We start from the raw sequence: 72,089 nt of genomic DNA on the forward strand, positions 1-72,089 counted from the left end.
CCGTGATTGTTGATGTTCACCGCAAACCAACACATACTGATCAGTACTTAAGGTTTGACTCTCATCATCCACAAACTAGGAGTCATCAGGACGCTGTACCACCGAGCTGACAATGTCCCCACCGACAATGCGGCAGGGGAAGTGGAGAAATCCCCCATTAAGCAGGTCTTGGTTAAGTGTGGTTATCCTAACTGTTTGTCAAAGATAGGAAGATGCTCAAACAGTGCACCAGCTGATCGAAGAGAGAAGGGCAACAGCTACCTAAGCATAAACCAGTGGTGATTCCATATGTGGTGGGAGTGTCAGAAAAGCTGAGACGCGTATTTTCAAAACACCACATCTCAGTTGCTTTCAAACCCCAAAACACTGTGCCAGAAGTTGGTCCACCCCAAGGATCGGGTCCCCCGGCACAAACAGAACAATATAGTGTACGCTGTTAAGTGCCAGGGGGATTGCAGTGACTTGTGCATTGGGGAAACTAAACAGCTGGCCAAGATAATCGAAAGGAGTTGAATCAAGTGCAACTGGACTTGGTATATATCCATGAAGACGTTTCGCCTCTCATCCAAGAGGCTTCCTCAGTTCGTGCCTTTCTGACTAGACCAAGCTAGTCTGACTGGCTGGTGATGAGACTCAGTATTTATCCTCTAGGAGTCGTTGTCAGAGCTATTGATATGTGGGGTTCTCCTTTGCTCCGATAGTCTAGTCAGAAAGGCACAAACTGAGGAAGCCTCTTGGATGAGAGGTGAAACGTCTTCACAGATATATACCAGTCCAATTGCACTTGATTCAACTTCTTTGGATAACCATGACCTGGATGAATGAGAACATTCACAGACAAGCTGGCCAAGAGGATGGGATAACACAGGAGAGCTAACACGTCAGGCCAGGACTCCGCAGTCTACACCATCTACAGGCCAGTGGCCACTCTTTCAAGGATGATACTGTGCACATCCTTGATAGGGAGGAACGGTGGTTTGAACGGGGAGTCAAAGAGGCCATCTACACTGCCATCTTGCAATGCTGTGATTGCAACTATTCTCCCATCCTCTGTGACTAGTCGAAACTCCAGTTAATGGGAACACCCATATTTGATCATGAAACTGGTTGTTGGTTTCAGTCATTATACATCTGTCACCATCTTACAATGCTGTGGTTGCAGCAATCCCTAATCCTCTGTGACTAGTACACATGGCCTTTGAAACTCTAAAGGTCACGCCCATATTTGCGTATGAAACTGGTTGTTGGTTTCGGTCGTTAGGGACTGTATTGTACTGTATTGTTTATAAGGGGTAGGGATACCTGCAGTCAGTTTAGACTGTTGAGTGATGACACCTATCTCTCAATAAACGTTGTAACCAGATGAACTGATTCAACCTTATTTGATTTGTCAGTTTAATACTGATTGACAAAATCACCAGTGGGGGGGGGGGGGGACTAAATTGAGCTATGGATGCTCACCGCTCACCTTTTCTTTGGCTCTTGTAGGTCACAAGGCAGAGTGGCTGCTGTCACTGCTGATACAAAAAAGGGAAATGTAACTCTGGAAAAAGGAAATTTGGACTCTGTTGAAAAGGCCTAAATAAAATGTAATTGTTATTCATGTGTTTAAAAATAGTTTGCAATTTGCATGTAATAATTTCTTTTCTAATATGCCACTGTATGAATCTATCGCCTTACCGCCAGTTCGTCACACTCGCGCGCAATACAGTGGTAGAGAATTGAAGATTAAATTTGGAAATTATTATTGGACCAACATAATATCAATATGGTACTCCGCTTGTTGATTGGTTTGGGAGGACGTTCTCCATTGGAGCATCAGTTTACATTTTTTTTGGCCAATAACAGACGACACAAGACAAGATTTTTGCATGATCGTTGATAAGCCCCTCCCTCAAATCTGTGATTGGGTATACACTCTGCTGATTGGTTCTCTGATGTTAGGCAGTAAAGCCACAGCCTCTGGCTAGACCTGCCCAAATGGGGGTTCGTCATCCCTTACTGCCTGTCATTCAACCCCATGTTGAAAGCCAGGACTCTCGAGCCACTGAGTCAAACCGTTTATGATGGTCGATGATCATCGTCTTCATCTTTTTCTTCTTCTTCAATAAACACCAAGAAGAAGACGAAGAAGAGGAAGAGGAAGACTGGGGGGCACGGACCTCTACAGTAATTTTCAATTGCGGTTGGGGGTGCTGTCGGTATTCTGACATGGGGAGACGCTTTTTGTGACTTCGAAGAGTTAAAATAGTAGTATTATCAGGATTTTAGTCTGTTAGATTTATTTGTATTTGTTTTTCTCTGAAATTTTAGGGAGGCTGGTCCTCCCATTCCTCAATGGACGAACCTGCCTTTTAAAGGGCTCTTGTTTCCCCTCTACCAAATTTAACATGACATTGCACTTGGATGATTTCACTTTTCCATCTTTTTTTTGCTGTTTAGATGTGTGTGGGTCACAGCTTAGTCACAGATTGATAAAATGAGGATTTTCCACATCATCCTTATCATCATCATCATCATCATCATCATCATCATCATCATCATCATCATCGTCATCATCATCATCATCATCATCATCATCTCTAACCTCACAGATACTCAACTGGTCCAGAAGTCGTTCCATGTAAGGGGCGTTCAGCTGTCCATGGCCGACATCCCCACAGAGGAATGTGAAATTACACATTTTAATATCCCATTTTGATTCGTTCTCTGTTGCTCTGTAATGTACCATAACAGTGCTTGAATTTCCTCATCTTTCCCCATTTAACTTTATTCTCTCATATTATGCGTTAAGAATGCTGTAAATATCAATTATGTGTGTTTGTGCTGTGGATTAAACCTGGCACCATGACCTAAATTCACTTTCTCTCTGTTTAATTATCACAAAAATGTTTTATAGCAGTAAAGTGACTTGGCTGACATGAATCCTTTAGTTTAGAGAATGGATGTAAACACTTCCCTCACTGGAACTGAAAATATGATTGTGAAGTAAAAGGTAATAACCTGCTGATCTAGATGCTTCTAGGGATTGGTATCTATCTATCTATCTATCTATCTATCTATCTATCTATCTATCTATCTATCTATCTATCTATCTATCTATCTATCTATCTATCTGTCTGTCTGTCTGTCTGTCTGTCTGTCTGTCTGTCTGTCTGTCTGTCTGTCTGTCTGTCTGTCTGTCTGTCTGTCTGTCTGTCTGTCTGTCTGTCTGTCTGTCTGTCTGTCTGTCTGTCTGTCTGTCTGTCTGTCTGTCTGTCTGTCTGTCTATCTATCTATCTATCTATCTATCTATCTATCTATCTATCTATCTATCTATCTATCTATCTATCTATCTATCTATCTGTCTGTCTGTCTGTCTGTCTGTCTGTCTGTCTGTCTGTCTGTCTGTCTGTCTGTCTGTCTGTCTGTCTGTCTGTCTGTCTGTCTGTCTGTCTGTCTGTCTGTCTGTCTGTCTGTCTGTCTGTCTGTCTGTCTGTCTGTCTGTCTGTCTGTCTGTCTGTCTGTCTGTCTGTCTGTCTGTCTGTCTGTCTGTCTGTCTGTCTGTCTATCTATCTATCTATCTATCTATCTATCTATCTATCTATCTATCTATCTATCTATCTGTCTGTCTGTCTGTCTGTCTGTCTGTCTGTCTGTCTGTCTGTCTGTCTGTCTGTCTGTCTGTCTGTCTGTCTGTCTGTCTGTCTGTCTGTCTGTCTGTCTGTCTGTCTGTCTGTCTGTCTATCTATGTATCTATCTGTCTAGGATTTGTGTACTTTTAAGGTAACTTTTATTGAACCCATCTGTTCATATCCCAGCCATGCACATCGTGGTCTTTTTGAAGTCTTTCAAAGCAGTTGCAGGAAATTAATTTCCAAAATGGAAATGCCAACAGATGTGATATAATCCCACTGACTATTAATGGAAGTGGAGAAGTGGGTTTTAGCAGACCAAACCGTAAATGTATTGTCTACTCTCCATAGGCCATAAAAAGGGTTGAATTCATAGCTCATAGATCCACGGTTCTTCTTTTGTATTCACTATTTTGTATAAGATGGGAATTTTTCCCATTTTAGCACCAACCACAATGCTGATTTTCAAATGATTCTTAAACTAGACAATGTGCTTTTGACAAGATGTTAAACACTATAAAAATGACTGTGTCTCGTTATGTGTGGATACACCTAAGCTGCAACTATATTCTTATTTTGAACGACTATCTCGCTCCTCCTGAGAAGAGACAGGTGCTCCTGTTCCACTGAGAGGTCAACATCCTATTATTTTGGCAAAGAAAAAAACTTTGACAACCCATCCCCCTAAGTCTTGGCCAGTGACCTTGTGCAAAAATACTTTTGGATCATTAAAACAAAAGATTGCTATAATTAGATCACAGGGTGGGAACCTTGTCTGTGGCAGTAAGGCCAGACTGGGTCCACCTAAAGGTCACTGGGAAGCTAGCTTTTGTATGACTTTCCCTATGGTATCCAACAATTAATCGCGTAGCAAACTGTTCAGCGGAGTATTCTGCAGAATAACAACTATAGACTGGGAATGTCTGAGGCGTCTATTCTCACAGCACCAAAGCTGCATGGCGTGTTTACTTCCTAATGCCAGGAAAACAAAGGGCACATAAATTGTATCACTGCTAGACGAACTGAAACAGCTTTGCTATCACGTCTGGCATCAATGCCCAGTTCTTAGATGACTGTAAACTCTAGCCAAAGGAAATGTCTGGAAAACGTTGCCAAAGGATGCCAAAATCAAGTGCGTCTTGCTTTTCTTTTTTAACCTTTGTGTCAGTTCGATGCCAGAAGATAACCTTTTAGTCATCCCCATAGACACATTTTGCTACACATAACGAGCAATTTTATTTTGATGGAAAAAGCGTTACCCTAAGCCAGGGATAGGCAACATGGTCCAGAAAGGTCCAGTGTGGGTGCAGGTCTTTGTTCCAACCAAGGAGTTACACACCTGAGCCTACGAATCAAAGTCCTTAGCGAAGACTATTGGTTGACTAATAAAATCAGGTGTGTAACTGCTTGGTTGGAACAAAGACCTGCACCCACACCGTGGGTTGCCTATCCCTGCCCTATATTATATTTTATTAATATAAAGGCGTATCCTCAAAAAATTGTAAAAAAAAATATATTTTATATTATATATATTACATTATATTTTTCATATTATATTTTATTAATATAAAGGCGTATCCTCAAAAATTGTAAAAAAATAAATAAATAAAATCGAGTGACTGTCCAGCATCCCTGCGACCCTAAGAACAGGATAAGCGGTTTGGATAATGGATGGATGGATGAATGGATGGATGGATGGATGTTGTTCCACTTAGTTACGCATCATCTTTGCCCGAGGTTGTTGACAATACCCGAATCAACCAGTAGATGACAGCACACGAACACACGAGCAAGCGGGCGTTATTGACGCATCGTTGTAATTCATCAAATGACCAGCAGAGCTCACGGTAGTCCAAACGTTGATGCCGGTACCTTGAGGACGGAGAATTATTGTGAGCCAGTCCTGCTCCAATGAGACTTTCGTTCCAATCAGTATCATCATTTTTGCTATAAAATGTGTACTTATGTGTATTGTTTGTATGTCACGACCTTGCATTAGGTTGAGCTAGATGGACGAGTGGACTAAAACAAATGGGCATGCATTGAAATATAAGAAATGGCTGTTCAAGTTATCCAATAGTAAAAGTTAAGTCGTTACACAGCCAACACGTCATTAACTGATGGTAATCCGCACGTAGTAACGTGAGCGCACGCGACGAGACGTGCTAAAGGCCCTAGGCCTGTCCGTCAAAAGGTGAGGGGCCTCGTCATCCGCCCGACGGCGGACAGGCAGGTGGGTAAAGGCGAGCTGTTCGGAACACGCATGCGCAAAAGCGTTTACTTGTTTTCCTTTTTTTTTTTTCAACGCGCGTCCAAAATGTCCACAAACAAGTTCAGATGATTAGAACGAAACACCCGCTTTGATATCCGGTCGTGAAACTTTTTTTTATACTTTTTTAAGTTTTTAACTTCCCGCTAAAAAAAATAATAATTGGTATTGGGTTATTTTGGACGACGAGGTGAATTAGCGATACGCTAGTTCCGCCTTCCTTTGCTAGCGCCTGTGTGATTGGAGAAGACTCGGAGTGTCACTTTTGGGAGTCGTGAGACGGGCTAAGCGTTAAAACTGTGGCTTTGAGGACCGCTTCACCCGATAAACCGACCCGGTCCGTGGAAAGGTTGGTACCGCGTGTCTTTTGTCGCCTCCCGTTAACGAAACGCGACTAGCCGAAAGTTGGCCGCTAGCTGAGTTGGCTAACGCCGCACTCACACAAATAGCCCACCTGTTGCCGTCTCCGCGTTAGCATTAGCGGCGTTAGCTTGTGACGTTAGCGTTTTGCTGCTCACTGCGCTCCGCTCCGCGCAGCGTCACGGATTAGAAATGAACACGAGTTAATTGTCCCCCCCCCCCGACAGAATCTAAACAGCTTTATGTCTTTGTTTGAGTTGGCAGAGGATATTTCGGTCCTTGAAATCTTTTTTTTCTTTTTTCTAATTTTTCTTTTATTTTTTTTATTGTACCCGAACCTGCCGGGCGTGTCGCAACGTTCCATTGACACCACGTAGGACAGGTAGGGTGGAGGTGTCGTAAAATTAGCCGGAAAACTTGACCTTCGCAGGTTTCTCACTGAAGTGGGTTGACGCTCACACACGCACGCACACGCACGCACACACATATGCAAGTAGCTTGGCATATACAAACGCACACAAATATGCAAACACCTACACACAAGTGCACATTTATTAAGGCTGGGCACACACACACACACACACACACATACACATACAGACAGACAGACACACACAGACGCACACACACATGCAAGTAGCTTGGCATATACAAACGCACACAAATATGCAAACACCTACACACAAGTGCACATTTATTAAGGCTGGGCACACACACACACACACACACATACATACAGACACACACACGCACACACACATGCAAGTAGCTTGGCATATACAAACGCACACAAATATGCAAACACCTGCACACAAGTGCACATTTATGAAGGCTGGGCACACACACACACACAAACACAGCACCGTACATACATCACACACTTATTTATTCTTATTACTGCTTTTTTTCTTCTGTTTTGTTGTTATTTTGTTATTATGGTCGCTGCAGCGTTGAGGAGCCGAAACTCAAGAATTTCACTCGCTTTTTATAATGAGACGTAACAAATAAGGAATCTTGAGATAGGTTGCACTTTGTAGTGACTGATGATAAGAGACAGATGTCTTTAAGGTGGTCTTTCACTGTTTTGTGGGACACTTCCAACGTGCATGCATCGTTTTAGCTGCCGCCCTTTAAGAGGCATCGCCATCAAATTGAGTGTTGGTCATTTAAACGCTCCATTTAAATGCGTTTGACAAGTTAACTGTATTGTGGCCACTGTAAATGGGATTCATTTTATTGATATTTGTATTCCAACCGTGGAAGCGAGTAGCCTGCCTCGGCAAGCATTCCATCCGCAGGCCCTTCTGCTTGTTTCAACAAGTACCCAGTTGAGGTGACTGCAGTCTGAAAGTGGTATTAATACACCCTGCAGAGTGTCAGAAACCTCAGATGCATATGTGTCGACCAGAGGAAGAAAGTCTAGTGGAGGTGCTGTCTAGTTTTAGATATTTTTTTTATACACAGACACCTTTTATTTCCCCAGGTCAATTGTTTTATTGAACTTGAAAAGGAAACAGTGGCATGTGTTGACATGGTTGGGCCTTTTCTTCATCACGCAGAGCCAGTGTTGCTGCAGGGGAGGAATTTTGGTGTTGTTGTTGAGAGGTTTGATTATGCGGTAAGGGATTTGATAACTCTTTTTCATAGATACACATGAACACGTGATTTAGCTGCTAAACTTATGGTATGAGTGTATTTTGAATGACCACGATTGAAGTGGCTGATAAGATAGTGATAGCTAATGAGGCCCGAAAAGAAGGGGGAAAAAAAGGATGCAGAAGAGACATTAATTTTACAGTGATATTTGTTCCGTCATTTACATGGATTTGTGATATGGGCAACTGGATGTTGCAGCGCGGTTTGAGATTTCCGACGGGCTTCTGTCAATGTGTCATTACTGGCTGGGTGTTGACAGCAACTCATTTAGAGTCATGCCTCTCATTCCCAAACAAAACCCAACTTGCTTTCTTTGTTTAGAGACTGCCAAGCCTGCAGAATGAACTTTGCACAATGGCTGTTTGTGCCCCACTTTCATGCTATTCCGTCTGCCTGTCCCATGTGCTGGGAGCTCTTAATAAGCTTTTGAATAAGCAGGATTGGGTGACAATATTTATGAACCTCCAGTGCAATGTCTAAAAATAAGGAATGAAGAATTTCTGGCCTATACTAATGTTTCATACAGCAATTCTAGTAAACGCAATCTGAATACATTAAAAAAAGCAAAAAAAAAAAAAAAAAAACTAAACTGTCCAAGCAGAAGTGTGTATTGGGTACATTCATAAGAGTTTAGATAGCAGATATTTTTACAAAAAGAAACAAAAACTGTCAAATGCATCAGATAGCCCTGCAGATTTACACAAATCAATTATCTGGCTTGCATTTCAATTCAAAGTTATCTTGATGTGATCTGAGGAGGGCTTCTCTTATATTATTGTGTGGCCTGGCATCTTGCTTGTCAGAGAGCTCTACTACTCAGCAACAAGCTTTGTAAAATGTTTCTTGGCTTGAAAGTGATCTGAATGTTCTGAGTTGACCGACACTGGATACAAGCAGGATTGCTGCTACTGTTTTAAAATTAAACGGTTGTTGTGTGACATCAGATGGCCTCACTCTCGAGTGTTAATGAAGGCTACTCAATATTAGAAAGTTCTGCAGGGATAGGCTCCAGCATCCCCGTGACCCTTAGAGCAGGATAAGTGGTTTGGATAATGGATGGATGGATGGATGGATGGATGCACCAAGAGTTTGAAAAAGTAATGATGTGAAACTGACGCCATCCGTCATACTCCCATAGTGTAGTTGTCAGCTGACACAAGATGCAGGGTTCACTACCAAGAATTATACAGGGCATTTCAGACCATGCATACAATGCCATAACATCAGCAGCAGTAATAAATAAATAAATAAACAAACAATAAAACCCTCCAGTGTTATTTAGGTTACACAAATACACCAACAGAAAAAAACTACAAAAAGGCTTGCCCTTGGAAACTAATGACAGTACAAAAATACCATACTTGGATCACCTTACCAAACCTGAAAATCTGGCTGCCATGTAGCCTACACTTCTTTATGCTGTGTCCTGGTTTTCTGATGTTTACCGAGACCATTTGATGTAATTACGCAAACTAAAAACATGAAAGCCATGGCATGAAACCTGCGTGGTTTGAAACTAGCTCCAAAGACCGGTTTTGTCACCTTAACAATTTAAAATTTCAGCGAAATAATGACAGGACAAGGTGTGCGTCGGTCTGCTTGTACATGTTACTTAGTCATGAAGTGCCACTAGGACCACAGGATTGCATTGTGGAGGCACGGACTCCTGGCTGTGTTGCACTGCGCTAGTTGACTGACCTGTGTGCACACAAAAAAGTGCACATTAACTCCCTTTTCTGTTTGCCCTCCTGCCTGCTCACAGTAGAGAGTTGTTGTCGTCAAAGCTGATAGTGGAGCCTGCCTTGACAAACTACAGCACAGTGAAATTCGAGTACAGATACAGTTGCACCGGTGCCACTGTTTGCCCATTGGAAATAATTTTTTTGTGGAACTGCTCAACAATTTCACTCCATTTTTGGATAGGTTGGGAAAATAAAGGGAGGTATGTGATCATATTTAAGTATTTTAATTGTGAACTTAGACTAGGAATGACTAAACGTGTTGAGGTAGAATAGTCCAAACTGTAAGATGTGTCCTTTGCATCAGAAAAGTTTGATCCATTCCTACCAAAAAAAAAAAAAAAACCCAACAAAAAATCACTGATGTCTGTTGCTGATAAGTTGTGAGGAATTTGCCATGTAAGACCTAGATATTGTTACGTACCTTGATAGTGCACAGACACACAGTAAAGTGCTGCCTTCAGCTTTGGAACATGCCGTGGATACATTATGGCACGAGACTTACCAGACCAGTTGTATGGTGCTGACCAAGCAGATCTACAGCTAGCTGAACTGAAGCTTTAGGCTTTATAGTCCAGGATTTTCTTAAATGGTTGCTGCCAAGATTTCAAAGCCGGATAATTTGGCATTTTTCTGTTAGGACCCCTGACTGTTTCTCGTCTTTTCTGTCAGTTACAAACTTCTGTGTTCCAGTCCAAGAGAACTACAGCAAGCTAAAAGCTCTGTTAGCAACACAAGACAATGGCTTAATTAGCTGTTTTATTACTTGTTAATAGCTCTACAAGAAAGGATTTTAAGATGGCCAGCATTTTGTACAGGTTGTAGGAGGCCGTTTACCCTTCTAAATCCTGTTTTATGGAAGCCTGTGTCCGCCACACAAGAAAATGAAGAGTTAATTGCAGCATTATTTTTCAGAATTCTGACTTTCTCATAATTGCAGCTTTATTTCCCAGAATTCTGACTTTTATTCTCGGAATTCCAGCTTTATTTCTCACAATTCTGACTCTCTTTTTTTTTTTAGCCAGTTCGGCAGTGTCACCCCTTCTGCAGTATGTTAGCCAGAAAGCTTTACACATTAAAAATGAAAATGGGTCCCATCATAAGAGGACTATCTTAGGCGTGGTTTCACAAACCGTGAGATCTTGCAGTTACTGCAAGAACACATGGTGTTAAACTAAGCTTCAGATCCCTGGAGAGAACTCTGTCCAACAGTCAGCTCTGGTGGAGATGAAACAAGACAGATGAAGCGGAGGTGGCCTCGTTCTTACACCAACAGTTTCAAACTTAAGGCGGACAACATGGTTATGGGTGGATGCACCAGAAATGTTGGATGGCCAGGATAATTACTGACCGAGAAACTGTCTGTCAGTTGATGCGCCTGAGGGATGGGAATGGAGTGGATTTATGTGCGCGGAATCACGCGAGACGACCCCTATATAACAGTTGTGGCCCAAATTGCATGTGGCATATTGACAGGCATGACACACTAAAACTGTATAGCATATGCTTGAAGTATACAAAACCAACAATGACCCACAAGTAGTTGTAGGCTATTTTAAAACTGCTTTCACCAATAATAATAGAGGTCCACAAAAAGTACGGTTTGACCATGGAACCGAAAGCATTCGCATTGTAGCGATGCCAAGGTTTCTGCGAACCTCTTTGAATGAGGATGGCAGAGTATGTCACTCAAGGTCCAAGTACTCGAAATCAAAGAATTGAACGTTGGTAGGCCACCTTGAGAAACCGGTGCACTCATTCAAAGTATTAAGCAGAAACCTTTGCTTCGCTACAATGGCACCGTTTTCAGTTCCATGGTCAAGCCGTACTCTTTGTGGACAGCCGTTATTATTTGTGAAAGCAGTTACAAAATAGCCTGCGACTACTTGTGGGTCATTATTGGTTTTGTATCTCCAAGCCAAATTATTATTTTTTTCGGGAGAAACAATCAATACAGCTGCTGATACATATCCCGTACAGTTTTAGTTTGTCATACCCGCCAATATGCCACACGTAATTTGGGCCACGACTGTTATATAGGCGTCATCTCAGGTGATTCCGCACATGTAAATCTACTCCATTCCCATCCATCAGGCGCATCAACTGAAGGACAGTTTCTCGGTCAGTAATTATCCCGGCCATCCAGCATTTCTGGTGCATCCACCGATAACCATGTTGTTGGCCTGAAGTTTGAAGCTGTTTGTGTAAAAACGAGACAACCTCTGCTTCATCTTTTTTTTGAATTTATTTATTCATTTATTGGATCCCCCCCCCCCAATTTTTCCCCCCAATTGTACCCCACTCTTTCGAGCCATCCTGGTCACTGCTCCACCCCCTCTGCCGATCGGGGGAGGGCTCCAGTTTACTACATGCCTCCTCCGGTACATGTGGAGTCGCCAGACGCTTCTTTTCACCTGACAGTGAGGAGTTTCGCCAGGGGGACATAGCGCATGGGAGGATCACGCTATTCCCCCCGGTTCCCCCTCCCCCCCGAACAGGCGCCCTGAGCAGCCAGAGGAGGCGCTAGTGCAGCGACCAGGACACATACCCACATCCGGCTTCCCACCCGTAGACACTGCCAGTTGTGTCTGTAGGGACGTCCGACCGAGCCAGAGGTAACACGGGGATTCGAACTGGTGATCCCCGTGTTGGCGGGCAACGTAATTGACCGCTACGCCACCCGGACGCCCTGCTTCATCCGTCTTGTTTCATCTCCACCACAGCTGATTGTTCGAGTTCTCTCCAGGGATTGGAGGCTTAGTTTAATACCATGTGATTCTTCCGGTAACAACAAGTTCTCACGATTTGTGAAACCATACCTAAAATAATCCTCTATGATCATATCCATTTTCATTTTCAGTGTGCAAAACTTTCTGGCTAACATACTGCAGAGGAGATGATGCTGCCTGATTGGCTAAAAAAAATGTCAGAATTGTGAGAAATAAAACCACAATTGTAAGAAATAAAGTCAAAGTTGTGAGAAATAAAGTCAGAGTTCCGAGCAATGGAGCTGCAGTTGTGAGAAATAAAGTCAGAATTCTGAGAAATAAAGTCGCAATTAACTTTTTTTTTATTATTTGGCAGAAACTGACTTCCGTGCTGTTTTGTATTTGTTTCCCTGTGGATTTTATAGGAGCACCGTAATCTCCTTGCTGCAGGGGTGTCCAGCTGGAAGTTGGAATTACACAACCAACTGCAGGACAATGTTACCGAGGGGGGTGGTGCTTGATCCATGCTCAATGATCTTAACTAGATGAAGTTAGAAAAAATCAAGACAGTAAATGGTGTATCAGTTAAAAATGACAAGGAAACGGAGCTGGGCAATATATCGATACAGCCTCTGGGATTTCAGTTATCATAATGTGATGTAACTTAAATGTTGTGATTCCCTGGTTACATTGCAGTGTAAAGATGTTGAGATTTGAAGATTCCTTTATTAATCCCCTTGGGGAAATTCAGTTACCTCAAATTAACCCATCCCATAAAGCCATGCAATTTTCAGAACTTATTAGACTGTTTTAGCTGAGTGAAATGAGCAATGAGTGCCTCTACTTACTTGGTTATCATATCAGTATTACAAACGATCATATCTCTTTTTTTCATGTTTATAAATATCTTCTAAAAGTGTCAGCATTTCCCTCAAATTATTGTCACACTATCAACATCGAGGTATTCGGTTAGAAATGTTGTGATATCCGATTCTGTCAGTGTCACCCAGCCCTACGAGGAAGGAATTACTAATGTAGTTTATTGCTCTTCTTTCATTGTGGCTAGAATTCAAAATTCAGCTGAGAGAACTTCACTTGCTCCATCAAATTCTATGAACATAATGCCGCTGTCCTCAGCGTAACTGATAAGTAGGTCAGGTTATAGTTCATCTGTTACTCTTTAGTGTCCACATGCCACAAGCTATTCAGCTCACAGGGTTTAGCTACCATGTTTTTCTGAGGGAACTTTTTGTCCGTTCCTTGATTCCAAAGGGCAGCCTGATACCGGCGTCATCCCCCACCCCCTTTTGCAGCAAGGCCCGACTGCACCCACTGAAATTGACCAATTGCTAGCAAAGCTATTTTTGAATTGTTCCTGAAATGGCATAACCGTTTTTTTTGCCAGCAATGAATTGTTTTCACGCTCATTGTCAGCGACCGCTTCTCACACCGCTTAAGGTGCTATGAACACATCCACTTTCCCAGTTTTGAGCCCCCTCAGCCATGACCTACCTGCTATCCTAACTTTGTACAATGTACAACAAGAGCCCTTGATAGTTTTATGATTTCTTAAGACCTAGGCATGGTCAAAACATGGAACTGTTCCTTCAAATGACCGATCTTGGAAATGAGGGGTTGCAATTCAGTTTCTCTTTAGCTTATCTCCGATTTACTGAATAAATTACAGCGACCTCACTCTGTAATGCCATTGTGACATTTAAATTGCAGATTGCTGTATTACCTGGGTCTTTTGTATTCCATCCATCCAAACCGCTTATCCAAACCGCTTATCCTGCTCTCAGGGTCGCAGGGATGCTGGAGCCCATCCCAGCAGTCATTGGGCGACAGGTGGGGAGACACCCTGGACAGGCCACCAAGAATATATATATATTCTCTCTAATATATAAAAAATATATCTATATTATGCGGCACAGTGGCACAGTGGTCATCGCAGTCGCCTCACAGGAAGAAGGTCCTGAGTTCGAGCCCCGGGGTAGTCCAAATTTGGGGGTCGTCCTCTGTGGGGAGTTTGCATGTTCTCCCTGTGTCTGCGTGGGTTTCCTCCAGGTGCTCTGGTTTCCTCCCACAGTCCAAAGACATGTAGGTCAGGTGACTCGGCTGTACTAAATTGTCCGTAAGTGGGTATGTGTGTGTGTGTGTGTGTATGCCCTGTGATGGCCTGGCGGCCTATCCAGGGTGTCTCCCCGCCTTCTGCCCATTGACTGGGTGGATATCTATGTATCCATCCATTATCCAAACCGCTTATCCTGCTGTCAGGGTCGCGGGGATGCTTGAGCCTATCCCAGCAGTCTTATATATTTAATTATAATTATAAGAAAATATAGTAATTAGGCTATATATCTAGAAATATATGAAATATTTTTTTTTATTATATATTTTATATTCACCCCTAAACATCTCCGTGGAGGAATGGAGATGTTTAGGCATGGAGATGACAGTGGGGTTTTCAACTAGATTGTTTAACACAATCCTGGAAAGTGAGAGGATGCCTGAGGAGTGGAGAAGAAGCATACTGGTACCGATTTTCAAGAACAAGGGCGATGTGCAGAACTGTAGCAACTACAGAGGTATAAAGTTGATCAGCCACAGCATGAAGATATGGGAAAGAGTGATAGAAGCTAGGTTAAGAGGAGAGGTGATGATTAGCGAGCAGCAGTGTGGTTTCATGCCATGAAAGAGCACCACAGATGTGATGTTTGCTTTGAGAATATTGATGGAGAAGTATAGAGGAGGCCAGAAGGAGTTGCATTGTGTCTTTGTGGATTTAGAGAAAGCATATGACAGGGTGCCGAGAGAGGAGGTGTGGTATTGTATGAGGAAGTCAGGAGTTGCAGAGAAGTATGTAGGAGTGGTGCAGGATATGTATGAGGGAAGTGTGACAATGGTGAGGTGTGCGGCTGGAATGACAGATGGGTTCAAGGTGGAGGTGGGATTACATCAAGGATCGGCTCTGAGCCCTTTCTTGTTTGCAATGGTGATGGACAGGTTGACGGACGAGATCAGGCAGGAGTCTCTGTGGACGATGATGTTCGCAGTGACATTGTGATCTGTAGTGAGAGTCGGGTGCAGGTTGAGGAGAGCCTGGAGAGGTGGAGGTATGCACTGGAGAGAAGAGGAATGAAAGTCAGTAGGAGCAAGACAGAATACCTATGCGTGAATGAGAGAGAGGACAGTGGAATGGTCAGGATGCAAGGAGTGGAGGTGATAAAGGCATTTGAGTTTAAATACTTGGGGTCAACTGTCCAAAGTAGTGGGGAGTGCAGGAGAGAGGTGAAGAAGAGAGTGCAGGCAGGGTGGAGTCGGTGGAGAAGAGTGTCAGGAGTGATTTGCAACAGAAGGGTACCAGCAAGAGTTAAAGGGAAGGTTTACAAAATGGTTGTGAGACCAGCTATGTTATATGGTTTGGAGACAGTGGCACTGACGAAAAGACAGGAGGTGGAGCTGGAGGTGGCGGAGTTGAAGATGCTAAGATTTTCACTGGGAGTGATGAAGAAGGACAGGATTAGGAACGAGTATATTAGAGGGACAGCTCAGTTTGTATGGTTTGGAGACAAAGCAAGAGAGGCAAGATGGAGATGGTTTGGACATGTGTGGAGGAGAGATGCTGGGTGTATTGGGAGAAGGATGCTGAATATGGAGCTGCCAGGGAAGAGGAAAAGAGGAAGGCCAAAGAGGAGGTTTATGGATGTGATGAGGGAGGACATGCAGGTGGCTGGTGTGACAAAGGAAGATGCAGAGGACAGGAAAAAATGGAAGCAGATGATCCGCTGTGGCGCCCCCTAACGGGAGCAGCCAAAACTATTAGTAGATTTTATATTCACTGTATTTTATATTGTTATTTCTACATTGCGCTATGTGGTCACTTGATGAAACAGAAGCACGTAACCATGTATTCAAGTCTCAGACTGAACAGTTGTATGAACCTACTTTAAAACAGGTCACAGTGTGTATTGGGAAGAGGAGGCATATGACTGCCAGTTACGTGGCCTAATTGCTGACTTGATCAGATCTTTCTCTTTTTGCTCCCTGTTAGCTACTGAATCGATCCCAACTACTGAGCGACACAGTAAACAGTAAATGGTCTTTTTCCTGAAAACTGGAGCAGCGACCGGACGGCTCGGAAGAGTGGGATAATTGATCAGGTACAATTGGGGAGAAAAAAAGGGGGGGAAGAAAAATAGATGCATTATTTTAGTGGCAGTCCATCAATGTTTGTAAATTCTTAATCATCCCATCCATCCATTCATTCATTAATTTTTTCATTCATTTCTTCTTTCAGGACCTGCTGACTGCTTTGCTTTGGTCACTGTGATGGAAAACCGGGGTAAGAAAACGTTTTCTTGTGTGTGTTTTTTTTTTTACATCACTGCTCTGTGATAGCATTTTGCCATCTGCTTGCTGAACACATGGAGCTAATGGACCTGTTTTTAAACATGGCATTATATACCATTATACAGTTGCATTACATTACTTTGTAGGCCAGGCTTACTTGAAATAATGTTACTCTGCAAATGCAGGTCAATTAACATTTTCACATAATTCATAGATCACATTTTGCTTGGCCCATTTCCAATTTGAGTACCATATGTTTAAAGTTGTGGGGAAAACTCAAAGATAAATGTTGGTGTACTTTGATTCGGGTTGTCTGAATTTTCCTGATGTGTTTACGAAACCCTTTTTCTTTTATTTTGTCTTTTTTTTCCCCCCAATTGCGCCTGGCCAATTAACTGACGTTTCCGAGCTGTCCCGGTCGCTGGTCCACCCCCTCTGCCGATCGGGGGAGGGCTGCAGACTACCACATGTCTCCTCCGATACACGTGGAGTCGCCAGCCACTTCTCTTCACCTGACAGTGAGGAGTTTCGCAGTGCGTGGGAGGATCACGCTATTCTCCCCAGTTCCCCTGAACAGGCACCCAGACCGACCAGAGGAGGCGCTGGTGCAGCGACCAGGACACACAACCACACCCGGCTCCCCACCCACAGACGCGGCCAATTGTGTCTGTAGGGACGCCCGACCAAGCCGGAGGTAACATGGGGATTCGATCGATGCGGTGATCCCCGTGTTGGTAGGCAACAGAATAGACCGCCACACTACCCGGACGCCCCCCCCCTTTTTTTTATAAGCAAATGTAAACAAATTATCGCAAAATGCTATTTCGCATTTCTGAAAGTCTGATCATCAAATAAGGCGGCACGGTGGCGTGGTGGTTAACACGGTCGCCTCACAGCAAGAAGGTCCTGGGTTCGAGCCCCGGAGTAGTCCAACCTTGGTGGTCGTCCCGGGTCGTCCTCTGTGTGGAGTTTGCATGTTGTCCCCGTGTCTGCGCGGGTTTCCTCCGGGTGCTCCGGTTTCCTCCCACAGTCCAAAGACATGTAGGTCAGGTGAATCGGCCATACTAAATTGTCCCTAGGTGTGAATATATGTTTGTCGGCCCTGTGTGATGGTCTGGTGGCCTGTCCAGGGTGTCTCCCCGCCTGCCGTCCAATGACTGCTGGGATAGGCTCCAGCATCCCCGCCACCCTGAGAGCAGGATAAGTGGTTCGGATAATGGATGGATGGATAATCATCAGATATGGCCCGCTCATCATATTTTGAGGGTTAGCGGTGCCTTGTGCAGGACTGGCTGTTTGTGAAATTGGTGAGTCACTGACAAAGTGCTTTGTTATCAGGCTGTTTTATTAAAGGGCTGGTCTTGTGACGCTATCATTCTGCTATCTGATTGGCCCTCTCCCAGAGGACACACCTGTAGGTCAGTGGAGCTGCTCTTGTTTTCTTGTCTTTTTTCCCCCCCTCTACTACCACACGCAGCCTTGCGTCTCATTTCGCCTTAAGACACCGAGACATATCCGATACACGCTCTCCTGGCTGATTGAATCGTTCTTGAAGAAGTGGATTCGGATTAAAAATCTGCTAAGTGGATTAGTGGCACGTAAAGAATACCTGGAATGACTGTCGAGTCCGAATATGTTTGTGAGTAAGCCTGTTTGTTCTCTGAAGAAATAATATTATGCTGACGATTTTATTGTCATTTTGGTTCTTTCGAGCCATGGGGCATTTCTTCGGCCAGCAAAACATTTTTATTGATGCTCGTTTTGCCAAACAGAATGTGGCTGAGACAGTATTGAAAGTATGTGGTGGTCATTCTTGGTCCATTGAAGGGTCAGACTGGGTTAAGACGTGGCACAACAACGCTTAGTTCCTTGACACAATCCTAGGAACAGGTCAATGGCTTAAAGAGATTAGACAGCATGATTTACTCATCCCTGCCTGCCCTAGTGGCTTGGCTTAGTAAAAATAAACTGAACTTCCTCTTGAGATTTATTCTTTAAATTGATATGTTTCTGGCTCTTGGGCGTGAGCGTTGAGTCACCGGAAGACTTTACGCATTCTTGTATTTTGGTCCCACTGGACTTAGTCATCCAGCGTGTTTGATTTTATCTCCGAGTTCCAGGACGGATTTGATGTGGACACTTATGGAAATTTGAGGGTCTCAAAATAGACTAGTTGTTATTTTTAAAGGCGTAAGATGAGATGATTGCATTTCTACTGAGCCCCTCTACTGCAAGGACACAAAGTGCTTTTTATGAAACAATTGCATTACATACAGGATAGACCCCGGTGGGAATTGAACCACTTGAGTTTTTGGCAGAGTCAGTCGTACCCGAGGCGTTTGCTGCCTTAACACCAGGCACTCTGCCGACTGAGCTGCACAGGACCAAATGGGCTTTCGTGTCGTTTGCAATGAATAGGAATATAAAGTATGGGGGAAACCTTACTTCTCCATCTGCTGCAGCTCAGCATGGGTGGTGAAGATGGTCTCATGGTGGAGCAGTAATGACACCGAGAAACATCTCCGTTTATAACTGCCGTCTCGTTCACGGTTTCATTTCAGCCGACGCTCATCTGTGCTACTCGTGAATGTGACCCTACTTACTCTCCTTAGACCACAAGTTTGTCCTTCAGAATTATATTCATTCCTGTGTTGTTAAGGTTTTACTGTACGGTCATAACTCTAATTGGACTCTAGGGGGAGCTACAGTTCTCTCGCTCTTACTCTTTTTTTAATGTCTTGAACGTCCTGAAAACAGACCAACAGATCATTTAAAATCTGATGAATTACTGATCCCATTTGTGTTTTGACGCTCTTTGTATAAAGGCCACTTCCTGCGGGATACGTTATCTTGGCTTTTTCTTTTTTTACTGTGTGGGTGTAGCATAAAAAATCAATTGGACATGTTCAAGAACATTCATACATTTAATGTTATTTTCATCTAAAGACAGCAGTGAAGATATACACAGCTGATGAAAAGATGTGTGTAAGGGATGTGGGTATGGCTTGGTATGAGCTTTATATAGTTTGCTGGTGTAGTAACAGCACTGCCATAAAGGAATTGCCAAATTGTGTTTTTAATATTGTGTTTTAATATCGGTGAATACTGCTGATACTGGGCGGCACGGTGGCGCAGTGGTTAACGCAGTCGCCTCACAGCAAGAAGGTCCTGGGTTCGAACCCCGGGGTAGTCCAACCTTGAGGGGTCGTCCCGGGTCGTCCTCTGTGTGGAGTTTGCATGTTCTCCCCGTGTCTGCGTGGGTTTCCTCCGGGTGCTCCGGTTTCCTCCCACAGTCCAAAGACATGGAGGTCAGGCGAATTGGCCGTACTGAATTGTCCCTAGGTGTGAATGTGTGTGTGTGTCGGCCCTGTGATGGCCCGGCGACCTGTCCAGGGTGTCTCCCCGCCTGCCGCCCAATGACTGCTGGGATAGGCTCCAGCATCCCCGCGACCCTGAGAGCAGGATAAGTAGTTTGGATAATGAATGGATGGATGGACGGACTACTGATACTGATAATCTGTTAAATAATCCTTAAGAATGCATTTGCCCTTTGCTACTAATGTATTTAGTCAGCTAATGTATTTAGTCGCAAAGCCTGAGGAATGCAAACAACCTCATTATGCATGTTTCTTATACTCTGATGGCTTAATAAAGTCTGAATCATGGACATAAAGAATACTTTTAACAGGGTCAGGGAAAAAATGTGTCCCTTCACCGGGCCCGATTCATTATGATCCACCAGAAGAGTAATGAAACACCCAATTTCCTACCCTCTCCGCCCAGCGTAGTACTTTAAAAAATGCAGTCGGATGAGTGCAGAGAGCAACAGTGGAGAGGGAACAGGATGGAGCGAAGAGGGAACAGGAGGCTGTCATCACCTGCACACATGCCCACTATGGAGAAGATGGGCTTGGGGAGTAACGGGCGTAATGTAATCAAGATACAAAAAAAAGTATCTGTATTCCAATGCAGTTACAGGGGGGGGGGGGAAACCAATCAATCAGTAATACAATTTTTTTTAGGATTACATTTTAGAAATGATATAAATGAAATGGCTATGCGTAGCAAATTGTGGTCACTCACTCACTCATGGACAACCTGAGAGGGCCGCTTAGTAGAGACATTCAGTAGTACTACTAAACACTCTTTAGTCTTTGGTGTATTAACTATATACATTTCACAATTCATCGGAATGATAATAATATCTGTCTGTCTGCACTTCGATTTCTCTTGGCCACCATTCATCCGACTGACTTCACACTTGGCGGGTGTGTCGTGAATCTGGACAGTTTGGTGCTTGTTTATGTTGCCACCCATCCCTTAAAATACAGAATCGAAGGGGCGTCCAGGTAGCGTAGTGGTCTATCCTGTTGTATACCACCATGGGGATCGCCGGTTCGAATCCCCGTGTTACCAACGGCTCGGTCGGGCGTCCCTACAGACACAATCGGCCGTGTCTGTGGGTGGGGAACCGGATGTGGTTCGTATGTGTCCTGATCGCTGCACTAGCGCCTCCTGTGATCGGTCAGGGCGTCTGTTCAGGGGGGGAGGAAGAACTGGGGGGGATAGTGTGATTCTCCAACGCGCTGTGTCGCCCTGGCAAAACTCCGTCACTGTAGGGTGAAAAGCGGCTGGTGACTCCGCATGTATCAGAGGAGGCGTGGTAGTCTGATCGGCAGAGGGGGGTGGAGCAGCGACTGGGACGGCTCGGAAGAGTCGGGGAGTTTTTCTCCCCAGACACAATTGGGGAGAAAAACGGGGGGGGGGGTGTAAATAAATAAATACAGAATCGTCCTGTATTTTAGAAGGAAATGATGTGTTCCTTGCTAAACCGATACGGAGTTTCATTTGTCCCGTATTCCCACGGTCGGCGATCTCCCTGCTTTCACCTGAAGATTGTGGTGGTTAACTGGAGCAGTTTCTCCGGGGTACCAGGGGCACATGGCCTAAAAATTTTGCATTTATTATTAAATCAGATAATTTAATTAAGAAATAAAAGAGTACATTATACCTTTTTGTACAGTAGTACATTATGGTCATAGAAGTTATTTGGCGTGTTGCTTTTGTTTGCCCAGACTGGTCTTAACAGACATGATGTCGCTGCATGTCTGTTTTCTAGAGACGTTTTACTCTGACAGGTCTACTTACTGTAGGCAGCTGTGTAGCCTACTGTACATTTCCCTTTACATGAACCTTTCAAGCCTGGGACATCCTGAACTAAAACCACACTGTGTGTGCAACCATAGACTCACGGGAGTTATTATTTATTTATTTTTGTAAAAAAAAAAACAACCTTTTCCATTGAGGTGGGGGGTCATGGGGCCTGGGTAGGCAGTGGTGGGAGCTGGGATGGGACAGGGTTAATGTCCCTTATTTTTCCCGAGCTAAAGGTGGCAACCCTACCGACGGGCCGCCCGAAAGTGTCTCTGTGGCTCCTTCTTTTACGCCGGCCTGCATGTAGGGTGATCAGATGCCAACAAACCACACGTGGGACAAATAGTGTGTTTGTGTGGGACACGTATAGACACAGCCAACGCTTAAATTTAGACTCCAGAGGCCTACTACCGGAATTTACTTTATAATGTTCTTTTTGAGAGTTTATTAAAAAAAAAATCACTGTGAATACTCTTAATTCATTTTGCAGGCCTAAAAGAGGGTGGGTGTGGATTCCTTTAATCTACATATTAAACTGAAATAACATTGTCTGTTTGCTTTCCTGCTCCATGTTTTGATGCGTGAAAGCTTGGCGTCCCCGTTGTCCTTTCTAAAAAGTATTGTTATTGATGTCTTTTTTTTTTCATCGAGATAATCTGAAAGGAACAAGCAAATAAGAGGAAAGTAGATGAATGTAACTTTAGATAAACTTAAAATGAATTTTGCAAAATATATATCCAACAAAAATGATCACTCCCCGAAAAACGTGGGAAACGACTGAGAAGTGCGCTGGCAGAGGAAAGTGGATAGGGCCACATTATCTGTAAAATGTACTTGTACCAGGGCCCGTGAAACTTTTAAAACTGATTTATTAGAGTCATATTAAACTAGCACGGTACAAAACATCCAAAGATGTTCCCCTTTTTTTATTATTTTAAACCCCCAATAAAAGAGAAAACTGATTTAATGCCTGACAACAGCATTTCAGCAGATGCACTTAGTTGTGGCGTTAATACCTATCATTATTGTTTGCTACCTCACACATTACCCACATATCAGTGAACACTTCAATCTGGCCTTCTTAACCGGACGACTGCTTCCCTTGAGCAGGCACAGATCTCTGTCAAGGAACCACTGTTTCCCGGCTGATTGGTTGCAGAAAGTACAGCCTGCGTCCTTTCCACTTTATCTCTCCTAAGCCAGCAAGACCTCTTTGGACTCCCACACGGTGGGTCTGTGCAGCCTAGCCACGCGGTCTTCTTTGAGGAATGCTCCAGAACAGGGCTGCCTGGTTACTTGTTCTCCAGGCTCTGCGGGGATTTACATCAGACTAAACATTCAGTGAAATGTTGCAAACCGTTAATCCTGAGATGAAATGAGGCGAGCACGTCGGACTACTTAGGAGCATTTGGTTTGATGTGTGGTTTCATTAGTTTTTTAAAAGAAACAATTATTTGTGTTCTTTCCTTGTTTCTAAAAACAACTTGGGCAAATTATGCTGTTATGCATATGTGACCGCACAGTGGTTTAGTGCTGTCGCCTCACAAAGAAGTTCTGGGTCCTCCTTAACACGTTCTCCCCATGTTTCCTCCGGGTACCTCAGTTTCCGCCCACATTCAGGACATGCATGTTTAGTTGTTTGGTATCAGGAACCTCCTGCCAGTGATTCTGACCGAGGCACCGACTCCAGTTGGTCCCCAGGTGCCGCACCGTGGCTGCCTTCTGCTCCTCATAAATAGTAAGATGGGTCAAATGCACAAAATGATTTAACGAAGACATCCCGTGCTTCTATACACTCCAACCTCTCGGTTATATTGCAATAATGATAGCGCAGCTATTGCTTAAAACCTTTATGGATAGTCTATCGAAAAGTTACAAGCTAACATCAGTCCTTTAGTTTACTCCTGCGTATAAAAAGCTTATGTGGATGAAACCTGGGGAGTAACCGGACACCGGTGTGATGTCACTTCCTCTTCTCTGGCACCTAGCTCCTCCTAGACCCAGATCACCTGCCGTTTTCTCAAGTTACCTCTCCTTTTAGAGCCCTCCCCCTTGCCCTCGGGCTGGTGGCGTTGTTTTAGCCTGTGGAATGGTGCTAGCGGGAGTGCGCCGCATTGCACTTTTTTTTTTTTTAAGGCATAGTGACTGAGCTGGTCAGCTCTCAGAACTCGCGTGCTTTGAACTTTGCACCCTAAAAATCTCCCCTGAGGAATGACAGGCATCCGAGTGCAGGCTTGCTGTACTGGCGTACCTTTTTCATGAAGTCAGAGGTCCAAGGTGGGAGGGACCTGACAACTTAGAGACAGAGAGAGAGAGAGAGAGAGAGAGAGACCAAAACACACAGGCTGAAGGGGAGGGCGAGGCGAGAGAGGCAAGTACGCTGTCTTGGGTTACAGGAGCGCTAAGCCTGGTTAGAGAGGAGTGAAGCAGCTTTAGTTTTCCTTTCCTCCCCCAGAGCCGTCCCTGCTGTGGGCCCCAGGAGAGGCAGGGGCCGGCAGACTAGCAGGGACAGGAGCAGTAGCATGGGACACAGTGCCAGCACTGAGACAGTGGTCCAGCAACCAGCTCGGTACAACAGTGGTGAGTGAGAGGGCTGACACTACCTTCGGCACACGCTTTAATTGTAGGACCAGTGAACAGATAACAAGTTGTTTTTAAGTGAACATATCCGTTCGAGCATGCTTGAAAGTACATAGATCCAACAGGTTCTACTAGTATGGCTATATGAGCAGGTGCTCTTAAAATCGGAGAGACTGTTGGAAGGTGACAGGCACAGACAGGTGTCGAAGAATGCATGCAGATGGAATGTGGTGATTGTGAAATTTACTGTACGAGCCCCACTCAATCCTGTCTGTGTCTGCTCCTCGCCCTTGTCTCAGCTCGGCTCATGGAACTTCAGAGCTTTAAACGAACGCAGAAGCTGGGGTTGTTGATGCCATATCTTCTGCCTTGCGGCTTCGTTTCTTGACTTAGGACTTACGGTCTCTGGTCTCTTTGTCTAGTAGATAGAATAAACATCAGAACTTGTTTTTTGCCGCTTATGGCAGGAACCTCCGGCAAGTTGTGTTTACAGATCTAGAAGTGTACTTCAGAGAGAGGGCTTGGGACGTGGAGTTGTTGAGTTGTTGTCAGGGTGTATGTTGTGGACTTGGACTGCCGTTGCCTAATTGAGCTCTACTTGCTGGCCAGTTAGGTGCAGTTTTGAAGTTAATGTGTGAGCAGTGTTTATTGCCTGCTCTAAATATATAATTCAAGCGTTCGCCTCTGTTACACATTCGCCCTACTTGCAAAATGTATTTATACTCCTGGTTTGCTACTTCATGTAGTTGTGTAAACGTGACATGCCATCGGCATGGGTCATGTGGGCAGCACTTCCATAGACCGGAGGGTATTGTTTCAGAACTAGTAGTTACCCCAGCCGGAGGGTCTCTTGGTGATCATTTTGGTTTGAATCGCTGAAGGTTTACAGCAGCTTCTAATGTAAACAATGACCACATAGCTGGTGAACTGTCCTACCGTCCCGCGTTGATGTTCACACAAGCTCTTATTGTAAAGTTAGCCTCTGAAATCCACACCTGTAGCCTCAGTGTTGAGCGACGTGGAGGACGTTTTTTTTTTAATAAACATATTTTATTGGCATTTTAGGCGAACAAACATTTTAGGAAAACATAAAACAGTGTGTTAACATAAATTGTTCCATTATCGAACCTGTCCAACCCCTGCTTCCTCTACCCCCCCTACCACCACCACCACTTAGTGTTTTGAGCTCCTTATCTTAGGTCAAGGAAATGTGACAATAACAAAAATATATTACTGTTAAGAATAATAACAATAATAATAAATGAAGTACATTAGTGTAAAACAAAGACAAGAAAAAATATATGTAAATATACACACATACAAGCATATATATATATATATATATATACACACACACACAAATACATGAGAGTTAAGTTTACTGCGTATATGTATGGGCCATTACAGTGCATAATACATTGTTGGGAGATTTGGAGATGTTCACTGTGCTACCAAACTGTAGGATTCAGCTGTTGCATTGTGGTAACCGTCTCATCTGGGTGGCCCTTCTGGGGAAAGGGAGGTCAGACTCTTAACATAAGACATCAGAGGCTGCCAGTGACTGTAAAATGTGTCCGTTGATCCTCGCATGGAGAATTTGATCTTTTTCAACTCCAAAACAGACACGGTGTCACACAGCCAGGAAGTAGGAGATGCGGATAACGGTTTCTTCTATAGTAAATGTATTCTCCGGCGGACTATTACAGAGGTGAATGAGGTTTTACTGGCTTGCTTTACTGACGTAGTTTTGCCAGCTTCAAGTTGTGTTAGGCACTTAATGTTGCAGGCACCTTTGCCTTTTTCTTCTGTCTATTCTGCACCAACAGTGCGATTGTCCTACTCTTTCAGCTCAAGGCCACCGCGCAATGCTGCTCCACTTTTACAACCCAACAAGCTGTTGTGTACATTTTTTCCCCGGTTCCTTTTCACCCCGTTGACGTCCTCCTAGTTAAAGCTCTGCAGCCACGAGGCTAAGCGTCAGGAACAGCTGCAGTGCTTCAGAGTTCACTCCCCCGTGCACGGCGGCCTGTCAGCGGTCCGTAGGGGATCACATGCAAAGGACCAAGAGCCGTGTTTACCTTACGCAGATGAATGGATCAGGCCAAGGGTTGCTCTAAAAGGGGCGCGGTGTTGAAGAGGGCATGGCCTTTTATCCCAGCAAGTGATGCAAACACCTAGTGCAGCGTTAGAAACGTTGTTGAGACTTTACTTGTGCTATGTTTTTTTTCTGCCAGTTGTGCTATGATAGATTTATTGGACCAGTTACATTTATTTTTGGATTTTTCCCCCCCCCCTCTTTTTTCTGTCAATTTAACTTGGCCAATTACCTCAAACTTCCAGGCCGTCCCAGTGGCTGCTCCACCCCCTCTGCCAATCCGGGGAGGGCTGCAGACTACCACATGCCTCCTCCCATACATGTGGAGTCGTCAGCTGCTTCTTTTCACCTGACAGTGAGGAGTTTCACCAGGGTGACGTAGCGCGTGGGAGGATCACGCTATTCCCCGCGGTGCGGTCCCCCCCCCCCCCCCTATCAGGTGCCCCGACTGGCCAGAGGAGGCATTAGTGCAGCGACCAGGACACATACCCACATCCAGCTTCCCACCCGCAGACACGGCCAATTCTGTCTGTAGGGACGCCCGACCAAGCCGGAGGTAACACAGGGATTCGAACTGGCAATCCTCATGTTAGTGGCTACATTTATTATTGACCTTGAAGAGGAATGGGTTCAGTACATGTGTCTTTGATTGAATGGGCTCAGTAGATCCATGTTAGAATGATTGTAGCAAGTTTCAGTACAGCAGACAGACCAGTCCACTGACCCCTCACATGTAGCCTATAATTGAGAACTTGAGTATAATAGCAGGTCGATAGCTTCAAAAGAAATGGTACCAGAATCAACAACTTGTTGCTTCCGGTGGCATTTTGTAATGTAAAGCCCGCGATCCTGATGCGATTTTAGAAAGTAGGCCGTCGGATGTTTTGCAGAGGCTGGCTGGCACCACTCTTTAGCAGAAATGCGGCGGTCAGGATACCCGGGGATATCAGCTCTCCCGTGTCTCCCGGCTCCGTCTTGCACCAGTTGCCACATCTTGTGTCTCCCCGCCTGCTCTGCTGCCAGTCTTGGTTTTTTCTCTCCGACTTATGTTACATTATTGATTAATTCTGTAGACATTCATTGTCGGCTGTGAAGTAGCTTATAAATGTACACCTTCTCTGGGATCTTACACCAAATTAGACAAATGTACAAAGAAGGAGTTCCTTTGCTTGAGGACAAAAAGTATCTTTTTCATACGCTGGTAAAATGTCAGGTTGTCGGTTTGAGAATTGAGCTTGAACGTAACTGTCACAATCACAAGTTGTAGTCATCACGTAACATATCTTGGATTAAAGTAACAAAAGAAAAGACTCCCAGTATAGGTAATGTGAGTGTCAAAGACATTGAAGCATAGCTGTTATGTGGTAACTTTGCTTTTTTCTTCTGGTACTTAAAGCAAATATATAAGCCAAACATTGAAAATATCAAGCACTTAATTTGATATCTTTTTAGGTTAAAGGGTTACCCTTTCCGGTGTCCAGGTAGCGTAGCGGTCTATTACGTTGCCTACCAACGTGGGCCCTCGCATGTTGGTAGGCCCTCCTCGGATTGGCAGAGGGGATGGAGCAGACACCGGGACAACTCAGAAGAGTGGGGTAATTGGCCAAGTACAATTGGGGAGAAAAGGGGGGAAACCCCCCCCCCCAAAAAAAAGGGTTACCCTTTCCAATCCCTGGCCGTAACAATGCTTCTTCAATTATAAAGGCTCTGCCCTGGCTACCTTACCTGTCGTCAACATTCCCATTTCTCCCAGGATTCATTCATCGCTAATAGTTATGTCTCAGCTCTAATCATGTGTGCTAGTGAGTCACATTTAGTACATCACAAACTCTAAAATGTAAACTATCTCATAAACTACAAACTAGAGGACCGCAAATATTCAGTGTTGAACTTGGCATTTTATCATATCCACGGAAATAAGGCCATTAAACCACAATAAGCCATAATAGTGCTATGAGAAGCACATTAGGCTACTCTGTGTGTGTTTGAGAGAGAGAGAGGAAGTTTTCAGGCTTATTACGTTGGAAAATTTCCCAAGTCAGTCTTGGCAGGCACGGCTCTGCAGTATACAAGCTGCAGGGTGCAGGGCTCTGCAGCACCGCCTTTTGAGCTCGAACAAATTCTAGGGGAAACCCAGTGTTTTTTATGTGACTCATAAACACATCCATCCATCATGGTTTATATATCACATCTCCCTAGTGAGTAACTGGCATCATCTTTAATGTGAAATCTTATCTCTGGAAAGTCACTTTAAAATTATTTTAGTGTTAAGTATCAAACTTAAATTCATGCAGTCTTCTCTGAAAAAACTAATTTCTTTTTTCTTTTTCTTTTTTTTTGGGGGAGGGGATTTCCCGCCCCCCCTTTTCTCCCCAATTGTACTTGGCCAATTACCCCACTCTTCTGAGCCATCCTGGTCGCTGCCCCCCCCCCCCGCCAATCCGGGGAGGGCTGCAGACTACCACACACCTCCTCTGACACATGTGGAGTCGCCAGCCGCTTCTTTTCACCCCACAGTGAGGAGTTTCACCAGGGGGACGAAGCGTGTTGGGAGGATCACGCTATTTCCCCCCCAGTCCCCCCCGCCCCCCGAACAGGTGCCCTGACCGACCAGAGGAAGTGCTCGTGCAGCGACCAGGACACGCACCCACATCCGTCTTCCCACCCACAGACACAGCCAATTGTGTCTGTAGGGACACCCGACCAAGTCGGAGGTAACATGGGGATTCAAACCGCCGAGCCCCATGTTGCTAGGCAAGGGAATAGACCGCCACACTACCCAGACGGTCTTGAAAGAATTCATTTCTAATTAGGAAAAAAAAGATTTTGAATCAAAAACTGAAACTTAGGCACACGTTTCAGTAGTGCCCAGATGCCATTTTTACACATCAAAGCTTTGTGGGCAGTGTTCTGCAAAGCTCCAAAGTTTTGTTTACATAGTAAAAATCCTTTATTGAGGGTCCTTCAAAGCAGTATCAAGATACATATAGCAGCAGGGGCAATCATATTTATTAGTTTATGATTGAAGTGTGAACAATGAAGTTAGATTTTTTTCAGTTCTTTTGAAATAAAATATCAAATTGAAATGGAATGAGAGCGCAATCCCACAAACCCTCAGAACATTAAAGGGCGTCTAACACGGGCTTCAATAGAAGATTGAAAAAAAGTCATGTGCAGCTCTATCGCATAAACTCCGAAATGAATTTTTCGCTTTGTTCTCTCAGATAAATGGGACTTCAAGCAAGAAAGTGCAAATCCAGTCATGCCGACGCAGCTCTCGAGGTGATCTAAGAGCACGCCGTGGTCGATAGCGATGAAGGCCGCTCCGAGATCATGAAGCAATAACCCTGAGATGGAATTATAATCCACTGCAAGCAGAGGATCATTTACCGCTTTTGTGAGTGCAGTCACAAGAGTGTAAAGATCTAAACACGCGTTGAATTGATTCAGAAATATTATTTGAGAAAAACAATTAAACCACAAATTTTTCCAAGTATGTAATTTCTGACCCTGAGAGAAGGATAAGCGGTTTGAGTAACGGATCGATGGATGTAATTTCCAAAAAAATGTGAGATTGATGTTGAATACCAACAGGTGAAGATATTTTTAATGGTGTTTTACACAGAGCAGTATTAACGGTGGTAGAAATGATACCAGTAGCAACTGACAGGTTAATAATATTTAGTATCAAGGCTCCCAAAATTAGCCAAAGTTCTAAGAATAAAATTGGCAGAAAGGGGGGTTCAGCAGCTATCATCAGCTTGGACTACATTTAAAGTGAGACAGTATAAATATACATTTCCTTGAAGTGACAGTACTGTTTCTATTAATCTTTTTTTTGGGGGGGGGGGTTCTTTTTTTTTCTCCCTTTTTCTTCCCAGTTGTATCCGTCCAATTACCCCCACTCTTCCGAGCCGTCCCGGTCGCTGCTCCACCCCCTCTTACGATCCGGGGTGGGCTGCAGACTGCCACGTCTCCTCCGATACATGTGGAGTTGCCAGCTGCTTCTTTTCACCTGACAGTGCAGAGTTTCACCAGGGGGACGTAACGTGTGGGAGGATCACAGTATTCCCTCCAGTCCCCTCCCCCCAAACAGGCGCCCCGACCGACCGCAGGAGGCGCTAGTGCAGCGACCATGACACATACCCACATTTCCAGTAACCAGTTTTCATGTTTAAGCTCCATATGGTGTAATTGTTTAGGCCCTGTTGATATGTAAAAGCAATGCATTATTATGTTGTTTGGTTTTTAACATTCCCTCAGTCCCTGTCACACCAGGGTTTCTATACAGCTCTGAAAAGCCTGGAAGAGTTGTTGATTAATTCTTGATCTTGTGACTTTTAAACCAAGGTGGCATGGTGGCGCAGTGGTTAGCACTGTCGCCTCACAGCAAGAAGGTCCTGGATTCGAACCCCGGGGTTGTCCAACCTTGGGGGTCATCCCAGGTCATCTTCTGTGTGGAGTTTGCATGTTCTCCCCATGTCTGTGGTGGGTTTTCTCCAGGTGCTCCGGTTTCTCCCACCGTCAAAAAGACATGCATGTTAGGGTTAGTAGTCCTGTCTCTGCTCCTGACCGAGGCATGGCAAGACGAACTGGAGTTGGTCCCGGGGTGCTGCACAGCGGCTGCCCACTGCTCCTAGCTACACAGCTAGGATGGCTTAAATGCAAAGCAGATTTTCCCTACGGGGATCATTAAAGTATATCAAAATCAAAAAGATTCATCCAGCTTCCCACCTGCAGACACGGACAATTGTGTCTTTAGGGATGTTCGACCAAGCCGGAGGTAACGCAGGGATTCGAACCGGCGATCCCATGTTGATAGGCAACAGAATAGAACGCTACGCTACCCGGACACCAGCTATCATCAGCTTTGACTAAATTTAAAGTGAGACAGTATAAATATATATGTCCTTGAAGTGAGAGCACTTTCTAGCTAGATTCATGTTGTGTTTGCGTGAGCACATTAATGTCCAGGAGGCTGTCAAACTTGCCTCAAGCCAAGGGCTCAGAGGAAGGTGCTTTTGATAGGTCAGCATTAGTTCTTGGAAAAAGGCGAGATCTGCCTGTGGCCTGCCAGCTGCTGATCATCCCATTTGCCACTGTACGCGTTTTCGTCTTCATTCATAACAGGGTGTTTAGGTGGGGGTACATGTCTTGGCTAACCAAAAAGATCTGATTTCGAAACAGACTGGTTGAATCAGTTTGCCTCATGTCTGTATACCGCATGGCTCTGACTATTTACGAGCTACACAGTATTGTGTAACCACTGCCCTGCGACTCATCGCCCAAGAATTGTAACATGGGTTTCACACTCGTTTTAAGCTGACCTACAGTTTTCCACAAGATAAGACCAACCTGTGACTCGTGAGTCACAGTTTCTTTCATAGTATTCTACTCCTTTATGCTACGTTGTTTTTACTAGATTTCCTTGGAGCTTGTTTTGTTGTTTCTCATCATAACTACTGACCCTACGAGGTTCCAGCCTGTGTAAATGCTCCTATCTCTGATAGCTGGGACTGCTCTGCGGGCCGTGAGAGTGGAATTTGAACCAGGCTGCACCCTAGTTAATGAGCTTTTATGCTCTAGCATGACAGAGTAATGTACTACTAGCTTTGTCTTAAAGCCCAAGTCCTAGCTCCACCACATATTTTAGGGATGCCTGAACCCTGGAGAGGGCCTCAGCCAGAGAGGGTGGACATCTCTCGTATCTTATCAAACCAACAGCCAGAACAGAAATCATGGGTATTTCTTGGTTTTCGTTTCGTCTTATTCTCTGCTGCCGCTCTACCTTTCAGATGATGAGGTTGACCTGCAGTGCACCCCGACGGAGAGCGAGGGAGGGAATTCTGGGGAGGGAACTCCTCCAGCCAAGCGCAAAGGCAAATTCTCAAGCCTGGGTAAGATCTTCAAGCCCTGGAAATGGAGAAAGAAGAAGCCAAGTGAGAAGTTTGCTGAAACATCTATTGGTATGCTTTAAAAAAAAAATATATATATATATATATATATATTCTACAGCGTGGTTGCATTTATGTATGCCTGTATGTATATATGCTTTTCTGTCATTTTTTTTATTATTTTAACACAACAATCGAGTGACTTTTCCTTTTTTCAGCTTTAGAAAGAAAGATCTCTGTTAGGAAAACCAGGCAAGAGCTGATTGACAGAGGGGTGCTTAAAGAACTCCCTGAGAATGGTGGGTATTTCTAAAATAATGAAAATTTGCTCTGTTTTTTTATAAACTATGTTATGGTGATGTAACGATTAAAAGAATAAAGAGAAAGAGAGAGAGCAAAACAAATTTTATGGAGTGTCTGCAAGCACTTGTTGCCTATTGTTTATTTTAGTAGGGTTATAGCAGGGTAGGGCATCTGCATAATGGCCAAGAATTGTGGCAACAGCTCCGATTGATCGCTGCTGTGCAGACAACAGGAACATTTCTGGCCCTGCTGTTAAGCGGCTGCTGCACCAAGGAATGCATCAGAGTCTTGAATGGACTCATGCATTTAGTCTATTCAACTGCCACTAGTGTTGACACCTTCCTTCCAGCATACTGGTCAAAATGTTGCTTAATGAAATGAGGGAGGCCTTATTCTGGTGTGCAAATAACTTTCTCACCTGCTATACATTCTTTTATTCAGCACCTGCCCTAATTAGGTTTGGTTACTCGGCTATACTTTCGTACATGTTCCTTATAACCCTGCCCCCTCCACCACCACCACCACCGAGCTTCCCCCCATTTTCTAGCTCTATGCACTTCTCCCTGACTCTGGTGACTGTCTAACTCACTGGTTGTTTCCTTGTGGGACAGAGACCAACGATGCGAACCACTCCAGAGCTCTGCCCTTGAAAAATGGGCATCCAGTATTCACGGACGCTGACAAAGGGCCAGAATCAAAGACACAGGTCACCCGGGGGGACTCTGACATCAGATTTAATCCCACTTGGCGCCCCCAGGGAGAGGACCACAGGGGTAGTATTCCCTCTGACACGGAACGTCGGAGCAGGATACCGTCTGACATCTCCCGCAGCAACCGGGCACCCCTGGATGTGGACTCTCATGCCCGTCTCGCCGTGGAGGCAGATAGGCGCAGCCGTCTGCCATCAGATGTGGACAGGAAAGTAAGCTCTCTAACCAGAGGATCTGCCCAAGAGGAGGGTAGGCACCGCCGAGATGAGAGGAGGGAGCAGCACAATGACAGGGAGGACAGAGGGAGAAGGGATGACCGAGAGGCCATAGAAAGAAGGGAACGGCGAGAGGACAGGGAAAGAGAGAGGGCAGGAGCAGAACGGAAAGAGGAGAGAGAAAGGCAAGAACGGAGAGATGATAGGACAGACAGAGAAGATAGGGAAAAGAGAGAACGTGACGATAGAGGGGGGAGAGATGAAAGAGGGGGAAGAGATGACAGAGAGAAGAGAGATGATAGAGAGAGGAGAGACGACAGAGGGGGGAGAGAGGACAGAGAAAGAAGAGAAAATCGAGGAGAGAAAGATGATAAACGAGAAGAAAGGGACAGGGTAGACAGAGAGAGAAAAGAGAATAGAGATGACAGAAGAGATGATAGAGAGAGAGAGGATAAAGAAAGGAGGGATGGAAGAGGCGAGAGAGATGAGAAGAGAGAGGAGCGGGAGAGAAGAGAGGAGCGGGACAGGAAAGAGGACAGAGGTGAGAAGAAAGAGGAGCGGGACAGACGGGATGAGCGGGACAGGAGAAATGAGAGAAATCGACGAGAGGAACGCCAGAGAAGGGAGGAGGAGCGGCAAGAGAAACCAGACTGGCAGCGCTCTGTGGACGACCCACGACTGCCAGTCAGGCCTGTTTCAGAGATGGACCTGAGGCACAGTCTACAGAAGAGTTCCTCGGAGGACCATAGAAGGACACGCCCAGTCTCGGAGGCTGACCGCAGGAGCACCCTGCCCAGGTACACCCCAGTGGAGGAGTTCAGAGGACGCGCAGGTAAGACCCCTCTCTCAGGTTCAAGTCTACCAGCTCACTTAAAGGAGTAACTTGAGACCTACAACCACCAACATAGTTGCATCACTCCCGCAGTGCAAACTTTGAAATGAAACTGACGTGAGAATGCATGGCTGACTCATCAAATTGTCACCAATCCACCAGCAAATTTTCGCTTTTTTGCCAGGGGCTTAGGGCTTGAGTCAGAAACCTTGCAGTCGCTCCAACAGTATGATCCCCATTTATTTAAATCCAGATTTCCACTAAGCAACGGTGTTGTGCTCATAAGTAAGGGGTTTAGATGATGCTCATCACAGTTAAAACGAACAAGAGTCTTTGTCGTTGACATTCACCTTCAAACTCATTTTTTACCAAAATGCATTTTGAATTTGCACCCATGGGGTGTCCGGGTGGCGTGGCGGTCTATTCTGTTGCCTGCCAGCATAGAGATCGCTGCTTTGGCTTAATTTATGATGTAATTAGAAGGAAAAGACGGTCCATGTGTTTGAGCAGTGCACTGTAGAAGAAAAGAGGGATAGTGAATGTATAAACTGAAGTAACTAGAGTTAACACACCCTCTTGCCATGCAGCAACAGCATTAACCACCTCCGCCAATACACCGCCCCAAGTTGTTTGTAAAAGTATGTGTCATTGTAGCAATAATACCATTACACCCATGTCACAAACATGAATTACGGATAATTGTAGTCTGTAGAATTTGTATGTACTTAAAAGTAGTGCAAAATGCTCGTGTCCCAGTTTCTGCCAATGCAACCTCTTCTTTGGTGAACACAGTCAGTGGAAGTTTAACTATGATGGGTTACAAGCGTCTAGGTAGCCTAGCAGTCTGTGCTGTCGCCTACCAACACGAGGCTCACCGGTTCAAAACCCCGTGTTACTTCCAGCTTGGTCGGGCGTCCCTACAAACACAATCGGCCGTGTCTGCGGGGGGTTAGCCGGATGTGAGCATGTGTCCTGGTCGCTGCACTAGCGCCTCCTCTGGTCTGTCGGGGCACCTGTTCGTCAGGGAGGGGGACCTGGAGGGGAATAGCGTGATCCTCCCACGAGCTACATCCCCCTAGCAAAACTCCTCACTGTCAGGTGAACAGAAGTAGCTGGCGACTCCACATGTATTGGAGGAGGCATGTGGTAGTCTGCAGCCCTCCCCGGATCGGTAGATGGGGTGGAGCAGCGACCGGGACGACTCGGAAGAATGGGGTAATCGGCCAAGTTCAATTGAGGAGAAAAAAGGGCGGGGGGAAAAAAACTGTTATAGGTTACCCGCTTGCATTTATTGACTAAAGAGTTCTCGGGGTGTCTCAGGTGTATTTTGAATGCTTTCCTGTCAGCAAGAAAGCGTTTTTCATCCAATAAGATGAAAAATGAAGTGACAAAATGATGATGTATGGAGATGGAAACCTATGATGAAAGATGTTCTTCTTCTTGGGCCTGTATGCTTCTAGTTTTTCTCTGTGGGCTGTGTGTGGCCTTTAAATAGTCTGATCCCCCTTATGTGAATTATGGAGCATGGATCCAGCACCGAGCAGTTTGCTTTTCCCCGTGATTAAGCTCTCGGAGAGCTGCTTAATTTCCAAGGCTGAGTAACAGCTGAACTTAGCCGTCATTGTTTTATGTAATTAACATTTTATGTAATTAACAAGTGTTTGTGTTTCACGCTTCATGAGAATAAGTTGTTATTCGTGACATCTCCTTTTGTGTAAAATGCTTGTTCATAAATGTGCCTTTGCCATAGAGTCCACCGGTGTCCGCTTTGCCTCTGACCTCAGTCGTGACCCTGAAGCAACACAAGACTCTCTGAGGGAGCCTCCACCCACCAGACAGGCTCTGCTTCCTCCCAAGTGGCAGACAGCCCCTTCCTCTGAGCCTAGAGGGACTTCAACCCCCTCCTCCTCCTCCTCTTCTTCTTCCTCCACATCTTCCGCTGCCATAGCAGTGGCCAAACCCCCCAGGACAGTCTCCCTAATCAGTGACGACCCTCCACGCTCCATCCCTGCTGCTCCCTCCTCGCCTGACTCAGACACGCCACCCCCCATCCCCCCCCACGCCAGGCAGCCTCCTGTCCCGCCACCAAAACCCAGCAGCCGCAACAGCAACCTGCTTGGTGAGTTCCCTGCACACTGCTGTTGATATGTTTTGTGTGTGTGTGTGTTTGCGGCTAATCTCGCATACTACTGGACCTATCAGCCTAAACTTTCTTGTGCACAGTTATGACTGTATGATCAAGAACCTCTCGTGGTTGCGGCGACCTTTGAAAAACATTTGTTCTCGCTGCCGCCGCTCCCTCTCTTCATTCACTCTCTACCTTGCTTGACCAACGCTGCTCTGTCGTTGCCCGGTCTAAGTCAGCTGACTCACATACGGTTGACTTGGATCGGGCAGTGACATGGTCAAAAGTTATTAAAAGAATTTTGGTAATCCAGAAAATTTAAAGGAACAACTTCCTCAAGGTTGCAGTCAAAACAGGAATTGTTGGGCGTTCGGGTAGCGTAGCGGTCTATTCCGTTGCCTACCAACACGGGGATCGCCGGTTCGAATCCCCATGTTACCTCCGGCTTGGTCGGGCGTCCCTACAGACACAATTGGCCGTGTATGCGGGTGGAAAGCCAGATTTGGGTGTGTGTCCTGGTTGTTGCATTAGTGTCTCCTCTGGTCGGTTGGTGTGCCTGACCGGGGGGGAGGGGGAACTGGGACGAATGGCGTGATCCTCCCATGCGCTACGTCCCCCTGGCGAAACTCCTCACTGTCAGGTGAAAAGAAGTGGCTGGCGACTCCACATGTATCAGAATGAGACATGTGGTAGTCTGCAGCCCTCCCTGAATCAGCAGAGGGGCTGGAGCAGTGATTGGGACAGCTCGGAAGAGTGGGGTAATTGGCTGGATACAATTGGATAGAAAAAGGGAGAACCCCCCTCCCCCCCCAAAAAAAGAAAGAAAAGAAAACAGGAATTTTTGCCTATTTTTGTTGCTTCCCGATCTGAGTCAGAGTTAGATGTGAGTCGCGCCTTTGTGAGTGTAAACGGTTTACCCAGCTTTATTATATCATGAAAATAAAGACAGGATTCAGGTTAAACCAAAGTGGTCGCATAGCAAACCATAACTTTTTGGAAAGTGCAAATTCATATGACTCTTGGTCGCATCCGTGCAAGGGTCCACCTATGAGGCTAAACAATCCACAAACTGAGGCAAACTGTTTTTATCAGGTAGATTTTTTACCTTGAGCGCTGCATATTAAAAATTTATTTTTTTCTATATTTCTCATTCAACCGACATGGGCGCTGCGCAGAAGTCTTGTAATGGCAGGGGAAACTTTGGTTTTTCTGTGCATGTGTGTGTGTACCTGGCCACTGATAATCTCTCATACTACCAGGCCTGTCAGCCTAATACGTTTTGTGCACAGTTATTACTTTATGATCGAAGACCTCTCGTGGTTGTGGTGATTCAAAACCTTTGAAGAACCTGTTTTAAAAACCAACTGAGTGCTAGTTCCTCAGCTGGTTTTTCGCCCAAGACCAAGAACTGGAGAAGGGCAGATATGCAGGCAGTGCCTCTTATATTTTCCCTTCTCCCAGTTGGCGAAAAAAGGGGTGGGTTGTCGTCAAGTCTGAGCACCGGAGATGGGGAGAATTGCCTGGCGGTGATGTGCATTTAGTCTTTTCAATAGATTTGTCTCTAAGTAAATTTTCCGTGAATATACATTGCAGTACATCAGCTCTCATAAAATGGGCTCAAATGTACTACCTACATATTGGGTTTGTGCACAACATTGCTGTTATTGAATGGTATTTCATAAGTTGTGGTAAAGTTTGGAGGGGTAAGGTAGGCATTACTTTTGTGACCAAAATTCGATATTTTAGTTTTATGACATTTGTTTAATAATTTTCTCCTTTCTCAAATGTTGTACTTCGTCCCTTATTCACACCTGGTCATTGTTGCTATAGTAACAAATGAGCTTATCAGCATCAGCGGTAAAGAGCAGATGCTTCGTCAATGAAACAGAAAGCTTTTAGGAAACAAAGTCCTGAGGTACCTAATAAGCATGCAGGGTTTGTAAGCATTCATAATTTCAGATGTGAGAGAAGAGTCAGTTGTGAGTATTGGCAAGTAAATGAGATAACTTTAATGGAAGGAGGTTGAACATGATAATCAGTGACTGTGTGCACATGTCAGTCTTAACAAAAGAAAATGCTCCCAACTACATTATTATTTCAAAAACTTTCGTAAATTATATGCAGACTTGTTTCCTGCAATTTCCTAAATCAGTCCAGTGCGCATCAAGACCAATAAGTCTTGCTTTAAAACCCCAATCAGATAAGCTGATCCACGTTAGAATCATAGGTTCCCTGCTGCAAAAAACATTTGTGTTTAATGATATTTGTTGTTTTGTTTTAAAACATTATATGCTGTAGAATACATAAACCTGGCGACAGGCATTGGCGCAAGTCCATGAATACTGGGATGGCATTCAGCGCTTTACCTGTGCCCTCATCCATAGTGTTAGTGGTTGTGTCAGGAAGGGAATCCAACGTACAAACCCCCATTCCAATGAAGTTGGGACGTTGTGTAAAACGTGAATAAAAACAGAATACAATGATTTGCTAATCCTTTTCGACCTATATTCAATTGAATACACTACAAAGACAAGATATGTAATGTTCAAACTGATAAACTTTATTGTTTTTTGCAAATATTACTCATTTTGAATTTGTTGCCTGCAACATGTTCCAAAGAAGCTGGGACAGGGGCAACACAAGACTGGGAAAGTTGAGGAATGCTCAAAAAACACCTGTTTGGAACATTCCACAGGTGAACACGTTAATTGGAAACAAGCGAGTGTCATGATTGGGTATAAAAGGAGCATCCCCGAAAGGCTCAGTCGTTCACAAGCAAGGATGGGGCGAGGTTCACCATTTTGTGAACAACTGCGTGAGCAAACAGTCCAACAGTTTAAGACTGTTTCTCAACGTACAACTGCAAGAAATGTAGGGATTTCATCATCTACAGTCCATAAGATCATCAAAAGATTCAGATAATCCGGAGAAATCTCTGCACGTAAGCGGCAAGGCCGAAAACCAACATTGAATGCCCGTGACCTTCGATCCCTCAGGCGGCACTGCATTAAAAACCGACATCATTCTGTAAAGGATATTACCACGTGGGCTCAGGAGCACTTGGGAAAACCATCGTCAGTTAACACAAGTTTGTCGCTACATCTACAAGTGCAAGTTAAAACTCTACCATGCAAAGCGAAAGCCATATATCAACAACACCCAGAAATGCCGCTGGCTTCTCTGGGCCCGAGCTCATCTGAGATGGACTGGCGCAAAGTGGAGAAGTGTGCTGTGGTCTGACGAGTCCACATTTTAAATTGTTTTTGGAAATTATGGACGTCGTGTCCTCCGGGCTAAAGAGGAAAAGGACCATCCAGATTGTTATCAGCGCACAGTTCAAAAGCCAGCATCTTTGATGGTATGGGGGTGTGTTAGTGCCCATGGCATGGGTAACTTGCACATCTGTGAAGGCACCATTAATGCTGAAAGGTACATACAGGTTTAGGAGCAACATGTGCTGCCATCCAAGTGACGTCTTTTTCAGGGACGTCCCTGCTTATTTCAGCGTTACAACAGCGTGGCTTCGTAGTAAAAGAGTGCGGGTACTAGACTGGCCTGCCTGTAGTCCAGACCTGTCTCCCATTGAAAATGTGTGGCGCATTATGAAGCGCAAAATACGACAACGGAGACCCCGGACTGTTGAGCAACTGAAGTCGTACGTCAAGCAAGAATGGGAAAGAATTCCGCCTACAAAGCTTTAACAATTACTGTCCTCAGTTCCCAAATGCTTATTGAGTGTTGTTAAAAGGAAAGGTGATGTAACACAGTGGTGAACATATCCCTGTCCCAGCTTTTTTGGAACGTGTTGCAGGCATCAAATTCAAAATGAGTGAATATTTGCAGAAAAAACAATAAAGTTTATCAGTTTGAACAATAAAAATCTTGTCTTTGTAGTGTATTCAATTGAATATAGGTCGAAAAGGATTTGCAAGTAATTGTGTTCTGTTTTTATTTACGTTTTACGCAACATCCCAACTTCATTGGAATTGGGGTTTGTAAAATTTGTAAAATCAGTATGCGGCTTGACAAGACCATACCGGATCGGTCGAGGCCCGGGATAACAACGGCCACCATTGGTGCTGTGCCCTCACAGGGTACCGATGGAAACTAAAAATTCCGCTGTGGCGACCCCTGAAAAACAGGGAACAACCCGACAGAAGAAGAAGGAGGATACATAAACATGTCTTAAAGATGAAGAAGAGAGTACAGGCAGGGTGAAGTGGGTAGAGAAGAGTTTCAAGAGTGTCTTGATGCATGCTCAATAATCCAGGTAAGGAAATCACATAAAGTTGAATCAGTTCATCTGCACGCAACGTTTATAAACTTTGTGTGCAGATGAACTGATTCAACTTTATGTGATTTCCTTACCTGGATTATTGAACATGCATCAAGATATTTTGACTCGTTTCAGCTAGGATTGCCTTAAACTTGTACATGAGTACAAGCAAACGGCGCCTAAGATGGCAGACTACAGGAACCACCTGAGATTCAGCCTCAGGTCAAGACAAAGCTGGATTACGCCTAAGAGCCTGCAAATCAAATCTTTGGTCAAGAGCCACCAAGCAAGCAAGTTCTTCCAGAAGGCTCAGAGCCAGCTGTTGAACGAATGGGTAAGACGAGCTAATTTTACTGTCGACGTTTTGAAAGTCAAAAAGGAGCAGATCCAACAGAGACTTACGTCACTTCTAGATGAGACCACCCTCCAACGTGTGATTGAGTTCATGTAGAGGGCTCGTCTAGTACAACATGAAAAGTCAAAAACCAGGTAGAAAAAGAAGTTCGACCTCCTTGCTGCAAGCCAGAGACATAGGCAGACAATGGACAGTGCCCTCAGCAGCAGACAAAGACAGACGCCAGACACATGCCGGTGATGTTGACAAGTGGGTGAAGGATCTGTTCGACAGACAACTCACCTAGGCGGAGAAATACATCCTTGCTAAGGAACTGAATTTTGCTGTCATGCCGAGGCAAATCCCGCTAGCGGAACTGATCACAGCCACGGAATCGGCAATCTGTAAAAACAAGAAATAAAGACTGAGGACCAGTCTGCAATGCCGGAATTCGGCACGCCCAGTCCCCGCCTTTGCCCAGCCTGCGTTGCACCCTACCCCAATGTTCATCCCCGCGAGTGGTGGATCCATGGAGTAATGTGCAGCAGCGGTGGACTCGCACAGATAGACTCGCAGGTCTTTGCCCAATTCAGTCTTAAAACCGTGAGGGCTGACACTTCCGCTGACGCTACAGCAAAGCTGTGTTTAAACACCAGGAAGTACCACAGTTGAACCCGCCCAATTGGATTTTCACAACGAAGGAAGCAACAGAGGGCGCGACCCATGTCAGCTGTCCCACCAATTGAAGCTCAGAGATTGAAACTTAGCAAGTGCTCAGCCCAACAAAGCCTGATAAAGACCTAAATCCATATCAAAACAAGTTTCAAATCACTTACCAACCAACTGCAATCTCCTATGTTCAGTATCAGAGCTTGTTCTGCTGGGTATAGTTCAATCTCATATAAGCTTTTCGTAAAAATCCCATCCCCGTGTGATTTTCACAACAAAGGAAGCAATAGAGGTGTGACCCACATCAGCTGACCCACTTACTGAAGCTCAGAGAGTGAAACTAGCAAGCGCTCAGCCCAACAAAGCCTGATAACGGCCTAAAGCCAAATGAAAACTCAAAACAAGTTTCAAATCACTTACCAACCAACTGCAGTATCCTATGTTCAAGATCAGAGCTTGTCCTCTGATCTTGAATTAAGTGTGTTATCTTGGATTGAGTATGGTTATTTTAACTGGGCATTTGTCAAAGCCAGAAAGACACCCAAACAGTGCACCGGCCGATTGAAGAGAGAAGGACAACAGCTGCCTAAGCGTAAACAAGTGGTGATTCCTTATTTGGCAGGAGTTTCGCAACAGTTGAGACACATATTTTCCAAACACCGTGTCTCAGTTGCTTTCAAACCCCAAACCCGCTGCACCAGAAATTGGTCCACCTCAAGAATAGGTTCCCCTGGCACAAACGGAGCAATATAGTGTATGCTGTCAATTGCTGGGAGGACTGCCATGACTTTTACATTGGGGAAACCAAAGAGATGTTTGCCAAGAGGATGGCACAACACAGAAGAGCTAACAGCGTTAGAACAGGGGCCTCATGTATCAATCGTTTCTATTTGTGCGTACACACCCATGGAATTGTGTAGCCCTCAAGATTGTCTGACAGTCAGCAGCAAAGCATGATGGTTATTTGTAATTCTTTCCTCCTAACATCTATTGTCTACCTCTTGCAACGAGCAAGATAAAGCACTATATAAATGTAGACCATTATTACATCTGTCACCATCTTACAATGCTGTGATTGCAGCTATTCCCCAATCCCCTGTGAATAGTACACATGGCCATTGTCACTCCAGTTAATGGTCATGGTAATTTACATATGAAACCGAGCATTGTTTTGGGTTGTGATGCAGTTCTGCTGTTCATAAGGGTGGGATACCTGCAGTCAGCCGAGACTGAAGACGTTCTCAGGTACTTAGATGAGTGATGAAACGTTTCTCCCAATAAACGTTGCATTCAGATGAACTGATTCAACTTTCTGTGATGTCTTAAAGATACTTAAGCTATGGGGGGAAAATATGAACTGTAAACTACCACTACAAAATCGACAATACTTTTGCCATAAAATCCCAAAAAGTCCTTTACCTGCTATCCTTTACTGTTATTAATGTGGCTCACTTTTAGTGTTGTATTTAATAAAACCATGTATATCGTGCTGTTTTAATAAGTTATCATTATGAGTATCCCAGGGAATCAGTTCTTGCAGTCAAGTCACAGCCCTTTGTTATGCAGTCTATTTTCCAATCCAACGGTTGTGTTCAGCTTCAGTGTGTGAAACCACTCTCTGGAGAGAGTACAGGCTCGGGCTTGTCTTTACCGCTTTTATGCAATGCTAGCACTCCTCACAGATTGAGAGCCACCGCAGCATCGTGTCCTTTGTCCCAGCTTGCCCTGACTGCCCTTGTTTAAACCCCCATTCCAATACTCTCTCCTCAAATCATGCAGTATCTGCCATGCAATCTACCTTTTTTTAATTCTCTCCTCTCATAAATAAGGTATTCCAATTTGGTTCACACATGAAGAGCCACGTGCAGAGATACAATCTACCACTTCTTAAATATGTAATAGCTCAACTTATCCTAACAATTTTGCCTTAGTTTGACACAAGACAGTGAATACGGCTTTGATTTTCCAGACTGTGCATCGGTCTCCTGAGACTGCTTGGGTACACATGGACACGCATGCACTTTTATTACTTTACAGTGTCAGCACTAAGCCTCATGTTAACATATAGCATTCCAGCTTTTGAAGTGATTTTATTTCAGGGTGAAATAGCCTAGAAGGTGCTAATTTTACAGTTGACAAAGTTAGGGATGAAAATGATTGCAAACGGGTTCGGGGTTAGAGTCGAGTTTGAGACATGGTTTCTATGTGTAGGGAGCTGAAAAAGACACTGGAAATAAGTTAGTGCGAAAGGTCACAACTGTTTCATAGGATTGGTGGTTCTTTGCAGTCCAAGTGTAGTCCATGTGGTTTTACAGGTCTGGATCAGATGAAACTAAATTACCAACCAAGCTGAATAAGGTTATATCTCTTGTTCTACAATTGATTCATGTTGCTTAAGTTGTTTTCAGCAACACAGAAGAACACTTTATCTGTCAATTGTGTTTCCCCCAGCCCACAGCAGTGCAACACAAAGACACAAACACATCCAAAAACTTCAAGAACTACAAAAACACACATATCCAAACTAATACATATATCCAAACTAAACAAAAAAAAATCACTGTACAAGGGAACAAACTTCAGGCAGGATGACTGTCGGAACTGCCGGTAGTTAGCTTAGCCTGCCACGCTTCTGCGTCCTGTCAGAACGCCCTCGGCGTTTCCTCCTCAGGCACAACTCCAGACAGGGGCTGTGGTCCCAGGGCCCACCGGACGAAGCAGACTAAGCTCTCCCAGCTGATCCAGCGCCAGCTCTCTCAGCCAGACACCCTCATCACACTTCCCCGCACTCCTCACGACGACACCAAAAACACCACAGTTAACGCCAGGTGAGGCCGCCACCAGACCACCCTTGGTGTTGTCGGAAATGCCGGTCTGCATGGGCTAGCAGTTAGCTTAGCCTGCCCCGCTTCTGCGTCCTGTCAGACCGCCCTTGGTGTTTCCTCCTCGGGTGCAGATCCAGGCAGGGCCGTGGTCCCTGGGCCCACAGGATGCAGCAGACCAAGCCCTCCCAGCCGATCCAGCACCGGCTCTCCCAACCATCAAACGAAGAAAAAGCTTAGACGTGGACAAAGACACTGCATGGACAGTACAGGGTGAGGCCGCCGCAAATGTGAATTCACGCCGCCATCTTCCCACACTGGAAGCGGAAGCAGTTCTGCCAACAAACTGATTTAAGCCAAATGGTAGCCTGTTTTTGTCCTTTGATTGGTAGCCTGTTTTTGTTCTTTTTGATTGTATGGTGTTCTTTACAGAGCTCAGAGTCTTCTAGGAAACAGAAAAGACTGTTTTATTAGCAACTATTAAAGACACTTTCGGGTATTCCTTCCCCTGCCTGGTATGTCACAGATGTGCTGATAGACCACGAATCATCCCTGTTATCTCCATTGGTTTTTGCCAGCTTCTACTGTGAACAGAGGCTCTAAGGTCAGGCTCCCTGGTTACGGAACCCGCTGGCAACAGCAGGGTGAGCTAGGCCCCTACTCCTCCCTCCCTGTCTACATGCGCCACAGAGCTGACCAGACCTGCTCAGGTACCCTGAGGGGCACCGCATCTTTCTTTCTGTCACATAGTGCCTGTGATCCGGCGGTACATACATTTTACTACCTTCACAGCATGTGAAGTAACTAACTCCACCTTCACCTCCACTACAGCCTTGCATGTCATTAGATTATAACAGAGGCAAATTCCAGCGAAACCTACTAACATTGAATTTAAATGGCTGCTTACATGAAATTTCCATTAAAAAAGGTTTGGTTGTGAAATAATGAATACCCTGGGGCTACACCGTTCTCAGAGAGCAAAGACTGATGCCGAGTTATTTTGCACCATCGATTATTATTAATAAAGGGGGGGGGGGAGTTGCTTAATTCTACATGTCAGTCACACTCTACTGTCGCAGCACCTGGTGCTGAGCAAGAGGGCTGTTCGTCATGCTGCCTGACTAAAACTGCCTGTCATATTTGCTTTTCAGTTTGATTTTGTTCATTTTAACTCCTAACAGTCATACATCTACAGATTGAATATGCAATTCACCAAATTATATAGAGCTTTATCATTTCAAAAACTGCAGCAAGTTTGAGTGTGCATTAAATTAAATATCTAATTTGCCTAATTATGGTCTGCATTGGTGTTATTCATCACAAATATAAATTTATACTGTGTGTGTGTGTGTGTGTGTGTTTTGTGTTTGACTTACAGCAGACCTCTCTCATCCAGGCAGTGGCATCATTGTGGTGCCAGCACCCACTAAGCGCTCTCCGCCAACCCCACCCAAAAGGATGACCCCAGTCACTAAAAGGCATTCCGTGGAGACATCACCCAACCAGGCACCAGAGTCTCCCACCTCTGACCCCACTTCGGTCACTGCCCCATCCGCCTCTGCCGCCCCAACAGCTGAGGCTGTCAAAGACAACACAGTGGTAGCAGCCAACCAACCCTCCTCTGAGCCTCTACCCCCACCCCCCTCACACATTCCCTCATCCCCTCCCGTGGTTCAGTCACTCCCTCTGCCCAACCCCTCCTCTAGCCCCCCACCTGTCGTGAAAAGTGATCCTCCCAGTCCAACCACTGAGCCCCCCAGCCATCCTCCAGCCATTCCTCTGCACATCCTCATCCAGAGAGCGCTTGCCAGCCCTGGTCCAGCCCATCCCAAACCAGATGGTTCCCAGAGGGCCCACTCTCTCCTGTTTGAGTCCCCACCAGAAATCCTCGCTGAGGCAGTGGGAGGGACACGATACTCACTCCCAATCACCATCGAACCCCTCAGACTGTAAGGATGCCTTACATGCATTGCAAACATACATAGTAATTCTTTTTGATTTAGAATTGTATGTGTGAATCTTTCTTTGAAAGTGAAATATTCTCAACATCAACTTATCCCTAATTGATGTTCCACATTCATCTTAAATTTAGTAAGAAATAACTTTTGTCAAAGTTTGAGCAAGTTCCTGTAAGTGCTTGTCTCATGGCTGTGTTTCCCTAGGCCTGAAGATGATGATTTTGACATGGAAGAGGAGCTAAGGAAGCTGCACCCCCAGCCAAGGTTCCCCTGCCAGCCTGAGCTGGAGCCCCGCAGCCGCAGGGGTATGGTGGGAGAACCCAGAGTCAGTGTCATCCCTGAAGGCGGGGGACCAGGGGAAAGCGAGGAGGAGACAGACTCTGATGGCCCCATCCTGTACAGAGATGACGATGAAGACGAGGATGAGGAGGGCCCTCCAAGTAAGTGGCTTGCATATGTGATCTCTACGTGAGATTGCATCTAAAATCTGATTATAGGTGAACACTGATGGTTAAGTGAAGCAAAAGGGACATTTCTTTCTTCTCATTTTAATTTCCAGTAACAGCACATCAGCCATGCCGGCTGCTTTATGTCTGGATGTTAGCTGTTTTACCATTTGAACAAATCCAGGAATTGTCTTGACACTAGATGCTGCAAACCAAACATGAACTGTTTGTGACAGGTGGCCTGGCTAGCCGTGTGAAGAGAAAGGACACGTTGGCCCTGAAGCTTGAGCGACAGGAGCGAGAGGAGCGAGAAGATCAGGAGAAGCAAGATGTCATGAGCTGGCAGAACAAGGAACAGTGGTTGGAACTGAGGACTAAGATCGGCACCACACTCACACGGTAAACAACATGTGGAGTCTCTGTGTGTGTAGGGCACTGCTATGTGTGTGTGTATGTGTGTGTGTGTGTGTGTGTGTGTGTTAGAGTTGTCACTTAAACAAAAAGCCCTGTTTGATATTTGGAACAGAAATGTAGGCAAGTTCAAATTTGCCTGTCAAAAATGTCTCGAACTTCATGTAGCGAATTCAGGGGGCAGCCAGGACGCAAACCCAGGTCTCCCGCACCACGGGGACTGCACTAACCAGTCAACTGAAGGATCCGACCCGTTGGCCAAGGGCTAGTGAGTCTATTCATCCGTGATCGTTACACTGCCCTCCTCCTTCGGGAAGCGCGTCCCCGCACTTCAGCATACCAGCTTCCTCACGCCTCTGGGCGCATGCGCTTCCGATGGCCTCAAAGTCTCACCATCCCACTTCTGACACCAGTGTAGCGAATTCAGGGGGCAGCCGGGAACCACCGCAACCGGGATGCGAACCCGGGTCGCCTGCACCACTGCGCTAACCAGTCGACTAAAAGGTCTGACCTGTTAGCCAAGGGCTAGCGAGTCTAGTCATCCGTCATCGTTACACTACTCCCCCTCCTTCGGGGAGTATTCGGCTAAATATCGGAGTGGCCAGTAATGACTTGTCTAGCATGATTTTCCATTTGTATGGACAAATGGGCGTCGAGGCATAAGCAGAGACGGTAATCTTTCAGAAAAGTTGCACGACTGAAAAAATGCAAAATACTTCTCTCACATCTCTTAACCCTATTCCTTCTTCCTCGGTAAACTGGGTGATCCGAGTCTTTGTAATTCTTTCCACGGTTTTTCCATTCCCTTTTTCTATTTATTTCAAAGATTGAATTCCTCGGTCTGTTTTCTAAACACGAGTTGGTTGTTATGCAAATTTCGAATTTAATTTTGATGATTGAATTTACAGTGATAGTCCTGGTGTGTGTGCACGTATGCAGATGAGGTTCATTCTCCGTACACTAGCTTGTGTGTAACCTAATCATCGGGACAAACTTGTAGCACTGAGCAGTGTGTTGTGTGTTTTTTCTCTCAGACGGTTGAGCCAGAGACCTACAGCAGAAGAGCTGGAGCAGAGGAACATCCTACAAGGTGAGACTCTTCCTTCTGTACATGCCCACCCGCTCCCTCACTCCCTTCCATTTTTCAGTTTCCTTACTCAGGTTTGTTTATTCACATTTCAACTAATATGCAAAGCAGGGCCAAAAAAAAAAAAACAACAACTTTTCGTGTTTCTCATCCTGGCTAAAGTCAACAGAGTGCTCCACTCATTTGACTTCTCTGTCCATCAGCTGTTTTCCCTGGCCTCAGGAACTCCTAATACGTACACAGCTGCCGGACACCAATAACAGATCTGAGCTTTATTGACAGCTGTATATTGTCAGATTTAAATAACGTTACTGTCTCAAGCTTACCGTTTACCTGCCGTGCGTGGTCTGTGAGGAGATGAGTATTAACAAAGGAAACCGTGCAGTTTGTGAACATACCGTCGTGTGGCTGATGTTTCGAGTATACGGGATGAGTAAAATGACAATTTTTTTCCAAAGTTGACCAGCTTTGGCGGGCTGTCTGAACGATTACTCGAGTAGGCGGTGTCATGGAGGCCCTGTCCGCCAGACAAGGTTCTGATTCGGTTCTCACATATGCGTGTAGATGCTGCAGATCCACGGGCATTTTACTTGATACTGCTACGCCCACGAGGCCCAGGTCGTGGGCGTGGCTGGAGTGTGAGAGTCGCAGCGTTCTTTTCCAGAGTGTTCGCATACCGCCCCGAGACTGTTTTTGCCGGTCTTGCACACATTACTGAAGTGTGTCAGTATACAATTTTGATTTATGAATGTTATCAAAACACATTACTTATTCAAGGTAAAGATATGTGTGTGTAAAAGGGGTATATCATTAGGGGTTCAAGCCTGAAGGGCTGAGACCCTATTGTTTTTGTGCTGGTACATTATTCTTCTTCTTCAGAAATGTTTGCCCAAATTCCCATGAGATCGTAAATGGTGGAGACATGAGATTTTTGAGATCACTGATTGGAAGTTGTGTGCAAGTGTTGCCCAAGAATTATGACCCAAGTCAGCCTGATGGGGCGTGCAATAAATCCACTACAACTTTCGGCTGCTCCTGTTAGAAGTCGCCACAGCGACTCATCGGTTTCCATCTCTTCCTGTCCTCTGCGTCTTCCTCTGTCACACCAGCCACCTGCATGTCCTCCCTCACCACATCCATAAACCTCCTCTTTGGCCTTCCTCTTCTCCTCTTCCCTGGAAGCTCCATATTCAGCATCCTTCTCCCAATATACCCAGCATCTCTCCTCCACACATGTCCAAACCATCTCAATCTTGCCTCTCTTGCTTTGTCTCCAAACCGTCCAACCTGAGCTGTTTCTCTGATATACTCGTTCCTAATCCTGTCCTCCTTCATCACTCCCACTGAAAGTGTTGGCATCTTCAACTCCGCCACCTCCAGCTCCACCTCCTGTCTTTTCATCAGTGCCACTGTCTCCACACCATATAACATAGCTGGTCTAACTACCATCTTGTAATCCTTCCCTTTAACTCTATTTAAGGTTGAATTAAGAGGTTAATTAAGTTAAATTAAGGTTAATTAAAGTAAACCTTCCCTTTAACTTTATTTAACTTAGTGCTGATCCCAAGCCCGGAGGAATGGGGAGGGTTGCGTCAGGAAGGGAATCCGGCTTAAAACCTTTGGCAAATCAAATATACGGATCATAAATCAGATTTCCATACCGGATCAGTTGAGGCCCGGGTTACCAACAACTGCCGCCGGTACTTTTGGCCAGCAGAGTGTCGGTGGATACTATGCTGCTGTTGGACAAAGGAGAAGGAGAGGGGGGAGACATATCCAGAGGCAGCGGGAGAGGAGGAAGGGTAGGAGTGTGGAGGTGAGAGTTGGAACTTTGGATGTTGGCACTATGACTGGAAAGGGAGAGAGCTGGCTGATATGATGGAGAGAAGGAAGGTAGATATACTGTGTGTGCAAGACACCAGGTGGAGAGGCAGTAAGGGAGGAAGTAAGTAAGTAAGGGAGTAAGTTAAAAAGGGAAGGTTAACTTTAATTTAAGCTGTAAATAAAGGTCAGTCAGAACTCCTACGCCATTAATCGGATTTACACGAAGCTTGGTACAGCCACCCATCCGTCCTCACTACAAATCTGCCTCAAGAACCACTACAGTCCTGCCTGGATAGATTTTTCGCCATTGAAAAACACACTTTTGACATCTCCTCCTAAACCATAGGTCCAATTGGTTTCAAAATTCCCGTGGATCATTATCGGACCAAGCTTATCGAAATTTGCATGAAGCTTGTTAATATCCTGTTTAGTTTTCAAGATATTGACCAGTGGACCTCAAAAGGGCGTGACCCAGCATATTCATAGATCAAAGTCGACTACCAATCATCCCAAAACTTACATATGTCTGTATACCCAGAAAGTTTAATTCAAATCAACCACTACAAAAGCAAAAAAAAAAGGGGGGGGTGCGTGGCATAACACAAATCAGACTATAAGTCAGAAATTGTTTGTCTAATCATTACAAAACTCACAGCACATGTTTTATAACAATGTTGGAACCACGTGTGTAAAACTATACTGAAATCGCTCAACAGGGGGCGCCACCAGTTCCAAACACATTCATGGGCCTGGCACAAATTTTGCCATAAATCAATGACAGTTTGTCCATACTTCATCAAACTTGATGGATATTTTTTAATTACACTGTTAAAGCTTTCAACTTCTAACAGTATTTGTTCGCTTGAACCCCGGAATCGCTGTTTGTGGCTAGATTAGATATTTCTGTTTGACCATAATTTTAGTTTACTGAAGACAATGACTGAAACTTAACAGACTGCAAAGTGATTTTCATACTAATATCAATCACCAAAGTAAATAAAAAATGAAGCATTTAAACATAAAAGAGGCTTTGGCCATTTTGAACCATATGAGTAAAACATTAACAGTAAATATTGAAAAAAATGGCAAAAAGTTTGTGCTACAGTCTAGCTTTATCACAAATGAGAAATATGCAGCTTAATCCTTAGTTTGAGAGGGTGTTCAGACTTTAACTACATCTCATAAAATGAGTTTCTGTGCTGAGAATCAAAAACATGTCCATCTGTGAAGGACTGAGGTTTGTGCGAGGCCTATTACCCAAAACACATTCAGAAAACAGTCAGCGGGGACAGATGTGACAGGGACTGCGTGCTCCGTTGCATCTCCAGCTAGCTAGAATGACAAATGTTGATATTGGTCTGTTGTTGCACCGCTGAAACAGATGGATGTCTCTTCAGGTGTGTCTGCATCACTGTCACTGAGCCATGATAAGCCACCATCGCTTTGCATTATGGCCGAGATCACGTTTCAGTTTAGTAAAGTATATCAAAACAGCAGGACATTTAACTCATCACCGTTTCGATGCAGTCGGGTAGAAGAGCTGTATTCTTCCTACTTTTCAAGTCTTATCTGTGAACTTTATCCTGTAGCGTAGGCAGAAATCACAGTGTGGGTGGACACAGAAAGAATCAGGTGGGCCTAGCCCGTCCAAGACCTACTACTACTACTACTACTACTACTACTACTACCTTTAGCTGCTCCCGTTAGGGGGCGCCACAGCAGATCATCCATTTCCATCTCTTCCTCTCCTCTGCATCTTCCTCTGTCACACCAGCCACCTGCATGTCCTCCCTCACCACATCCATAAACCTCCTCTTTGGCCTTCCTCTTTTCCTCTTCCCTGGCTGCTCCATATTCAGCCTTCAGAATTACCCCTGCCCCAGTCTCCCCCCATTCGCACAATGGTAGAAGAGTTTGAACCCCCCTCCGATGCTCCTGGCCTTACTGCCCTTCCACCTGGTCTCTTGCACACATAGTATATCTGTCTTTCTTCTCTCCATCATATCAGCCAGCCGTCTCCCTTTACCAGTCATAGTGCCAATATTCAAAGTTCTGACTCTCACCTCCACACCCCTACCCTTCCTCCTCTCCCTCTGCCTCTGGGCATGCCTGGGGGAACGGGGGGGAATATCGTGTGGTCCTCCCACGCTCTACGTCCCCCTGGCAAAACTCCTCGCTGTCAGGTGAAAAGAAGTGGCTGGCGACGCCACGTGTATTGGAGGAGGCATGTGGTAGTCAGCAGCCCTCCCCAGTTCGGCAGATGAGGTGGAGCAGCGACCAGGGCGGCTCAGAAGAATGGGGTAATTGGACAACAGGGGAGGAAAAAACAAACTTTGCTTTTCTGAGTGCATGGCTGCAGGTGCAGTGCTGTGGCATGGAGGGGTGGATGTTGTCAGGGAATAAAGTGTTGAGTCAAATGCTGCTGCAGACAGGGAAATTAGCAGCCATGTATGTGTTGTTACTTGGCACTTCTTGGGAAACCGGTGCAGGATTAGGTGTTTCTTCCTGCTGCTCCTCATGATGTCTTTTTTTTTTTTAGAAACTTAAGCAAAAGGCAATGGCATGGGCTGTACACTGAGGGAAAGAGGAGGGGCTGCTCGCAATCTGACATTTGCGAAATGCACGGCCACTCAAAAAATCTGACTTGCCAAGAAGCAAGAAACACAACTTTTTAAAATATTTTATTGGTCGCATATTCAGATAATTGAAAGTTATTCAAATTCAAATTGAAAATTCAGATAATTGACAAAAAGATAGCAGGTGGAGCTGGAGGTGGCAGAGTTGAAGATGATAAGATTTTCATTGGGAGTGATGAAGAAGGACAGGATTAGAGACGAGTATATTAGAGGGACAGCTCAGGTTGGACAAAGCAAGAGAGGCCAGACTGAGATGGTTTGGACATGTGTGGAGGAGAGATGCTGGGTATACTGGGAGAAGGATGCTGAATATGCAGCTGCCAGGGAAGAGGAAAAGAGGAGGTTTATGGATGTGGTGAGGGAGGACATGCAGGTGGCTGGTGTGACAGAGGAAGATGCAGAGGACAGGAAGAGATGGAAACAGATGATCCGCTGTGGCGCCCCCTAACAGGAGCAGCCAAAAGTAGTAGTAGTGGTAGATATTCAGATAATTGAAACAATATTAATTGACTGCTATTCACTGGATGATCCGGCAAAAACGAAAGCCTTCTGAGTGCCTAGGTGGGCCTGGTGGGCCTAGGTGGGCCTAGGTGGGCCTGGGCCCACCTTGACCCACCCACAGCTACGTATTGTTTATGCATACCGTCCCGCTCTAGCCTGCTTGTCCTCAAACATCTGAGCTAAGACAGCAGTGTAAAGCCATTTTAAAACAAAGCAGTCCCTTATGCAGGGAGGCTTCTTTTCCCTCGACATGCGGGCGGAGACTCGAGTGAAGTCTCCCTGACTGGACGCAGTGTTTTTCCCTCTCTCAAGGAATGTCTCTTTCCTTCTGCAGCCAAAAACGAAGCCGATCGGCGGTTAGAGAGGTCCGAGATCAAACGGAGACTCACGAGAAAGGTCAGGATGTCCCACACACACACACACACACACACACACAGTCCAAGCTCTAGCAATAAAGTGGATAGGAGTACAAAACACTGACACACTTAGCTTTCATGTTGTATTAGGTTTTTACCCCAAACACCTCACGTAGTCTATTTCAACTCATTCTGCTCTCAGTTGTCTCAAAGGCCCACGGTGGCCGAGCTTCAAGCCCGCAAGATCCTGCGTTTCCACGAGTATGTAGAGTCTACCCACGCTCATGACTACGACCGCCGGGCAGACAAGCCCTGGACCAAGCTCACACCCGCTGACAAGGTGAGACCACCACAGACACACACATAAACACTTAGTGCCTTGGTAACATCTCCTTTTCACCAGCAAGACCCACTGGGGTGGGGTGCCGCCATAGCCGACTGGTTACAGTGCCTACCACATGGTCGCAACTAGGGAGAGATATTTTTGAGATACTTTATCGATCCCCGTAGGGAAATTACACTCTGCATCCTAGCTGTGTAGCTAGCAGCAGTGGGCAGCCACCATGCAGCACCCCGGGGACCAACTCCAGTTCATCTTGCCATGCCTTGCTCAGGGGCACAGACAGGAGTATTAACCCTAACATGCATGTCTTTTTGATGGTGGGGGAAACCGGAGCACCTGGAGAAAACCCACCGCAGACACGGGGAGAACATGCAAACTCCACACAGAGGACAACCTGGGATGACCCCCAAGGTTGGACAAACCCAGGGTTCGAACCCAGGACCTTCGTGCTGTGAGGCAACAGCACTAACCACTGGGCCACCGTGCCGCCCAATTGAAACTATTACTACTAACACTAAAACTATTACTACAATTGAAATTATTACTACTAACACTGCTACTAATACTATTACTACCAACACTAAAACTATTACTACAATTGAAATTATTACTACTAACACTGCTACTAATACTATTACTACCAACACTAAAACTATTACTACAATTGAAATTATTACTACTAACACTGCTACTAATACTATTACTACTAACACTAAAACTATTACTACAATTGAAATTATCACTACTAACACTGCTACTAATACTATTACTACTAACACTAAAACTATTACTACAATTGAAATTATTACTACTACACCGCTACTAATACTATTACTACTAACACTAAAACTATTACTACAATTGAAATTATCACTACTAACACTGCTACTAATACTATTACTACTAACACTAAAATTATTACTACAATTGAAATTATTACTACTACACCGCTACTAATACTATTACTACTAACACTAAAACTATTACTACAATTGAAATTATCACTACTAACACTGCTACTAATACTATTACTACTAACACTAAAACTCTTAAAACTAAAACTGTAACTACTACAATTGAAATGATTACTACTGACACTACTGACACTCCTAACATTAGAAGTTTTACTAATAAAATTGAAAATATTATTACTAACACTACTACTAATACTACCTATAACTAACACTATTACTTACACTACAATTAAACACTAACTAACTGCTCCTGACTCAGTAGAGACTCTTCCTCCTTGTGGTGGCCGTTGGGTAGCAGGGGTGAAGAGAGAAAGGCTCTTTCATGACAGGTCTTAGTCAACAGGGGAACAGCAGGAGCCGAAAGTTCCCCTCAGCCTCCCAAAGAAGCGCTGGAGACAGCCCTTCTTGCAGGTGACCTTACGTCCCGCCTTGGCCTCCATCTCGTCGCCAGGCAAGGACCTGCGTCAGGCAGTGATTCCATATGATCCATGACGCTGGGTCCACGGAACTGTTTTCTCACAATTTGTTTGACAAAATGAGATTGAAGACAAACGACTGAAAAAGATGCCTTTATTTTTCAGACGAAAATCTACAGAACATATTTTCTCTAATCTTTTCTTTATCAAATTAAAGAATGTTTTTTTTTATTTCTGAGGTAGGGTATAAACTATGCAAACAGTGCATATTGAATTTTCTTTGTAAAAGTGAAACTGAAAATATCTTTAGTCTTAAATAACAAAAAATAATGAAAGGGAATTTTAAAACAAATCCCGAACCGAATAAATAAATCTGCTACTACTTTCTAAATAAATAAATAAGTGATTACTAAATAAATAAATGATTAATACAAATAAACAAACTAAGGCTTGGTCTGTGTTCCTAGTTTGTATTTTTTTTTTTCCTTCAAGGACTATCAGCATTTCTACATTCTCAGGCAGGAGCTGAGATCGCTGGACATTCACAATGTCTCTCCTGTTACTGCCGTGCAGGGAAGGGCAACATGATCCAGAAAGGGCCGATGCTGGTGCAGGTCTTTGTTTCAACCAAGCAGTTACACACCTGAGTCTATTAGTCAACCAATAGTCTTTGCTAAGGACCTTGATTTGTAGAATCGGATGTGTAACTGCTCAGTTGGAACAAAGACCTGCACCCATACAGGCCCTTTCTGGATCATGTTGCCCATGTGATGACTCGAAGAAGCGACCTCCAAAGTAGTTAGCGCCCTCTGCTGCTTAAAACGTGTTACGATTCATTTTTCATCTCACCGACACTGCAACAAACTAGACAAACTTCATCTACTGGTGGGGAATAATAGAGGCTTTTCTTCATCTTGTGTTTTGTGCTTGGCGGAAATTTGGCTGTTGGCTCAATACTGGTGCCCCGGTGGCTCACCTGGTAGAGCGCATACCACTTAAGGCTGAGTCCTTACCACAGCTGCCTGGGTTCGAATCCGGCTTGGGCCCTTTAGGGGCGGCACGGTGGCGCAGTGGTTAGCGTGGTCGCCTAAGAGCAAGAAGGTCCTGGGTTCGAACCCCGAGGTTGTCCAACCTTAGGGGTCATCCCAGGTCGTCCTCTGGGGGGAGTTTGCATGTTGTCCCCGTGTCTGCGTGGGTTTCCTCCGGGTGCTCCGGTTTCCTCCCATAGTCCAAAGACATGTAGGTCAGGTGAATCAGCCGTACTAAATTGTCCCTAGGTGTGAATATGTGTGTGTGTGTGTGGGCCCTGTAGTGGACTGGCGGCCTGTTCAGGGTGTCTCCCTGCCTGCCACCCAATGGCTGCTGGGATAGCCTCCAGCATCCCCGTGACCCCAATTGGGATAAGCGGCTTGGATAATGGATGGATGGATGGACTTGAATCATCACATATTTGTATTGGGAATTTGCTGTCTCGCGAAGTATCATTACAATCCTAGTCGCAACCATCGCCGGTTTGATTCCAGCTGGCGACCTTTGTTGCATATCATACCCCTCTCTCTCTCTCCTATTTCCTGTCTGCCTTTCACTGTAGCTATCTAATAAATACCCCCCCCCAAAAAAAAACACCCATTGGGGCTCAAACCCTCTTACCAAGAGAAGCCCCAAGCTTCATGCTTTTCCAACACCGCCTTCTGTTGTGCTCATGATTTGCATTCTAAGCAGATTCAGTGCCATGTAAGAATCCCAGGAATGCAATATATGTGCTGCCTAATGGCTATGTTGAGTCTCAACCAGCAAATTAACCAGTCCGATGAGGCTGGGAGAAAATCAAGGAAGGGAATTTGCATGTACATATCCTCAGCCAGCCAGGGTTCGGGGATTAAGGGATCTCTTCAAAAGAATGAATTTTCTGAGATTAAAACAGGTTTTAGTGATCATTGTCTAGAGACTGTAAGATATGCAATTTCAAGTCCGTATATTTCTTCCATTAAAGAGGAAAATGCTGGTTTGTTAATGTGTGTTTTTTCTCTTGAACACGAGATGTAACCTGACATAAATGACTAAATTCCAGTCATCTTCTGTTTTCCCTGTGATGCTTAGAAATGGATACCCCCTAATATGTTCTGCTTTTTTCTGTCCTCTTTCAGGCGGCTATCCGCAAGGAACTCAACGAGTTCAAGAGTTCAGAGATGGAGGTGCACGAAGACAGCAGGATCTATACCCGGTCAGTCTCATGTGCCCAATCATCAATAACTCATTTCTGTTGTGTGGACCGCTTTCAACTAAACTCCCAAGTTCCACGTGTCTTTTCAGCTTGGCCATGTTATTTTAGTTTCTTGTCCAATAGAAAGTGGCATTTTTTTTTCCACCCACCAGTAGGTCATTGAAGTTGACAGTGTCCAGACTAACAACACAACCTTTTCTTTCTCTTTCGTCCAGGTTCCACCGACCATAGCTGTCCATGAAGCGAAAGCCCAGCTCTCAGACGGGGGAGTGTGGAGTTTTGTCTGCAGTAAGGAGGGATATGCTTCCTCCCCACTTCAGTGTGAGAACATGACTGTTCCTCTCTCCACTGGCATCATGCTACACACTGAAGACTATAGGCTGAACATTAGGCCCAGTCGTCCCAACTACTGACTGCCTGCTGCTCCACTACGGCGTAGGGCAAATCGAACTGACGACTGCCTCTGGAACCAAATTAGAAGATGCCACAAAATGGTCTAAACACTGCTGTTTCTCAGAAATGCTGAGATAAGGACTACCGACCAGGGAGTAGAGAGAGAGAGGGTTAGTAGATGGTGTAACACTGTAAGTTCACCTCATCATGTCGGAGGTGCCCTGTGCCAATACTAAGAGGTGAGAAGGGGAGTCCATGCCACGCTCCACTGAAAATACTGCCGGCGTGACGAAACGGGAGGGGGAATGGCGAAGAACGTTGTGAAAGGGGCAAAATTCTAAACAGGCTGAGCTTGGCAGCTCGTACACTACCTTCTCCATCTCCTGTCTGTCTTGTTTGTGCCCTTCCAGGGGAAACCATGCCTGCTAAGCCGTTACCTGCCTTCACTTGCAAAAGAATTTATTTTTTTAACTTGAGATCAGGAAGATCATACACGGAGATGCATAGTAGTAGTTAAATACGAAATCTGATTTAGACCATATTATTATTAGTATTATCATTATTCCTATTTTATCTCATCCTGTCCATATATAATTGTATGGTACTGCAAATATATATATATATAATATACAGTCGAGGGTGCCAGCCAGCTGGTGCCAGCCTTACTTGGTAATGTGATGTAATAGCTTCAGTGGTTTTAGGTTAGGTTTCTGCAGCGGCGCGGTACCGATGTAATGTGAGAGAACCTTTGCTTACGGTACGGTGTGTGTTTTTGAACACTGCGCCCTCAAAACGCAGACGCAGCTTCTCAGCAATCGACTGTCCAGGTTTTTTCCACTGAAATCAAGAGTATCGATTTGCACCCCACATACCCCAACCTGTGCATTTTACTGTATATTTGATGAATATGTAAATTATATTCTTAGAGCACGTCATTCGTGGATTAGACTGTAATGAGGCACCTTACGTTTCGGGGGTATAGAAAACTTGAGTACGAGTTTGGATTCGACTTTATAAAAAGCAACCGAGAAATCGTGCAACTTATTTAATACAATTCAGTGGTTGTGGCAGGAAAGTGCACGTTTGTGTTCTGCTGACTGTTTTAAGGTAATTTTGTATATTGAGGTCGATAGTTGGCTTCAACTGTATTGCTGAATTATGTAGATTTGAATGACTCTTGTACATCTCCTAATGCTGACAGAATATTTTAATTGTAATTAAAGTATTTCATAATGCCATTTTCTAAGTAGTTATACCTGATATTAATGCAAGAGGGGGGTTTTTGTGTTTGTTTGTTTTTTAACGATACTGAGCTCTTTAAAACTCAACTCGTCGCAGACCACTGTGCAAATGAATAATGGACTCCGATTAAAAGGACCTTTGATCTTCACGTGGCAGTGTGACGCCGTTATTCTGCCCTGCAGAGGTCGGGTTGGTTTGAAGCCTGCGGCGTTTTCATCCAGCTGTAATTGTTCTCTTTCACGTTTCCTTTTCCGTTTCACTTCTTTTTCTTTTTTTGTGGAAGGCGTTTAATAGTCTGGCGGCACGGTGGCGCAGTGGTTGGCGCGGTCGCCTCACAGCAAGAAGGTCCGGGGTGGTCCAACCTTGGGGGGGTCGTCCCAGGTCGTCCTCTGTGTGGAGTCTGCATGTTCTCCCCGTGTCTGCGTGGGTTTCCTCCGGGGGCTCCGGTTTCCTCCCACAGTCCAAAGACATGGAGGTCAGGTGACCCCTCCGTACTAAACTGTCCCTGTCCCTGTGATGGCCTGGCGGCCTGTCCAGGGTGTCTTCCCGCCTGCCGCCCAGTGACTGCTGGTATAGGCCCCAGCATCCCTGTGACCCTGAGAGCGGGATAAGCGGTCTGGATGACGGATGGATGGGTGGGTGGATGGATGGCTTGTTTCTCACCTTGTTGAGTGACATGTTTTTTATCCGCCTCCTGCCGAGCACGACAGAGTTCATATGACGTGTGAGCAGATGTGGAATAAGTCACTGTGTGCTGAATACTGGACTGTAAGCGGAAAAGCTCCCCACCTTTATTTACGTAACTGACATTAAGTGAAGTTGCTTGCTGAGAAATGACTCGGAGACGGATCAGGCTGGACCCCTCACACAGTCCCGGTGTGACTTATGGAAAGCAAGTCCGTGTTAGGTTGTGTGCGTGTGTGTAGATGAGGCGCTGGTCAAGTCCAGACCGGTGGGTGTATTTGCTGGCGAGGGTACTGGCTTACAGCAGGAAGACAATGAGCTGGACTGTGTCTCATCCCGGTGACTGAGCGCTGAATATTCATGATGGTAAGTCAAGTGGGTTTTTATTTGCAAAGTACAACCCCCCCCCCCTCACCCACCCACCCCCACCCTCCCTCCCCCCTCCCAGCCTCCATTTAGCTTAGGACTACCTGTCTGGTATGAATATTTTACCACGCGGTCCCAATTATTCTGCTCTCGAGAGGAAGTTTTGGGACGACACGCGCACATCAAGGCAGAACCCAAAACCATTCCCCCCTTTGAATGGTGCGACGCCCCCTCAGGGCGACAGTAAACGGTCACCCCGCATCATGTTGAGGCGTCACAGAAATGTCCCCCCATATCTCACCGGCTGACGACTCGCAAATGGAAGAGCTGACGAGTCCCGGGGGGGGGAAGAGGGGGGCGGAGTGGGTGAGACCCCCCTTTTTGTTGTGCGTGTGCGTGTGCGTGTGAAGGAGCCGCGTGACTTCAAACTTTTGGCAAACCGGCACCCTCAAACCGTACCCCTCCCCCCTCCCCGGGGCAAAGCCGTGGGAGTTCGTGTCACTGATACGAGACTGTAATCATGCTCGGCGAGCTCTAACGAGACGCCCCGGCTGTCGGCGCTGCTGTGACGGGGACGGCTTTCCGGGCGGTAATTGCTGCCTCCGGTCCGGTCCAACCTGCGCGCAGCTGCAAGAACGCGTCTTGCCAGATGAGATGCGCTGGGGCTGGTGTGTGTGTGTGGGGGGGGGTTCGGCACCGGATTCACGGAATAAATTGAATATGCAAAACAGTCCATCCGCACACCAGCAAGGAGGCGGTTATTCTCTGTTCCACAGGCGGCCTGGTTCTGCTGCTGAGATGGGTCTTCTTCTTCTTCTTCTTTCTTTTTAACGGGGCTTCAGAGATGGAAGCGGGGGGTGGGGTTGGGTGGAGGGGGGGGGCTGTATTGCAGTAACAGTGCATCCTCCTCCGGTCGTCCCCCCCCCCCTTATCTCGGCCACGGCCTTGGTTCTGAACCGCTTCTGTCCCGGTGACGGTGGTCCAAAGATGAGAGACACGTGCTCAGAGCGGAAGCTGGCTGGGCGAAGTCTCGAGATGATCGTCACAGAACAAAGACGGGGAACCAGGAATCGGGAATCAGGAATCGGGAATCGGGACCACTTGTCGTTTCATTTCATGTAGGGATGACGTGTCGTTCCCCCAGCCCACAGCAGTGCAACACAAACACACAAACACACATCCCAAAAACTAGCCTGCACCACTTCCGCGTCCTGTCAGACCGCCCCCGGTGTTTCCTCCTCGGGCGCAGCTCCAGGCAGGGGCCGTGGTCCCTGGGCCCACAGGACGCAGCAGACCAGGCTCTCCCAGCTGATCCAGCACCAGCTCCCCCAGCCATCAAACGAGGACTAAACTTAAACGCAGACGTGGGCAAAGACCCTGCATGGACGGTGCTGGGTGGAGGCCGCCGCAAACGTGAATTCGCGCCGCCATCTTCCCACACCGGAAGTGGGAAAACACGGTTTCCTGCCCACAAATCGGCTACTACTTGCTCTTAAACCCGGCGCACGTCAGCCGAGTAAGTTTCACTTGAACACTGGGGGGGGCACATTTAGTGGGGGGTCGGGGGGTCCTCCCCCCCTGGACATTTTGAGCATCACACATTTAATTCCCTGCATTCTGGTGAATTTGTATGCACCAATTTGCTCCTTTTCTACGTCACGTTATCGTGGAAATGTCTTATTTATGTTAAAGAAAAACAACTTTCAGATAGGCTGGCCTGTCGGATACCTTCTGTTACTTTCCTCTTGCTCATGTTGACTCGGTGAATGAAAGTCATAGACGCATTTGAACTAATACAATACCCTTGGCACAAACTGGTTTGCAGATGTACCTGTTATGTTATCTCATGTGCCCGAAATGATCAGTTCAAGTAGGAATGACATTTTAAGCAGTTCGACTGTCTGTGTTGTTATTTTACCTTTTTTGGCGAGGGAGTTAACATTATTGTCTGACCCTTTAGCCGAGCGGTTAGCGATGTCGCCTTGTGGTGCAGTACACCCCGTATCGAATCCCGCACCGGACAAGAAGATAACAGACTACATTGGTGGCAGCGGTGGGATCCGGAAGTGTGCAGATCCTCAGAAGTCTCTTCGGAGCGCGGGAAGAACAAAGCGCGAGGGCGCGCTTCCGGGTAGGGTGACGACTGTAAACTAGTAATAAGACACGTTAGTCCCTAGCTAACGGGTCTGACCCTTTAGCCGAGCGGTTAGTGATGTCGCCTTGGGGTGCAGTACACCCCGTATCGAATCCCGCACCGGGCAAGAAAATAACTGGTATCATTCATGATATACTTTTTTGGGGGGGGGGGACAAATTCACCTCTTCTAAATATTGAGGGGGACATGTCCCCCCTGACCCCCCCCCCATAAGTTACGCAGGGCTACATGTGCTGCATGGGGTACAGTCCTTGGTGCGACTTTCTGGAAATGCAGTGCTAGAACGGGAGTCAAAAGAAGGTGGCGTCCCTGTCTGGCTCGGATGTGTGCTCTGCGAGGACCAGGCCTGGACTGATTATTCTACTTTTGCTTGCCGTTGCTTTTAACCAGCCTAAAGGTCATTCTGTTAAGGCATACTTGTCCAAAAGGGGAGACGGAATTTTTTAAAAGCTTTGTAAAATAAAACACCGCAGCGACAGAATTTCCCGAGAGATTAGCCAAATATGCCCCCTACACATAAAAAGCATCTCTTCCACCAAAGGCGTCGCTTACTAGGAGAGAGCCTGAACATAAAGAAGGCGTCAGTCATTTTTTTTTTATCGTGTTCTTTTTAAAAGGCCTGCAGTTTGAAAGCCTATAACACCAAAATGTCTGGGATGTCTGCTGCTGCTGCTTAAATGTCAGAATTATAAAGTGTGTCGAGGTGCGTTGTGAGAGACCTGGTAGCACCGTACAGTATTATATTGTACCGAAATCGGGGGACAAGGCAACCACAGGAACTGCCGCGGCCGGGACGCGAACCCGTATCGCCCGCACCGTAGGAGGCATCGCTAACCGCTAGACTAAAGGGTTGGACCTGCGAGCCAGCGGCCAGCGTGTCTTCTTATCCATGCACGTTACAATATTTAAGAAAGGGAATGTGTTTTGCTGGCAGAGGCGCCCCCCCAGAAATCTTTCATAGGGGTGGCCAAATGGGGCCACTGAAAATCTTGGGGTGGCACACCAAAACCAAAAGCTATGACTGAATGTCAGGAATTCTGTTAAGCTGTTGTAGTATACTGTATGGGCTAGTTGAAAACTCAATATGAGAGTTAAGGACACGAATTATTATGAAAAATACACATTTAAATGAACAGCACCTAATGTAAAATATCAGATAGAAGCAAATTATGCATAATCAGAAGCGTATTCTGCATATGCGAATCGTGGCTGGGGGGGGGGGCAGAGATCGTATCAGTGTGGCTGTGACCACCCCTGGTCGCCCCTTGGGGGCGCCATTGTTTGCTGTTGCAGAATTTCACTTTTCTATGACCTACGACACAGTGTTGTGGTATGCTGGTAAGATTATGGGTGTGGTCTCAGCGTTATCTATAAGCACATGGATATGTAACGATAATTAATGACTAGACTCGCTAGCCGGTTGGCTAACAGGTCGGACCCTGTAGTCAACTGGTTAACGTAGTCACCCGGGGTGCGGGAGAACCGAGTTCGCGTCCCGGCAGCGGCGGTTCCTAGCTACCCCCCCCCCCCGAATTCGCTACACTGGTGTTAGAAGTGGGATGGTGTGACCAGCCATCAAAAGCGCGTGCCCATAGGCGTGGGGGAGCTGGTATGCTTCCCGACGGGGGGTAGTGTAACGATCATGAATGAGCAGACTCGCTAGCTGGTTAAGTAATGGGTCGGGCCCTTTAGCCGACCGGTTAGCACAAGAGCCCGTGGTACGGGCGACCCAGGTTCGCGTCCTGGCTGTGGCGGTTCCCGGCTGCCGCCCGAATTCGCTACATAACGGGTTTTCCATCGCACGCCTGGTGAGTGAAAGCAATTTATCTTCAGGTAAAATGTGATCTTAAGCAGTAACCAAATCCTAGACCTTTTGGTAGACAACGGAATAGACCACCATGCTACCTGGACGCCCATCCTAGAACGTTTTAGTGAGTCTGCTGACATCTATAGGTTATATTGCCTCACAGCACGAAGGTCCTGGGTTCGAGCCCCGGGGTAGTCCAACCTTGGGGGTCGTCCCGGGTCGTCCTCTGTGTGGAGTTTGCATGTTCTCCCCGTGTCTGCGTGGGTTTCCTCCCACAGTCCAAAGACATGTAGGTCAGGTGAATTGGCCAATTGGCAGCCTGTCCAGGGTGTCTCCCCGCCTGCCGCCCAATACCTGCGGGCATAGGCCCCAGCATCCCTGCGACCCTGAGAGCAGGATAAGCGGTTCAGATAATGGATGGATGGATGTTGAGAGTACATCTGTCTCCATCTTACAATGCTGTGATTGCAACTAATTCCCCAGTCCTCTGTGAATACTACACATGGCCATTGTAATTCTAATTAGTGGTCACGGTAATTTGCATATGAAACCAGTCGTTGGTGGAGATACCTGCAGTCAATAAATGTTGCGTCCAGATGAACTGATTCAACTTTCTGTGACACTGTGAGTACTGGTTCTTTATCACACCTGCATCCAACACAGCCATTATCAACGATATTGCCTGCTGCTGTGTTTATCCTGCTATGCTAACATCAGAGTACCAAGACTAGCCTGCCATGGTTTTAACCTTTACACGGTTTTAACTTGTAGAGGTCAGCAACATCACCAAAATGGTCTAGACTAGTTTAAACGTGTGTAGGTGAGCAAAATTGACTGCTGCCAATAGAGGGAGCTAGTGAACTCTGGCTGAAATCAAAGACGTCTGCATACAGTATGTAGGCGCTTCCCTCCCATCGCAGATACTCCCTCGGGGCAGTGGTGTGAATAAGTGATCTGCATAGCCAATTTACCACACTAATGGTTTAGCAGGTCCTTGTGCAGTACGATGCATAACTGTATCCCGATGGAGGCCAGAAGGTCAGAGATGGAGCGACTGGCTCTGCACAACTGGATGCTGAAAACTTGATCGTCTTCCAAATATATTATTTCTACTAGCTAAGTGTGGATTTGGGTTTGCAGTGCACAACCATCGACTGGTCCCGTGGATGTGTTTAAGCCCCAGCGTTGGGCCCCCCCGGCTCCGCCAGGGTCACAAGAAGCCCCTTTGGGTAAGAAGGTCTAACAAATGAGCAGATGTAAATGTACAGTAAAAAAAGAAGCTGTTGTTGTGTACTAGTTTCAAAGAGGAACGCTGTCCTTGGCAATGTGCAACAGTGTGAAGACAACATGAGATTTGTGACAGTCCTCATCTTGGCTTCACTCACTTCACTTGGCCCTCCCTCGGTGAGACCCAGAATGTAGAGTCACAAAACGTAGAAAGGACTTGAAATATTTATGCTATTATCTGCCCCCCCCCCTCCGTGAATTGTGTATTTTTTGTTACGTTCTAGTTTGTTGCACTCGGGGCCCTTGTGGACTGGGGTCTCGACACAGCTCTGCTAATGAATCTGGGGGAATTGCCGAGCGTGCAGCGGCTCCCCACTAATTGCTCCGGTTGCCATCGTGGCACTCTGAAGTGAGGCCGAGCTCTGCGCCGGAGACACCCCGGTGTTTTAGGGGAGGGACGTGGGACCGTCAGCAAAAGGCAAACCGCATCCAGCTTGCAGACACGGGGGACTCGTGGGTCAAGGCCTTTGAAAAACAAAGATAATGAAAAGAATATCGGAAAATCGGTGGCTCCGTTTTGCAAGGTTCAGAATCAAGCAGACGAGCTGAATTCTCGCTAGCACATTTCTCAAACTTATTAGGGTTGTGCAACATGGGGACCGCGCTTCCTCGCTTGATGTCCTGTCCGATAGGGCGTCATTTGGAGATGCATGCTGTTTGGAGATAGCGCAGCCTACAGAAGGAGCGGCGCTTTCCATGTTGCGGCAATTCAGCTCTGGCTTTTCGCCTCCTCCTCCTCCTCCTCCTCCGACGACCCCTCGCTGATTTCCTCTGTTTTTACTCTGTGTGGAATTTCCATTCCACTTGTAATACGGCGCCCCCCCCCACGGCCCCGCCCCCCCCCGCTCCCCGGTGCACGGAGGACGGATCCGGCTCAGCGCAGGATGACGGACACTTTCCAGCCTCCGTGTGAAGTCTGAGGCAAACGGAATTACCTCCTCGCTCACATGTCATGGAGGCTCTGCTCGCTGACACGTGTGGTTGGAGTGTGAATTAAGACATGACAAACTGAGAACACCGAGTCTTTTACGCCCCGAGAGATGTCGCTTTTACTTTCAGCAGACCCGAACCAAGACAGGGAGTGAATCCCACTTTTGTATTTTGTGTTTAAAGGTGTCATCGAAACTACTACTTTCGGCTGCTCCCGTTAGGGGGCGCCACAGCGGATCGTTCGTTTCCATCTCCTCCTGTCCTCTGCATCTCCCTCTGTCACGCCACCCACCTGCATGTCCTCCCTCACCACATCCATAAACCTCCTCTTTGGCCTTCCTCTTCTCCTCTTCCCTGGCAGCTCCATATTCAGCATCCTTCTCCCAGTATACCCAGCATCTCACCTCCACACATGTCCAAACCATCTCCGTCTCGCCTCAGTAGTCTTGGCGCAATAGTCATAATCTATACTCTATAATGTGGTGGGCAGAACAGTGGTTGGTAAATTCACTGAGACAGAAGCAGTACAGGTTGTGAAGCACTCAACTTAAAGCCAACTCACTGTAGGTTAAGGCAAAAAGATGAGTTTTAAGTTTGGATTTAAAGGACTCAACAGACTCTGGTTGTCTGATGGCAGCAGGCAGGTTATTCCACAACAATGGAGCCCGATAGGAAAAGGCCCTGCTGCCAACAGCTGACTTCTTTTTAACTTTGGGTACACACAGGAGCCCTGTATTTTGAGAGAGGAGAGCTCGAGATGGCATGTAAGGTTTAAGGAGATCAGACAGGTGGGATGGAGCAAGTCCATTTAGGATTTTATAAGTCAGCAGAAGCACCTTGTGTTCTGATCTAACACGGATAGTAAGCCAATGAAGGGAGGCAAGAATTGGTGTAATATGGTCAAATCCCCTAGTTTTAGTTAGGATCCTAGCAGCAGCAGCATTCTGAACCATCTGAAGACCTGCAGTACTAGCATGTGCTTTAGTACTAGCATGTGTTTTAGTACTAGCATGTGTTTTAGTACTAGCATGTGTTTTCGTACTAGCATGTCTTTTAGTACTAGCATGTCTTTTAGTACTAGCATGTCTTTTAGTACTAGCATGTGTTTTAGTACTAGCATGTCTTTTAGTACTAGCACGTGTTTTAGTACTAGCATGTGTTTTAGTACTAGCATGTCTTTTAGTACTAGCACGTGTTTTAGTACTAGAATGTCTTATAGTACTAGCATGTGTTTTAGTACTAGCATGTGTTTTAGTACTAGCATGTCTTTTAGTACTAGCACGTGTTTTAGTACTAGCACGTGTTTTAGTACTAGCATGTCTTTTAGTACTAGCATGTGTTTTAGTACTAGCATGTGTTTTAGTACTAGCATTTCTTTTAGTACTAGCATGTGTTTTAGTACTAGCATGTGTTTTAGTACTAGCATGTCTTTTAGTACTAGCATGTGTTTTAGTACTAGCATGTGTTTTAGTACTAGCATGTCTTTTAGTACTAGCATGTGTTTTAGTACTAGCATGTCTTTTAGTACTAGCACGTGTTTTAGTACTAGAATGTCTTTTAGTACTAGCATGTGTTTTAGTACCAGCATGTGTTTTAGTACTAGCACGTGTTTTAGTACTAGCATGTGTTTTAGTACTAGCATGTGTTTTAGTACTAGCATGTCTTTTAGTACTAGCATGTCTTTTAGTACTAGCATGTGTTTTAGTACTAGCATGTGTTTTAGTACTAGCATGTCTTTTAGTACTAGCATGTGTTTTAGTACTAGCATGTCTTTTAGTACTAGCACGTGTTTTAGTACTAGAATGTCTTTTAGTACTAGCATGTGTTTTAGTACCAGCATGTGTTTTAGTACTAGCACGTGTTTTAGTACTAGCATGTGTTTTCGTACTAGCATGTCTTTTAGTACTAGCATGTCTTTTAGTACTAGCACGTGTTTTAGTACTAGCATGTCTTTTAGTACTAGCATGTCTTTTAGCACTAGCATGTCTTTTAGTACTAGCACGTGTCAGACCTGAAACCACAACACTACAGTAATCAGGTCTGGATGAAGCCTCTGCATCAGCCATGGACAGGAAACGCTGAGCTTTAGCGAGGCTGCGGAAGTGAGAAGGGCCGTCGTGGTGAGTTGTGTAACGTGCTTATCACGGGGAAGGCTGGGATCAAACGTAACACCGAGACGTTTGGCTGCCACGCCGCGTGAAGCCGCACAGTTGTCGTTTGTTCGTCGATACTCAAGGTTAAATGTGAAACCCCTCACAAAGCATCTGACATCTCTGTTTACCACACTGCTGACTCATGGCTTCCTGTGTGTGTGTGTGTGTGTGTGTGTGTGTGTGTGTGTGTGTGTGTGTGTGTGTGTGTGTGTGTGTGTGTGTGTGTGAAGTGTGCAAAGTAAACGATGGCTTTCGGGGAGCTGACTGAGACTCTTGACCCCCCCCCTCCCTTTTTCTCCCCAACTGTACCCGTCCAATTACCCCACTCTTCCGAGTCGTCCCGGTTGCTGCTCCACCCCCCCCTCTGCCGATCCGGGGAGGGCTGCAGACTACCACATGCCTCCTCCCATACATGTGGAGTCACCAGCCGCTTCTTTTCACCTGACAGTGAGGAGTTTCACCAGGGGGACGCAGCATGTGGGAGGATCACGCTGTTCCCCCCCAGTTCCCCCTCCCCCCTGAACAGGTGGCCAATAGACCAGAGGACGCCCTCCTTGTCTACCTTTCTTTCATTTCCCTATTCTCCCTGGCTGTGTCACGATGATCTAGAGAAGAAGTCAGAAAGAGGTTGAGCAGAGCAGCTTCTTCATAGTGGGGGTGATTCCAGGGGAGCCGGGGTTGTAAAATGTCCAACATTTTAAATTGAAATGATTCACGAAGCGTGCAGCACATATTGTTTCGCTCTTGTGTTAGAACGTCTCCATATATCATCATATTCAATGTGTTTTTGCCTTATATATGATCAACGAGGCTTCAACTTATTTCTAGAACACGCAAAAAAAAAAAAAATCCTACCACTTCCAACCTCTCCACCCGACCTGTTCTCGCTTCCTCACCTCTCTTCCGCACTCCCCGTTACTCTGTACAGTTGACCCCAAGTATTTAAACTCATCCACCTTCGTCACCTCCACTCCTTGCCTCCTCACCATTCTGCTGTCCTCCCTCTCACTCATACATGTGTATTCCCTCTTGCTCCTGCTGACTTTCATTCCTCTTCTGTCCAGTGCACACCTCCACCTCTCCAGGCTCTCCTCGGCCTGCTCCCTACACAGTAAAAAATAAAATAAAATTACAGATATTTACGATAGATATATAACGTAATTTCTAATGTAACAGACCTGTCCTATAAAATTGCATTCAGTACAGTGTAATGAAAAAATACGGCAGCAGAAATCACAGCAAAATATGATATATATATATATATATAACTCAACACTGAGTTATTAGGTTCAGTCTCATACAGTTCAGAGTAGTTCATAGACTCCATCATAGTGAGGCTAAGCTCGCCAGCCTTTACCCAAGCAAAGTGGATGACAATTGTGAAAGATGTTCCCGAGCCCCTTGCCGTTTGGCTCATATGTCCTGGTCATGTCCCAAACTAACTGACTTCTGGCCTTCTCTTTTAGCATGATTTCAATAATGTTGAAGTTGAAAAGCTGTCCGTCCCCTCACATAGCAATCTTTGGTAGACCCCCCCCCCAGACGAAATCACTACAACGGCTATCCAATCTAACGTTACTGCCTTTGCCTCTTTAATCGCCCGTAGAAACCCCCTCCTCCTTTTGGAAACCCTCTCAGCCACCCTCTATTAAAGCGTGGCTATGGGGCATTTTGTTTCCACTTAAACTGGAAAACAAAATAAAGTGTACTCTGAGGGGCCCCTCTGATAGGTTCTATTCTCACTGGAAGCCATTGGTTGGATATGTGGATGGCCTCCCTCCTGGCGAGGTGTCGCCATAGAAGCTGGGCTTGGGCCGGCCTGGTGAACGAATACCTGGTGGCTTGCCCACCACATTACACAACCAGCAGTTACCCCAACTCACAAAGCCCCCCCCCCCCGAAAAAGACCATTGAAATGGCTCAAATGCCAGTACAGTAGTTATTCTTTTATGTACTCGCTTCTTTATTTTATTTATTAATTTTTCTTACTCATCTAAAAAAAATTGCTCCTTTTGTTTCCTTTTTCGTGTTTATATTTAACCCACTGTAATGTGGTTTAATTCTGTTCGGGGTAGGGGTGGATAGAGGGGAGCAGGATGTGGGTAAATGGGATTTGGGGATGTTAAAATGTTTTTTAAAAAAAGGTCATAGAGTCTTTCACCTGTAATTGTTCGGTTCGATTCGTTTTCTTTGTAAACAAAAACCAAAACAAAACAATGAATTAATGTGAAATGACAGCTGTTCCTTATATTCCACGCTAGATGGCGCTCCGCCTCCGCCGCAGAGCGCGCGGCGGGGGGTGGCTTTCTTTCTTTCTCTCGTCGTAGCGCATTTTGTTCTTCCTGTCGTCGCTGTGGTTCATTCCGTCGGAGTTTTCGGAGTGAAAACGGATTCACAGTTAAAGTTCGTGAGCTAACCCCTGAACCGCTGGCCGAGGCGCGGCTACCTCGCACTTAGGACTTTGAACGTTTGATACTCCGGTGAGTTAACGGTTGTAGCTGTTAGCTTAGCATGCTAACCACTGTAAACTACTAATAAGACACGTTAGCCCCTAGCTAACGGGTCTGAGCCTTTAGCCGAGCGGTTAGTGACGTCGCCTTGTGGTCCAGTACACCCCGTACCGAATCCCGCACCGGGCAAGAAAATAACCGGTTACATTGGTGGCAGCGGTGGGATCCGGAAGTGTGCAGATCCTCAGAAGTCTCTTCGGAGCGCGGGAATAACAGTAGGAGAAGGTTTTTAATACCAGTAGGGTGTTCAACTGGTGAACAAGGTAAACACACCATATGACCACAGCAGGAGAAGGCAGGAGGTAAACCGAGAGTGTGTTCTTTCTGGAATACATTTCAATCTTTTTCCTAATTAATGTGCGGTGAACATGGCATATGTTGAGACAGATTGCCATGGTCATTGTGTATTATTCAGGTGGACATTTTTTGTGAGTGTGCAGGGTTATTTACTCTTATTGTATGGATTATTGTATGGATAACTAAAAGGACAGATTGCCCATGTTATGGCCGAGTTGTAAGTGCCACTGCTCGGTTCACACTCTGCAATATACGAAAAATCAGACCTCATCTGACACAATATGCCACACCACTTGTGCAGGCCCGGATAATCACTTCTATCTATCAAATACACTATCAGAGGTTTGTGGTTCTTCTCACAGATCGCTACAATTCACTCAT

At 45.6% G+C, this 72,089-nt stretch overlaps 1 protein-coding gene across 4 annotated transcripts; it reads left to right on the forward strand.

Moving 5' to 3' along the window:
* Positions 1 to 6,125: 6,125 nt before the first annotated feature.
* Positions 6,126 to 59,646, forward strand: phactr4a (phosphatase and actin regulator 4a). Of its 4 annotated transcripts, XM_056298146.1 has the most exons (16): positions 6,126 to 6,232; positions 16,401 to 16,509; positions 16,647 to 16,691; positions 32,324 to 32,494; positions 32,641 to 32,721; positions 33,337 to 34,482; positions 36,233 to 36,601; positions 45,287 to 45,418; positions 46,087 to 46,657; positions 46,871 to 47,106; positions 47,349 to 47,511; positions 48,558 to 48,613; positions 53,906 to 53,967; positions 54,130 to 54,267; positions 57,808 to 57,884; positions 58,100 to 59,646. In XM_056298146.1, the coding sequence occupies exons 3-16, from the start codon at positions 16,679 to 16,681 to the stop codon at positions 58,113 to 58,115; spliced, it is 3,231 nt and encodes a 1,076-aa protein (XP_056154121.1). In that variant the 5' UTR covers positions 6,126 to 6,232; positions 16,401 to 16,509; positions 16,647 to 16,678; the 3' UTR covers positions 58,116 to 59,646. The 4 variants fall into 4 exon arrangements, with proteins under 4 accessions (XP_056154121.1, XP_056154120.1, XP_056154122.1 ...); XM_056298145.1 differs by lacking the exons at positions 6,126 to 6,232; positions 16,401 to 16,509; positions 16,647 to 16,691 and adding an exon at positions 24,319 to 24,433; XM_056298147.1 differs by lacking the exons at positions 6,126 to 6,232; positions 16,401 to 16,509; positions 16,647 to 16,691; positions 45,287 to 45,418 and adding an exon at positions 24,319 to 24,433.
* The last annotated feature ends 12,443 nt before the right edge of the window (positions 59,647 to 72,089 follow it).

Source organism: Lampris incognitus, chromosome 18 (genome assembly GCF_029633865.1).
Source record: "Lampris incognitus isolate fLamInc1 chromosome 18, fLamInc1.hap2, whole genome shotgun sequence".
NCBI classification, from domain to species: Eukaryota; Metazoa; Chordata; class Actinopteri; order Lampriformes; family Lampridae; genus Lampris; species Lampris incognitus.

Bases quoted from the DNA above. Each gene is read 5' to 3' on its own strand.
- phactr4a (XM_056298145.1), top strand. From the start codon at position 24,376: ATGGGACACAGTGCCAGCACTGAGACAGTGGTCCAGCAACCAGCTCGG. The intron at 32,722-33,336 runs GTGGGTATTTCT...CTTGTGGGACAG, and splicing joins TAAAGAACTCCCTGAGAATG to AGACCAACGATGCGAACCAC. The intron at 48,614-53,905 runs GTGAGACTCTTC...TTCCTTCTGCAG, and splicing joins GCAGAGGAACATCCTACAAG to CCAAAAACGAAGCCGATCGG.